Here is a 72,089-nt window from a genome sequence, read left to right as displayed (position 1 = left end):
TTATGACTTGTTAGGTGAATCTGAACAAAAGAGAGCAAAGCTGAACACAACACAGAACAACAGAGTGAAAAAAAAAAAAATCACTTACTGTGAATCCGACAGAAATAACTACAGACTGATAAACTATCTCCACAACAGGGACTGTGAGACAATGGGTATTTTTTTGGCACAAAGGGCTGCATCAGTGCCATGCATCTTTGGACCATTTTCTATTGGCATTCCACTTATATTGGCTCCCGAAATGGCCTTTGATGCCTGCCTGAGCTCGCATTTAGATCTCTGTGCCTGTCGGCGGGAGCTGCTGCTGCTGCTGCTGCTGCTGTTGCTGCTCTTAGCATCAAAATGCAGCACTTCCTCTCAGTGGAGCCGGGCAGCTGATAGCCCTTATCTCATCTCCAGCAGCATTAGCTGTTGGACTTGGGGCATACTGTACCTTCCTGGTCCCTCCAGCTCTCTAACAACGCTTTCTCTCTGGGTGAATGGTCTCTGAGGGCTCAATTTAGACTGTGGATGGTCACCCCTGCCTCAGATTAATGTTGGAGCGCTGGGCCAATTCACAGGGATTTGCTCTGGCATGTTCAGTAGGCTGTGTTAAAGGTCTTGGAGAAACAAACTCTGACACGCATGTAATGGCTATACAACTGGATTCACTTGCATGAACAGCATAGTGGTCACTTGTTTGACTGATACTTCCTCTCTCCCTCTCTGTCTCTGTCCCTCTGATAACACTTCAATATCGGAGTCCGAGATATCCTCAGATGTATCTGGCGGGTTCAAATCTCTCCTCCTTTAAATTGGTTGTGCAGACAGACCCTGTTGTTAATCTTGAATTCATGAAGGAAAGCCTGAACGAAACCCTAATCCCTTGCCTCGTTATAAAAACATCATGGCACAAATTATCTACAGTATTAGGGTATGGTGGAAGTTCTCTTTATCTCCAGGGGTCCAAAAAGTGCTCTGACTGACTGAGCCTGAGTAGAAAAACACACACCCCAGGAGAACTCACATTGACTACTTGTCAAAGTTTCTTAGTGCAGCCAGCTCTAGGCCGGCTGCTCTGATGAAAGCACCTCTAACTTATCACCCACATTCGGCTGTGAGGAACCAGCGCAGCATGGAGAAAAAACATTTCCATTCTACAGATGACTGAAAAAGATCAGGCAGAACCGGAAGAAGTCACATCAAAAATATAAAATCAAGCATTTCTGACTCATCCTGTGTGAAGGATTAATAGATATTCCCAGATTTTGTGGACTACATGTTAATTTCCTCCCTTAGATTCCCGCGTGTGGATGCAATGTTTTCTCTTTTGTGGGGATTTTCTCACTTTTTCCTTATAAAAAGTCACATTAGGGTTTCAGTAAATGAATGTATAGAGAGATAATTACCCGTTTAATGAAGTGGAAGGAAACTGTGACTGGGGATCAACTCCACTGACTCTACTTAGAAGAACTGGCCCCACAAACCCTTGTAGTCACGGCCCACATATTTACCAAATACTTTTATGTAAAATCAAAGCAAAGGAGAGGGTAAGAAATCGTAGCTAATCCAAATATGTTATGTCTACATCTGATCTGCTTTGCAAAACCAGTCATGCAAAACTAAAAGTGAAAAAAAAAAAAAAAACCTCTGTGAAACTGGTGCTTTCATTGTATAAAAGGAGTTATCACTGTTAAAGTCAGAGTAAAAGTGTAAAAGTCATGAAAGCACTTAAACATTACACGTTTAATTTTTTTTCTTTTACCATATAACTAAGTGTAACATGCACCAAAGCAGTGTTTGACAGATGAAACTAAAATTACTGATGCTCTCACATTCTAAAATCCTATTACTATGAAAGTCTCTTATAATTGAGTTAGAAATTTCACAGTCTATTACTAATCATGCACTGCGAACATGTTCAAAGTCAGTTTCCATGTCAGACACTGTCTAATCCCTCCTTTTAATGTATCCGATCCAACGGTCCCCTTCATTAGGGTGCCTATAGGTTCCTCTTCCTCTCTGTGCTATAATGAAAGGAGAGTGTATGAAATAGGGATGGAGAGAGTGTTTGCTCTGGAGAGAAACAGCAAAGTTTTTTTTTTTTTCTGTGTGTCCTTATTAGGGCTTTGCTTTCCAAAGCAAGGTCAGAGCGTCTACCAACTTTCAGCTTTATTAGCCTTGGGCTTGTCCTCCGGCACTGAGTGGCTCTCACGCAACACCATAGAATGCAACCTCTGATTGTGCCTTATGTCTCACTCTCCCTTTCTTTTCATGTTACACATTAGAGTTTTCTCCCTCTCCACCTCATCCTCCTCTCTGTTGCTTTCTGTATTGAAGTCTTCCCGCTGCTCGCCTCTTGTCTCCACCCAAGCAGCAGCATGGCTCCTCTCTCCTCCAATCCTCCTCATTAGATTCTCCCTGGATAACCTGAGAAAAATAGCTCCTCTGTCTTCTTCTCTTCTCCATCATAGCCTCTGCCACCCCAACCACAGGATTCATCTGCTGGCGACGAGCGACCTTTGACACCAGCGCCTCGCAGGCAGGATTACCATTGAGTCCGGCTCACGCTTTGTTCCTGGTAGCCGAGGGAGCAGAGAGGGTCTTTAATGAAATTCAAACTTTGGGCATGAGGAGCCATAGACATCTGAGGACCTTACTTCCCCCTCACCTCAGTTGCAATGTGTGGAGATCAAAAAAACTTGAGCCAAGCTGCATAGAGGAATGTTGTGCTACTCTGTGAATGCACAATGATGATGAGAAACAATGGGAGGTTTAGGTGAGAACCAAGGGTTTTTGAAGGACTCAAATATTCTTGCAAGTGCTGTCAATTACTGTTCCATTTTCTCTTGCTGGTGGCAGTAAGCTGAAAACAATAAACAGTTAGGCTGAAAAACGTGAAATAAAATAAGATACAAGGGGGGTAAAATAAGTCATTGCATGTAATATAAGTTAACATCTCTCTCATTTTCATTTAGTGCTTTGGGAAATGCACCAAACTGGTAAGACCACTGGGTTTATCACTCTGTCAGGCACATCTGTGAAGACATCCATCTTCTCACTTGAGGTGCAGAGCCATAATAACTGTGGATTCCATATGTTTCCTTGCCTTTCCAGATTGTGTTAAGGAAGCTTAAGTGTTTTCATTTCCACACAGTTCATCTCTCTGTGCAACACTGCAGGTGCAGGCTTAACTCCACGCAAGGCACGCGCAGAGAGCCGCATAGTGTGCAATCTATTGGAAAATCATATCCCAAACTAGTGACTGCTATTTCCCCAATCAGCTGTTCATATACTGTAGATATCTGTTTGCCAGTGGTTTGTTTCCTACGACTGATTAGTGAATATGCATTAAATAAAAGAGCCACCCGCCAGAGCAAAGCACATCTTGTTGAATTAAGACACTCATGTCACAAGGTTTAGAGAGGTATGTGCCCTTAGTTACCGATACACCGCAAGAGATTCCTCTTAATAGTAAAATATAATCATATAAAATCCACATTTCATCGTATCCTGTAAGTATCTGAAATTAGAGTATGCAATTCAATCCCTACAGCTGGCCCTGGCGCTAACTGTAAGACCTGTGTGAAATGTGTGATAATATTTTTCTATTGGAATTGTGGTTGGAAACTGTACAGAAAAAAAAAAAAATCTTGCCACGGTAACAGCTGTTGGGATTATGGTGCCTGCTGCACTGAGATCTGTCAAGGGGTCTCAGAGAGCTGGGCATCAGTAGACGTGAAATTCCCAAATCTAAGAAACTGGTGAGCCACAAGTATAAATCATCACATAACTGTCAAACATTTGGTAAATCTTACAAACACGCATCTGCCATGAAAATGTGGATTTTGTTTCATATAAATGATTAATATTAATAGTTGCGCTAACCATCACACTAAATCAGAATATTACTGTCTCTAGTGCAGACATACTGTACGAGGGATGATTTGCCTGGAAACAAATTTTAAATCGCCCCTTCCATCTTTCCTGTCAGAAAACAGTCTATTTAGAGGAAAACAAAAAAAGAAGCGTAATAAGCTCTTCTGTACAATATAGATATACAAAAAAGAGAAAGAAAGAAAAGAAATAAAAAGAAACACCAAATCCTGGAGGCCTCATCAATCATCAGGGAGGGGGCTCCGTAGCTTCAAGCCCTGCTCTGGTTTTGTCATTGACGAAAAATGGCTTTCCATAGAAAAATGAGCAGGATCACACGCACGCACACACCCCGGTCCTGTATTGATTTTTATGGCGGATGGCGGGGATGGTGGGTAGTGGAGGCAATGCTCTCAGAGCAGATGTCTAATGGTGTTTAGAGACTCTCCACTTTATCAAGCCAGGCCAGCACTGACAGTTAGATGCTGGAGGGCAATTAAAATTAAAGCCTGCCTGATTAGAATATCATATTCATCTGGATGGTAATTACTATGTCTGGCTCCGTATAAATAATTAATTATGCAAAACCCATGCAGCTGCCACTGGCTAGAGTTAACTGACTTTCTGTCAACGTCTCACAGTTCTAGAAAGGATAAAGAGATTTGGGAAATAAGCTCTTTAGCCGCTATCTGGAAGCCCGCTGGGGTGTGCATGCAGCGCCCATTGAAACAGTGGCAGCCTGCCCTCTGTGTGCAGGTGGCTTCACCCAGACATTGTGGGGTTTCCTTTTGAAGATGTATTTAGTTTAAAAAGAAAACACTCTCTTTAAGGACATCCTCTTTCTTGTCCCTTCTGACTCTTTAGCTCACACTCTGCTCTCGTCTCGCTTTGTGTGACATGCTCTGTCTCTCTATTATTTATCTTAGCACACATGCACTCTCTAGGACGTGATTTTCTAGTCTTTCTTTTTCACTGTTACCACGACATTAAGTGGAGACTCAGTAATTAGTCTGCATTTGTAATTAGTCTGCATTTCCTGCCATCTCGTTAAAATCCGTTGACGTTTGATTGCATCATCTCTGTCTGTGTGCACTGACATTTTTAAGCTTGTTAAATCAACTCATGTGATATCACTTTGTTAATATGACAGCTTATTACTGACCATGCTATATGCTGCTATTTAGCTTTATGTAAATATTAAAGAGAATGTGTTAGCATTTTGGTTATCAAGACAAATTTAGAAAATAACTCTATATTAAACTTAACTGCCAGTTTATGAAGTACACCTAGGCAAAAGAAACGTATTACACCATAGCACCCACCTTCGTGGAGGCTGTAATGTTTAGTTTCTGTTGAAACTGCTGTGCAGAGGTATTGATTCAGCTTATTTCCTCCTTTGTGGTCCTAATAAATTATACTGCATTATATACTGAGAGATGTTTCTAATATTTTTCCATGTACGTCAAAGAGGGTAGACTGGATATTAGAAACCCCTATAATAGTATAGTATAATACAATACGATTCAACAGCACCACAAACTGCAGTCTTTAAAATGAACATAAAGTTGATTCAACACCTCTCTAAACTAGTTTCAACAAAAAATGGATATAATCATAAACGTAGGATTCATTAAAGGGCTGTTGTTTTAGTTTCCATACTGAGACAATAAAAAAGGGAATAATGTGGATTACCATTTGATTTGGTACACACATCCATGGTCCACAGAAGAAGAAGATTTTCCTCTGGAGCCGTCATCAGGTCAAAATTTTAATTTGTCCAATACTTTGGCTGATGTCAGGTGCACTTTGTGTTTTGTGTTAGTTGGCAACTGTTAGCATGTTAACACACTGAATGAATAAGATGGCACCCACAGTACTTAACACCAGCATGTTAGCTTTGTGACTGTGAGCATGTTAGCATGCTGATGTTAGCATTTAGCTGAATGCAGTGCCTTAGTGCAGTGTCACAGAACCATTACCATGGCTGTTAGAGAATATTTAGGTCCTACATAACTAGTTGGAAGGTAAGATGTTTTCCAAATGAAATCTCTTCTGACAGATGTATATACTGTGAATATATGAACAAGATCTAAATAAAAAATGTATTTGTGCTGTTTTCCTAGAGAACCTCGGAAAACGGCCGATAGCCAGACGATTAGCAGAGAACCACCCCAGAAAATATGGTTCTACCATCCAACCATCTCTTAACTATAACAAGGTGAAATTGCGAGAGTATCTTGTGTCAGAGGAGATAATTAGAAACACCAGTGGTGGAAAGAAGAGTGGGATGGTCCACGGAAAAGAAGAGACGAGAGCCACAGGTACCGCACATAACGTCCGGAGCATTCTTTTCTTATTAAAATTTCTAATCACGCAAATATAAACAATTAGCAAATGTTTAATAAGTGAAGCTGAAATCATGTTCTTGGTGTACACTTCATTACTGTGACCTTCTCCAAAGACATCCATAGCTCACAAATTAGCTTCATGCTGTTAAGGACGTTAATATGGTAATCAAATGCAGAAGGTTATATAAGCAGTGAAGGTTATTCCATTTCATGTGGGAGAATGTGGGAAAGGAAATTGAAAACAGAGCAAAAAGACCTCAAGATCTCTTGGTGTATTTATCAACCTTTACATGTCTCCTCGGTTACTCTTTCACATGCCCTCACACTGCATTTAACCAAAGCTAATTGTAACATTATGCAAAAGGAGCAATGCTGACAAGGTAGAAAAGTTAGAAAGAGAGAGGCCTACCATGCTGCACAAATCATGTGATAAACACTGAGTACTTATGAACTCGATGCTCCAAACTTTCCCTGAAACCAGATTTTATTGGGTGGGAGTCTGTGGAGCATTACCCCTGAAAACCACAATTGCAGCTTGGGGACCAAGTTTGCCTCCCTGTCTGGAGAAAATCTCCACAAATAGAGCAGCTGTGGATCCACATGAACCATGTCTACAGCTTCCCTTTACAGCAAAGATAACTTGATTCATAATTCAAGAGAAGATGCGAGACTGGAATAAACAATCACACAACTTTGCGTTGCAGACCTGTTTTGACATAAGCATGCACTGAGGAACTGGTGCTGAGTGTTCTCTGTTGTTTTAAAAAATGGTCGTATCGATTTTAAAGTTCCAGTGACCACTGGGATGAGCAAGCTAATTATGTTCAGCAATGTTTTACTTGATGTATGCATGTTTTGCCTCTTAGCCTCAAGGACTCTGTGGTGAGAGATGACTTGCTACATGCATTCTTTGATAATCTTTTCACAGTGGGGGGTTTGGTGATTATGGAGATCTCAAGGCTGAAGCTGTGGGATATAAGCTCCAAATGAGCATCATCCTGCCACTGTAGAACTGGCTTGAAGACGATGCCCAAGTGGCTTGCGAAAAAAGTTCTGAATTTAAATTCTATAATGACATAAAGTTCTTGATCTGATGTTCTGGTTTAAAGTTTCTAAAAGTTGGATTCAGTTGTTGAAAGCGGGACAACAAAACTACAACTTAATCGGATAAGTGGTTCAAAAATGAATAGATGGCGGATCAGCATACAGAAAATCATATAACAAGAAGGAAATAAATCTGTTTGTAACATCTGAATATTAAAACAGAATGTTTATTATGCACACTTTACAATTTGAGCCAAGAGTATTTTGCCAGAAGTATTGTTGAGTCAACAGAGTTCTATTGAAAATCTGCAAATCACTGAACTAGCAACCAGAAAATCAGTCAATATTGTCTTTCCTGTGCTCTCAATTCTAATGTAAAACAGCTCCAGGATGGCAGCCCGCAGCTCCATCCTGGCCTCCACAAACACTTCTGGAGGGGCACCTGGCGTTGCTGGCACACTGGACCTCACCATGGGGAAGGAGGGTGAGGTTTTGGCTCAGACTTTAGGCTTCTGTTTGCAAGGTCACAGCTGCCTCATTGGTGGCCCCCACTGCCTCGTCTGGCACCGGTGCAGTGTGCGTCCTCCTCTGCCATCACGCAGGAGGCAAAGCATCCCAACTTCCTTGCGATGGCAGTTTCAGACGGCGTGTTAGCACATGTCATCAACGCAGCACACAGTCAAACCACTGAGGGGGCTATTCTGTGCCAGTAGGGGGAGAGGATTACAAGCAAAGGTGAAGAACTGGACTTGCAGCATAGAGATGTATCCTACACATCAGCTAGACAGACACATTTAAAGTATGGATCTGTTTATTCAATAACAGTGTTTGTAGAGTAATAGATTCTGGGACGAATACACCACCTTTAGATCTTCCTGACATCCACAAAAAACAGAAAAAGGCATCCACAAACACAGACACAGCAGCCGCTGATAATAAGGTGTGTCATCCAGCTTTGCCCAGAAAAAGATGAATGACAGTCATGTGTGCAGAGTATAAATGAAGTTCCCAATACTTTTCCTTTTTTAATATCACTGCTATCTTTGGGCTCGGCTCGGCACCTGCTGTGGACAGATATCGACTGGAGGAAAAGGAAAAAGGGGTAGGTGGGTGGGTGGCTGGGGAGGGGGTTAGGTGCTGGAGGACTGTGGCAACCGTCCACAGAGCACTTCCCCATTCCTTTGACTGGATGTTGAAAGGCATGATTCCAGCCGGTGGGGGGGTGGGGGGGGGGGGTGCGTTGGGAGGTTTTCTGAAGACTTAGGAAGAAAAGCTCAGGGAAAATAAATCAAGACTGTTTCATGTAAGATATGAGATTTGCATTGAGCCTTTTCAAATGAGCCCCTTTATGTTTGAAAATGACTGACAGTCATAATAGCCGGTCGACTCATGGAAAAAGGAGAATGGAAACGGGCAGGGGGCCAAATCTAGTTTCCTCATGAAAACACAGCCTCCAAAATAAAGCAAAGAGCACCAGACCAGCTTATTTCAGTTTAGCACAGCTCATAATATGGAAAAACTGGGAGCCCTTCCTGTCCATAATTGCTACATATCCAGAGAAAAAAGAAAAACAAGAAATATGTTTTGGTTGCCCTAAGTGAAATAGTTTGAACTGCAGGAGCCTCCCTACTAACAAGCCTGTAAATTAGCCACAAGGACAAGGAGATTGAGTGGAGAGAGAGTAACTGGTGCATGTTGGAGGGAAGAACTATACTAGTAGACTCTATAGGTGCATGAGTAAACTGCTGCTGAAAAGCTAAGACAAATGTACATTCCTCATATAAGACTACATTTTTAAATTGCATCCGTATTCTCTCCTGTAGTGTTACATTTGACTGCTAATGACTAAATGTAGAGAAAAGCCATAGATGTGTTTACTAGTGGGTGTGTGTACACATTTGTGTGTAGTGAACACATACTGTATCTTTCCAAGCACACAATCACACACAACAGAAACTTCGATATACAGTGTAGAGTCACCGGACTGTGACCACTTTCACTGAGGCAGAGCCCTGGTGAACGCGGTGTTTCATTCACATGGTGTTGATTCCAATTACACCAGCACCAAAATGTTTGAGATACACAGAAGGACCATGCATTTGCAAACAGTCCGTGTTTTAATTTGATGCCTCTGGTGTGGATGCGCTGTTGGCAACATCATCCTGTTGTGGTGTCAGATCAGGTTGAAGCAAAAGGAACATTCAATTTCCAGCTGCAGAATGGGCAACATACAACCGCCACAATACATTGTGTTTCATCACCATACTCTGTGAGGTTTTGAAGGAAAAATGAAACGGGAACAGGCCTGCTAATTGAAGCGGTCACGCTTACTGGTTTCCATTAGGGTAATTGGCATATCTATTTAGGACATACATATTTTGTGGAAACATGTGCAACTGAGCCGTAAATGACGTATGAAAGCAATATAACATGCCATAGTCAACAGTTACTAAGCCATCAATTCAAAAAAGCCTTTTTTTTTTTTTTTACATGTTGCCCATCTTAACTGATTATCTGCCACCTGAGCCGGGCCTCAGCTCCCACTGAACTGTCCTCTGCAATTTTTCTATGAATTTCAGTATTTTAGGAAACTTAATTACAGTTTACAGGTACAGTAGGAAAATACACATGGTGGGTTCCCAGTGCTGTCAGACTAAATAAGCTCTGTTTGAAGCTCTATTTAAATCACATGGTGCTATGTCATGTGTAAAAAGGACAATTATACATAAAAAAGGATGCGGGGAAAAAAATAATAATGTAATGGGACAAAATATAACCATAATGATGGAGTTATGCCTAATTATCTGAACACAACAATCAGATTATATGTAGCTATATTTTCTCAATAAATGGGTAATAATGTTCCAGACTAATAATACTGGGGATAATAGGGTGGGTTAGTATTCTATGAAAATATTTGAGTGTCACGTTTGCACAATTTGTATGGGGTAATGCTTTTGAGGCTGGACTGCAACAGTGAGCTTTAGAAACACAAATGTCTGTGACTGACTTACTGAGCGATGAATTTAAACCATTGCTCAGCCAGCCGAGTTTTGGAGTTTCCCCATTGGCTGTTCCTAAATGGCCCTCTTCCAAAATGACTTGTGAACAGTTTCTATTACATCACGTTTACAAAAAAGCAGTTAACGACAAATCTAGTGACTAGTTTGGGACAAACCTTAGCTACTTTCCGTAGAAGACAGTCGCCAGTAGTGTCTCACGAATGGCTTGAAAGTGACTGCTAGTTTAAATGTACTCTTAATGGGCTGCGTTCAGATCACTATTTCCTGCAAACAGGTAAAGGACTGAGAATGGCTGATACAAGGCAGAATGCAAATTGCAGAATGCAAATTATTACCGTAAAGTAAACATATTAGCTAATAACATTTAGCGGCTTTTCCAGGCTGTAGCTACTTTCCATTGAAAGTGGTTGTTTACACTTTTTGACTACATCCTCAAATTTGCACATTGACCATACACAGTCTAGCCATATCTTAGGTTACACAGTGTACATTTTAAGTCTTCATACACAGGTGTAACTAATTAAATGAATGGTTGTGCCAGTGTCCTGTTATTGTGCATGGTGACTTGAACACCTAAATGGAATAGCGCCATCATTATTACCGTTATTAGTTACACCTGTGCTTCCCCTGGTATGACAAATATAATGTCCCCTGTGAGAAAGGTCTTTACTGCCAAGGTTCCACTTCAAACGCTACTACCCAGGAAGGCATAGGGTAGTATAAATGTAAAACCATGAATCAGGACTGGAAAATTTCGAAAGCATGTGTTTCATCTTAAATTTTATGTTGAGGCTATGTAAGGCATTAGACTAAGTACGTATTGCCCATTTGCAGGAATGATGCAGTTCTTAATTGTTTTCTCTGCAGGACACAGTCGTGCCTTCTCAAACCTGACATTTTACCCAATGATCTTTCAAAAGTCCTAGAATGTGTTTCTGCTCTCTCCGAGATATCTGACATCTCTCGAGTTAATTTCTAAACACCTTTGCTGCCAGGTCTTGTTAGCTGGCACACACTGAAGCATCTTGGCTCATTCCTGCATTCCTTGAACACTTGGTGGAGATTTCCCACCAGCAGTCACCTGATGTTGGTGGTCTAATAGTCGGGATGACCCTGTGGAAATGGGCGTGATGCCACCCTGGATGGTTCCCATCTGCTGCGTACAGGGTGTAGAGCATTATCTAGTGGTGCCCTTGAACAGAAATGGCATCAAACAAAGTCTGTAACCAAGGATAGGGATAAACAGAGAGATTAAAGATCCACCAGCCAAGGACAACAGATTTGAAAAGGTGGAAGCAAGGTTTTAAACAAACATGATCCATTGAAGCTAGAATAAGTATTTCTGACCAACAGAAGTCAGAGACACCCAAAAACAAACTCACAGCAATCCTTATTTGCTTATTAAAGATGCCTTGTGGAGTTTCTGACCATTACTTGTGCTATGGAACAATCTTTTTTTTGTATTCTGCAAACATATGAAGATGCATATGCACGAACATGCGGGCAGCACGATTTACATCCCGCTGTCGGTTTCACACTGTTGCACTCATCGACATTTGGTGGCAGTAACGTGCCAAAAAATGCTGTAACGTGCCAAAAAAGGCAGTGAAGAAGAAGCAAGCAACAATGGATGTAAACAACGCACAATTTTAAATGGTAAAAAAATATGCTTTGCTAATGTTTTATATGGTATGATAATCATTTATCAGAAAAACTCCATAGGGTAAACGTACGCATTTTCGGTAGGCTATGATTCCTGATCCTGCGCTGCTGATGTGCAATCAGCTCATTGTGGTTGGTGGTTGCAGGCCAGACTGTTATATTAGGGGATAGTTGAAAGCTGTTGGACTGTATGGAACCGGCAAACCAAATGTCCTTTCACTCAATGTTAATTTAAAACTAGAACTCAGTAGAATTAATACCCCCGGAAAAAAACAATCCATGATTGTATAAATTCACACACCATTTGACACTATACGGCTGATTTTTTACATCAACATCCATACATTATTTCCTGAATAATTGACAAAAATGTTAAAAATTGCCTTATCTCGCAAAAAAGTGCAAAAAATATATAGTCCTGGAAGCGATTTTAACTGGATCGGCTTGGGTTCCTCCCTGGCCTATCACCCATTCCTCCACCAAGTTTTGGTGAAAATCAATTCAGTACTTTTTGTGTAATCCTGCTGACAAACAAACAAACAAACCAACAAACAAAGTGACACAGGTAAAAACATAAAATCCTTGATGTAAATATTGCTTAACAAATGCTTTAAAAGCAGCATTTTGAAATTATTTTCACAATCAAGGTGAGGAACAGGTGAAAAGATTAAGATCAATAAATGTCCTTGGTTTACACAGCATTGTGGGTAATCCAGCCGCTCTACCCACATACTAACAGAAGCCCTGTAAACCTTTATTCACTACTTTTCAAGATGACAGTTTGACAATTTCTTTTGAGAACTAAGCAGTTAGAAAGGTATGATGGTAGCGTGTGACTAAAACGGAATGCATCTTTGTGCTATGGGAGAAACCATTTAAATGAAATGTAGGTTAGAGGTGATCTGCATGAAATGACAGCTACATGAACCAGTCAATCAAAAATAGCATCACCCACGCACAAAATATTCCAACCCAGGCCTAGTGCTTTAATTGTTTACATAATTTGTCAGAGTTCAGGCTTTTCTTTAAGCAACTGTACCACGGCTGCCTAAGACTCTCATTGTGCTGGTTGGGTATACTATTCTTTTCTCTTCCTTCCTCACATGTGGAGGCAGCTATCTGGAGCGTCCACGCCAGTGGATTATCCCACTAACCACCAATCCTTTTGCAACAGTTGAGAGGATGAGAGCGCCTGTTGGATCACCTCCAGGGCCTGCTGGTGCCTCTTCTTCTACTCCCCTTCCAGAGCAGCTCCAGGCTGGGGCCCGAATCCCCCATCTCATCATCCACTCTGTGCCATCTCTCGGTCCAGGCCACACCCCAGCAGAGACTGGCACAGGCAGCATTCAGAAGCCTTCAGAAGGCTGAGGGGGAACAACTGCAGACCCAGATGGTTTCCTTTATATTGGTCTGTCCGTCTGTCTGTCATTGGCTAAGTCTAGCTTCTTTGCATCTGTTTTCCGCTCTGAACATTAGCCTGCACCTGTTGGGACAGTACAGGTGGGAGCAAAACCAGCTTTAAGATATAGCGGGGGGTGGGGGCGGGGGGTGGGGGGTGGGGGGGGCAAGCATGTATGCATGCATGCCACACGCAGTTATGTAAAGACACAAAGGCACCACCACCATCATTATCACATGTGCATATATGCAAATACAAACATATATGCATGTTTAACCATAAAAAACACCTGCTGCTAAGATATAGAAAAACACTCCCACGCACATCCTGTAGACAGACTGTGCACACTTACTGTATCTGGTCTCTCACACAGTCCCGCCCACACATACACAAGGCGATTCTCAACACTAACATCTGAGCTCTGTGAGGCCCGTCTCCGTTCACTCGATTAGAAGTGGGCCCCAGAATGTTCCACACACACATGCTAATGCCTGAAGACAACAAAGCCAATGATGGGGATATGGTGCTCTCTTGAAGACAGAATACACGTGCAATCAATCTACAGGGGTCTACTTTAAACAATAGCTAATCAGACAAAATAACTGAGAAGGACATGGTAAGAGAGTGAAATAGATGGATTGGTAGATGGAGAGTGAATGGTTGTGTGTAGGCCAAATGCAGAATCCAAATGCTTTCACACACACAACCCTGAACCTATCCAGACATTACCCTGAGGAGCTGTAAGTGAGAGCGCAAATGTCCGAATCAGTCGCACCGGCCATTAAACGGACTTTAACCTTCCAACTCCCTAGTGCAGTGTCTGTGTAATGTCCGATTGAGCCCATGTTTGAATAGAGCAGGTCATTGTATGGAGAATTATTATGCGACTGGCATGAAAGCTAAAGAATACAAACATCCAAGGGTGAAGAAGAAGGGTCATTTGTACAAAGACGCTAAGGAAAAATGTCTAACCGGAGAGATGAGATTCAGGAACTTCTGTCTATAAGGGCTGACGCTGAAATCGTCAGACAAATTCAAGGAACGGTGTAAACAAAACACTAGGGTTGCCACGTCATGTCCTGCCTCCTGTACACTCTACCCAAGCGCCACCCGTTGCCTAAACTAGAAGGAGTAGGTGAGAACGCGTCTGACGCAGACAGTCGCCTGTTGTTTGCCACATATGTGCTAGGACAGTCATAGTTCATACACTAGCATCCTGTCCCACATGCCCCTCAAGTCCACTTTTCGCTGTCGCTGTAGCATATTGAGGTTATTAAGGTGACATGGGAAACATCTCTGAAAGCGACTCTGTGGATAAGCTGTGTAAATGTCTCTATGAGTACATTTACACTTCAAAAACTCAGTGCTTAGTTTGTGCTATTGAGACAGCAGACTTAAATAAATTGTAGGAAATAAGATTTCACATAGAGGAGAAAAACAGGAAAAGAATGATATCTGAATAATAAACCATAATTTTAAGCAATTTTACAAGATAATGCAGGTGTATGTTTTGTAAACTAATTTAAAGCTGATTTATATGCACTTTTTTTAGCCGAGACCTTAATGCCTCTACCAGTCACAGTGGGAATGGACAGATTGGCTTCTAATGGTTATCCGATACTATGCAGCGGTATACCTATGTGTTGTTTAATAAGGTGAACTGACCTTTCATCATGGTTATAAATCAATGACATTCTCCCACACTGAAGCTCTGCATGCAAATGCATAATATTATCTTCCCACACTTGCACTTGCACACACACACACACACACACACACACACACACACACACACACCTACAGGAAACGTATTCACAGGAAGTCCAACCTAAAGATTAATACACACGTTTAAAGCCCTCACATTTATACATGTGCACCTCGTCTTTCATATTCACACAGTCTCAGAAACAAAGTGCCTTCAACCCCGCTATTCAGTGATGAAATAAAATAAATTCATCTCCTGCTGTTACTGTACAGTTTTGGCAAAAAAAAAAAAAAGGCCTCTGAAATTACCAAGGTAAGTGGAGAGGGGTGAAGCAGAAATAGATGAAGTAAGATTGTGTTTGATTGTAGGTAAATGGTAAATGTTTGTGTTCAGGGCCTTTGATGTTGCTATTGAAAAGACCTGCTGGCCTTTCATTCTGTGATTACTATCCTTCTGCCAAGGCAAAATGGCTGAGGTGCAGCTCTGTAATGAAGGCATTACCAACAGCAGAATAGAGTAACAACTGTAATGTCCAGATTCCACTCATTTACCTCCCAAATAATACTTCACCTCACCCCACAGCAGCGGCAATAACAGCCAAATCACGGCTAACGTCATCTCGTCTGTCAGAGAAAACAATATAAAAACAATGTATTTCTTATTACTCTGTTTCACTCGCTCCCGCTCTCTTTCTCTCTGCTTGATCACTATAAATACAACCCTAAAGCAGAACAGAGCGCTTCCATCGGCGACATAAAGTGGTGAGGCTTCTTCTCCTGCTGCTGCTCGCGTCTCCAAATCGCAATTTATTTTTGCATCGTCAACACAAAAGAAAAGGCGATAAACACTCACTGTGCGCCTAGACATACTTTCTCCTCATGGGCCCTGCCACAAGCCCAGATAGAAACATAGGTCCACACACCGCTGTGTGTCTCTTTGTGAGTGTGTGTGGGGGGGTGCAGGGGGGTGGGGGGGGTGGGGGGGTCGGGTGGGTATTTGGGATACATTCCCTGCCTCTCTAATAAGCCACCGGCTTGATGCCACTGCTCTCCTGCATGGGAGGAGATAAGAACTGGCAGAGCAGTGGTGTGGGCTCCCATTGAAACCCAGTGTGCTGCTAAGCCCCCTCGCAGCCCCCAGCAGAACCTCGAAAATGCGCACACACCACGGCACACGTGCACCTACACGCGCACCTACAGACACAGGCTACAAAGGCAGGCCCCAATGAGGTAACGTTGTGATTACAGATGCAAGAGCACAGACAGTGCGTTGGGAATTTGAGGTGGAAGGAGAGAGCAGGAGAGAAAGGAGAGGGAGAAAATAACAAGTATTAAGTCCACTGAGACCGCATTAAAAAAAGCACAATGCTCGGCTTGTTGTTCAAAAAGAGTGAGACTACTGAACTGAGGAATCTCTACTTCTTTTTTCCTCGTGCAGCCTTTAAAAAATTACCACACCAGCAAGACTCATCCCACCCTCATTTACTAGCTTGCTTTTTTCATAGAAATATATTTTTACATGCTTCAGCAACAATAACAATTACCTTATTGAAGAGGAGAAACGTTCTGAATATGCGGGGGGCTAAGGGGATGTCATTTGCATATCAAACCTTGTTTTTCAGGCCACAGGGGAGTTAACTTCTCTTCTTTAACCAGTTGAGATTAACCCCATGCAAATGGAGCAGATGCCAAACTCCAATAAATCAGCACTTAAGAGAGCCTACATCTGCGGAAGACATTGTTATGAAGGCCAATCCGCACCTTCCCCACCCGGTCTTCAGTAATTGCGAAACTGTTGCTTATCCATCTGTGGAGTCCTTTGCAAAGGAAAGAGAGGATATTCAGCCATTGTAATGGAGGGACGATCAAGTGCTATTTTGCTTTTGTAGAAAATTCTATCACCTCGTTAGCACATTTACCAGCGAGTGACCATCAGCTGTCAGCCATAAAAATCAGCTGCCTCGGGGCTCTCCTGTCATTCGACTGTCTTTTCTCTCAGCGTCTGCATTCATTTGTAATTATTTTGGTAACAGACTAACAATCAAGCGTCTTACAAAGCTGACAGGGGTGCTGTGGTTCCCTGTTTTTTTCTGGGGGGGTTTACAGCCAGTGTTGTGAAAATTCGAAATGTGCTACCTGACTGCAGATTTTAAGTTTCACTATCTGAAATAAGAAAAAGAAAGACATGTATTCACATTTATTCACACAGTCATTGTTGAAGTGAATATTCGCTGAATTCTCCCACAAATCCCTGAACTCCCTCTCTGTAAATGTGTGCCCAGGATTGTTTTAAGAGCGGTGGTAAAGTAATAAATAATGAAAGTTTTAGAGGTATTTGCGAGGTTGGGTGACTTAAGTGAGATGTGATGCGGCAGAATGACAAATATCGGTTGTGACTGAGTGTGGCAGCGGAGATTATGTTGATGAAGATGAATCTTCAGTTATTTCACAATTTGAGACACTGTGCAACAAGAACAAGTATGGGGATGTTTTCACTCGTCTTCCCGTTCAATCTAACAGCACAGTGGCTCCACTGATAGTGAAGAAATTGGCACAGAGGAGAAGTAAATATACTTGTTGCTGTGCCTCTACTGATTCTAGTCACAGTGGACCAGATCTGGGCAGGTTCCAAACTACAGTACTATTATGCCAGTATAATGTTCTTCCAAATGGGCAGGCTGTAGAGGAATCCAGTGCAATACTGATTGGAGCGAAGCTTTTAAATATGTGGCACTGCGGATTAATGCCTAAATGCTAATTGCATTGGAGAAGAAGCTGCATAGCTGAATGATGTAACTGACATAATTCATAACAACCTAAGTAAATATGATGTGTAGTGAACTGCAAAAGTATAATGTTCAGACTGATCTTATTATAACTTTGGCTTGCTTCTCTGCTTATAGGATTGAGTTAATAACTTCAGAAAATTGTATTTAAATTCTATCTGTCGTGCTATGTGGCACTTTTTTTGAGGTATAGTCCTAAATCTTTATGGGGGTTTAGTTCTTTTTTAAAAGCATATTAAGAAATTAGGATTTTCTTATGAGGATTTTCATATAAAAGACTGTATAAATCTATGGAGCAGCTAACAGTTACAATGTTCTTTTTTTTGCCTACTCCCTACAGTGGCAAGTATCGTCATTCAGTCCATCCAATTTTGCTGTTTAGTCATAGTTAACTATAGTCAACTGAGCTACCTCTGCCAGAAAGTGAAGAGAAATCTTTCCTCATACAGTGCAATAACAGCAAATCAAGAACACATTAAACAAAATACATGTTTCTTTACATATAATTGTCATAATTTCTAGCTTTGTCAGTAACAAATGAGGGGTGTAATTTTCATTTTGAGAGTGACAGCATCAAGTACAGACAAACAAATGTCTCATGCTGAGAGGAGAAGCCTATAGAGATGTAGTGAAAATCTAGTAGTGCGAGTATGTATTATACTGTACTTAAAGAGTGAAGTCAGATAAACAGAAACATGTCGGTTTGAACCAGCGTATTTACTATAAAGTTCTTATACTGTGTAACATGTGTTAGCCTGTACACCCCGCGCTTGTGTCTTTGGCAGTAGACAGTTTTTAAGGGCCATACTGACAGTCTAAAGCAGGGAAAATCCCCCTCAGGAATTCCCCTAATACCAGAACCTCTGAGACGGCTGGAAGAGGGGGGAGAGCAAAACTGAATGATAGTAAGGAGAGTAAAAACAGTGGGATTGAGGAAGAAAGAAGGCTGCCCAGAGGAAACCATGGAGGGAAATGTATATCAGCAAGAAGCAGGAAAAAACAAGACAGATTTTGAGGATTTAGAAAACTAAACCTGGCTGTCAATATTATCATGTCTCCAAACCAACCTGAGCATGAGTCTGTGGACAGAGACGTCTGTCAGCTGGAAAGTAAAAAGGGAGCAAACAATTTAGGTTTACACCGGTAAAGGAAAACTTGGATGTATCATTTCTTTAGATGGGGATAAATCCCTCTGCAGTAAGACAGGAGTAAATTCTTACACCGCTGTCTGTAAACATTTACATCACAGTGTCTTTATGACTCAGGCTCTGTGACCCAACTGACTCATTGAGTAAAAAAGCAATGGTGGTAGGCTCGAATGAAAAGACATAGCTGCTAAGGAAACAGGGTGCTCAAATGTCAAAAAGGCCTTAATGATTCAAGAATGTCATTGCACATGGATTTTTAATTGAATGTCATTACATCCAGAAACCATGTCGCAAAAATTGAACATTAAACCATATGGGACCATCAACTTAACCATATGAATTATGTCTATGGAATGATTAAGCCTTTTTAAGTTTTATTCTAGCTCTTGAAGGCCGCTTTCATAAGCACCGCCACTATTCAGACTGTACATTTTAATTACACTGAACATTAGCTAAACCCAGGTTCAATCACACTTTTGGCTTATCTTATGACAAGGTCGACGCGTAATGTCTCACTCTTACAGTGCTCTATGGCTCTGCTATTGTCAAATGGATTTGTTCAGCCTGCTCATTTTTTATGTTTTGGTATTGATGCAAAAAGATGATTTTTCATAACCACTTTTTAGTATATAGGATCTGCATTCACTTAGAAGTGTTGACAGTGAATTCTGTACAACCTCATCTGCCTATATGAAATTCAAATCCTGCCATTCTGTTTCCTGTATATTGCGTGTTTGTGTGCGGTCCCCTGCTTCTGTGCCCATGTTTGTCTGTGTTTTTGTGTATGTTGGGGTGTGAGGATGAGTTCCCACTGCTGGTGCCCTCTCTGTAGTGTGTGGCAGAGCTCAGCCGAGCCAGCCTCAATCCTGGCACGGGCCGCTGCCAGGAAGAATAGCAGGATTGAGCCACCTCCCTCTGCAGCTGTCAGGCGCTCTGAAAAGTGGTCCCGCAAACCTTTCAGAAGGGTCCCGAAACACTTGTGGGCTTTATGACGGCAGCCCCATGGCCACCATTACACAAACACAGATAAATACGGACACACTGTTGTCGAGATGCAAAGCAGACTACATAAAATTCATGTGGGCAGATTTGTCCCCCTGCATAATATGCTTAGGGCAGACTTATAATAATGTGCTTAAATACACCCGATCCTCCCATTCATCAAGTGTGTCCTCATGCCTGCTGGTAGCACATGGCCTACACCGTATCTCTATATGACACAAACAGGTTGTTACACCAATTGCATGTGCTCACATTAGGTTAATAAATTTTTTACTTTTCAATTTTGAATCTATTGTTTTTCCTATCTGTCTGGCAGAGCTACCCCCTGGAGTGATACATCATTCCAGTTTCATGTTTCCTTATGGTTTAATGTGCAATTTCACCAGTTGCTTTAGCCATGTTACTATCCAATGTTCTTATATCGTCCTTTGCTTTACACCGTCAATAATATGTATAATTGAGAGAAATAAATAAGATGCCAATGCAATAATTGAATGGGCCAAAGCCTGGGAGCTAATATGTAGCAAAGAAAGAAAAGAGGAGGGGAAAAAAAGTCCACATAGTTCCATGGAACAGGCATTAGGGAATATCCATGGACTTAACTACATATCAATGCAAGTAATTTAAGATGGATTTATAGTTCTTCATTGAGGGGAAACGATATCGCTACAGCGGCTATGTGTGTAGGCTCCGTGGCTACAGTGTAGTCAATGCAGTAACTTGTGTGCGCCTCTTCAAAAATGTAACAGCACACTGGGGCCATGGCCGCTATGGGGATCATTAGAGCTGTGACTGGCCACTTATTTTTTCACCTACAAGTTTCAGATGGAGAGAGCTGAGAGTGACAACGGCCCGTCCCGTGACTTTCCGATAGCGACTCACTTCAGCCTCCAATCTGCCCTGAAGATGTAGCGCTGCTCAGAGGGCGCATTATAAACTCTTGTCTTGTAAATGGCCGAAAGAGAAAAACTTCCAAATAGCCCCTTTAAGGAAGCTGACATGAGCCTCAGAAGTCACATCCTTTCCATTAACACGCATCTAGTAAAGACATTTCCACTTCAAACCTTCTGCTCACTGCAATCACCACTCTACAACAATGAATGAAAGATCGTAAACACGACGATTGCATGGCAGTCGCCTCCTTTTCAGTACTGCGACAAAGCAAAATGCAGTCTACATAGAAGTACTCTGCTCGTATCACAAAGTGAATGAAAGAATATAAAACACAATTACTGTGGACATCGATCGAGTGTTGTGGTGGTGCTTGAAGAGATGAAATCTGACACAACACTCCATTTAATCCCTTGTATATAATATACAAAAAACAGAATATAAGATGTTTATGTGTTGATAGCATACAGTACAATATGCATCACTACATGTTGTTTTTGTGTTTGACTTCATTCATCACTTGTGTGTATATTTACAGTAATGGTATGGAGTATTATTTGAAAACTCTTTTAATTCTTCAGGTCCCTTTCAAAGTATTCTACATAGGTGAGGGATGAAAACTTACTTCCATAACGTATTTCTTACTGTAAACAAGTATACGGAGGACAGTGGTTGCCAGAAAAAACATCTTATAAAATCATCCAGTCCTTCCTAGTTTAACAGAAACCTCTCTCCCGCTGTCCAGCCAGCACAGAGCAAATGTAAAGTCGATGACTCATCATTTTTGGCGAGACAAAAAGAGAGAGAGAGCAACCGGGGGGCAGGCAGCTCATAGACACCTTGGGGCCCCGTCTTGTGTCAAGGCACCCGTCACCTTGCCAGCTATTTCCTGTTGCAGTGTACACACACTTAATGCCCCAACTCCCGTCCCTCCAATCCTCCCTGCATCCCTTCCTTCATGGGGCCCCTTGGCCACCATGCATATCAATGCTTTATGAGCGATGGAGGGGAGGGAACGAGGGATTGGGAGGAGAGGTACAGAGGCAGAGAAAGCATAGAGGGAGGATTGGGCAGTGCAGTGAGGCCTAGGCAACAGTCGGAATCAATCTAGTCTGTAGGATTACTGCTCCACTGAGTTGTGATCAATAGATCCTGAACACTATCCCCTGCTAGGAGGGCTGACAGGGTAAATGAGGGTCCGAAAGCTGCGCCCCACCCACCTCCCTCATCTCATCCCAATTCTCTCTCTCCATTGCACTCTCACTCCCTCCTCTCAGTCACCGCCCTTCCTTTGGTAAGTCTCGAATAAGGAAAAGCAAAGAGGCAAAGATGCCGTTTTTGTTGGTATTGAAGAGGGTAAAGACTCATTCTTGGTCCAATGGTTTTTAACAATGCCAGAGGAGTGGTGCATATTCAGCTGAGAGGAACATCTACCCTCTGCCTTGGGGCTTTTGTACCTTTGGGTACACTGCTTTCTTGTTTTAGAAATGGTGGAGAAACTTTTTTCTGGGTAATGATGAAAAAAAAAAAAAAAAAAAGGACAGGCGTGCTCTGTCTTCCAGATCAGATCCTTTGAGTGTATTGCACAACCAAGAAGTGCTCACAATACTGAACATATCAGCATTTGAAGACAGATTAAAAATGTCAAAAGAAGGAGAACAGACAGGCAGACAGAGATAAAAATGCAGGTGATTGCTTTGAGTCAATTCTGCGTTGGAGAAAACTTTGTTACTTAAGATTCTGAGGATTTTTGCAAAGAGAGTGAAGAGCCTTGTGATATTCAAATGATACTGGCATCTGATCTGATGAACAAAGTGTTTGGCTGACTGACAGGAAGGTTTCAGGCCCTGACACCGATCTCCTCAGATGTCAGCAATGATGACTTTAAATTTTGTTAAGTGAGATAACCCCTCCTCCCTGCTCCCTTTTTTTTTTCTGCCAATGTACAACATACAGTACCTTTCCCCCGTGTGACCAGCAGATGGCAGTCCTGCTATCCTGATCCAATGGTGTGAGCCTGCGCGCCTGCAGGCGGAGTTTTGGACTGTTCAGGGTTTAACTATGTGTAAAAGTACCCCAGTTCTCAAATGCCTGGCGGGTGAGAGAGAGAGAGAGGGGTGGGGGGGTGGGGGCAGGCAGCCCAAATAACAGGTTCCCTGGCTCTGAGCCAACAAACTCACAAATGCTCACACATGCTGCAACATAACAATAAAGCACACCATTCTTCTGTTAATAGGCAATCTGTGTTGCCATGAACATTTAGTCTAATAACTGTTACTGCTGTGTAAATGATGTCATAGGCCTGTCATTGTCTGTAAATTATGTGGCTGTGTTTGACAAGCCTTTTTGTCAATGATCCACCTTTTTACAATGTGCCCAAGTCATCCGCCTTCTACAGTCATAAAACAAATAAAAATACTTTGCACATCAAACATACAAAGTCCACATATTTCAAAGTGTTTTACTGTCTTTTTTTTCCTGAGTAAGAGAGGAATGCTTAACACACATAACATAACACACCATATTAAGACAGCAAAAGCTCATGCACTAAAAGCCATTATGAGAAGAGACATTTCACAGAACTACACAGCAGCACACTGACCCGGCTCTAGATGAGAAGGACATGAGGTAAAAGGGGGGGGGGGGGGCATAACTTCATTACTGCAGTAATGAGTGAGGAGAGAAAGACTTGTGTGGAGGCAGTGACCCTGGCAGCATAGCTTACCTGCAAACTTGTAGCAATAATACCTCTGGTCAGGTAATTAGTTATACATTAATACGCAGAGATGATCTGATCTCCCCAATTAGGGAACGACAGTGCTATGACTCACAGGGACTCAGTTGTCAATTTTACACCGCTAGCTGAACCAACTGAGTCAACCTGAACTGAACTTACAGACGTATACTCTATGATATTTTGTTGCAAAGAAGAGAGAGAGAACAGAATAACACAAATAGAAAAGCAAAGCAGTTGGATGATAAAATACTCAAAGTTCCGTATGTTACCGTGGAGATAATTCTGGCATCAGCAATTTCTACGCTGCTGAGTCAAACCAAACCTAACCAAACCACACTCATCCTTTTCTCCAGAAACATTCTCCTTTCCTCTCTCTGTGAAAAAGCAACCACCCAGCACCGTGCACCTCACGGGTCAGCAGTGGAGTGTGAAAATCGCCATATAGCTCTCCCGGCTGTAAGCCATGCAGCACAGAGCAGGAGTAAGGAGAATGAGAATCATGAAAACTATCGCAATGAGTTTTTATTTATTCATTTCTCTTCTATACAAGCAACCATTGTTTCTCTACAGGTGTTGTCTTAACCCTAGTCCCCTATGCCCAGAACACGTTTTACACAATCAGCGGTTTACTACAGTGTAGGCGTAGTGGAGATGAGGTATGGAGAGTTACCTCATTTGTGTGTGAGAAACGCAGGCTTAAAGAGTTGCCAAACATGATCCACGTTTTCATTCACTGGGCTTTAGAATACACTAAGCAGAGATATACGGAGAGAAAACGTGTAACGGCGAAGGTTTACGTGTACGTTCATTTATGCGTTTCGTGTGTATCCATCTGAGGGGAGTGGTGCTTTTTCAGCGGTGGACTGGAGGCTGGATTTGTCTCGTCAATGACATGTACACTTAAGGGCTTATGGGCCAAAGCCTGAAACTGAAGCCAAAAATAGCTAATGAGTGCCCGTGTGCCATTAGCTCAGCCATGATTGTAATACATGCATTATTCACTCACAAAAAACACCACAACTTTAACAGCAAACTACTTCATACCCCAGGCTTATCCTTATCAACACCAGCGCATGACTCATGCTGTGCTGCAGGTTTAACACACAGGAGGAAAGTCTCTAAAGAAGGTGTGCAATTACGCAGCATGCTACCTTCAATAAAGACAGAGATGTAATGGCAATATGCTAATCAAATTGTTCATATGAGTCTGTTCCTTCACTGTGTTCCCTCATGTCTGACTGATTTGCAAACATAGTGATGCCATACAGTTGCTGCAGTACAGTAGATAGGTATGATCTAAGGCAGCTTGATTGGAACATAGTGTATCGTACCCATGGGACTCCGCAGGAAGCTTCTATAATGTGCAACAGCCAGGGCAGCCAGCAAGTGTTCCTGGCTACTTATTTACCGCTACAGTGTAGAAACGAATGGGCCGGCTTGGCACAAACACGGAGCACACTGGCATTGACTTACTCGCTGATGCTCACACACACGCACAGCCATTCACGAACACACAAAGGCTAACACATGCACAGGGTCCTCCCTGAGACCACACAGCCTCCATACTGAGATCCCTTTCATCTCCCCCTATTGACTACTGTTATATCCTGTGGCTTGATTGGACCACACCAGACAGCGTCTCACATCGTCTGTATTCCTTCCCTGCTCATTCGCATCCTCCCTCACTCGCCCACCCCTTCCCTCCTTCCCTCACTCTTACCATACCTCCTCCCCCTCCCCACCAACACCCTTATCGTGTTTGCCTTTCATTAGCTTTCATCTCTCCAGCTTATTGAACTCCACCACTGGCATCAGAGTGTGATGCTTTGATGGTGCGGCCGCTCCTCAACATAAATCCATATTTACCCCCTTTACATATTTCCATGCTAACAAATGATTTGCGGTGTCTGCCATTCTTACAGCATAATAGGACATATAGTCTATGCACATTGCACAGATCTGTCCATGGGGTCCCACCGTGTCTAAGGTATGCAGGAAAACACCTGAATTGCCTTCACATAATTTCAGTTTCCCTTTATGTACCTGCCCAGGAGAGGCTAAAAATGTGTTTATATATCTGTCTCTCAACTCTCTGTGATATACACCAGGCGAAAGAGAGGGAGCAAGAGAAACGTATAGGCCAGTGGGCAGGTGTTTTAAGGAAAGCTCATTGGGGAAACTGCACATATATTGATACACATAAATAGCTTTGCTCATTCTGTTTGCTTTGAAGTACTGCCTCCATCTCTTCTCCCTCATCAAGGTACACCACCTATCCTGCAAACGTACACTACACAAACAGACAGGCAGACAGACAGGCAGACGGACAGACAGACTGACAGACGGACAGACAAACAAACACACACAAACACACACACACCTCTCTGGGGTCCAAAGTATTTCATACTGTAGTTGTGTGGCACTGTTGGTCTAGTGGATTTAGTTTTCCTGTGGGGATGTGTGTTAGCAGGTGCTGCACTGTCCCTTCATAATGGAGGATAAAGCAGCAGTGTCTAATTCGACAATATTAAGTGCTCAATGCCGACTATTTGGGTGCTGGTGTTAATATAAGGCAGAGGTGTCCAAAATCATTCAGTTATTCACTATTGTACACTTTGGTGTGTCAGATGGTAAAATAATAATAATAATAATAATAATAATAATAAAAGAAAAGGATTTATGAGCACTCACATCATTAGACATCACAAGACAGATGTATTATTGGCAGATTTGGTCATGTCAGGGTTAAAAATACTGACCAGGGCAGGATAGAACTAAATTTGTTATATTAGCATTATATTATACTGAATGACACACTCTGGGTGACATGAGAAATCCTTGTTTACACTTTGATATTATGCTTAGGATGCGAACGGTAATCTCAACTTGACAACTGGTCCTTACAGTAACTCACACACTGTGTGAGTTAGTGATCATTGATTGTGCACAATTTTTTACATTGTATTTTGGGATAATTCTGACCCAGTATATAGGGTGTAACAATGGAAAATTGACTGACTAAACTTACTATAAAGTGAATAAGGCTGTTTCACACAGGCTCATTAACAATAGGTAGAAGCTACACTACCAGTGAAAATAGCACATTTGCCTATTATGTGGGAACTTTTGTAAAAGCACAGTACTTGATGTTTCAAATGCCATGACATGGCATTATTCTAATTGCACTTCAAAGTTGCTGCACTGCATAACTGTATTGTATATAATGAATGGAATTACATAACTACAATTATGTGTGTGTTACATAAATGTAAAACAAAACATGTTGAATCTGCTGCCAAACTTGTCTGACTTCCTCATTTCACAGTGCTACATCTAATTATTCCATTCAGGTACATTAACAATCTGCTGTATGGACAAGGTGTTCTTCTTAAGCCCGTACTTTGTTATGCTGAATGAGCACTACAGTGTACAATTATATAGGAAATATTGCCTCAGTGTTACATCACACCATGAAACATGGCAAGGCCTTGCACATTTACTTTAACAAGATTTTTACCATCAGCATCTTGTTAGAAACTTGGGAAAAAAGCAAACAAAAATAGACTTTTCTAAGCACCCTGTGGTGCTAATTGTTTTGTTTTGTGTGTCAAACCAGTCAACAACAGAAGACCCCCACAAAATCAGTGCTTTTTAGACATGATTAAAAATTTTCACCACAAAGTCAGAACAAAAGTCTAATGCTAAAATGAATAACTTGCAATGCAAATTAGGTAAAGTGATGGGGGCCTTTTATTTGAAGTTGAACCTTTTGTTGTCAGCTCCAACTGTACTCTCTGTTTTTAAACCCAGCAAGGGACCTTTTACACATTTCAATGGGGAATTTGGCTTTGAATAATTCAACAGACTAATCCACCATCGCTGGTGCTTTGGTCTGTGTGGGCCTGCTGTTCGGAGCTACAGCCAGTCCGTAGTCAATATACAGAGACTGAAAGAGACGAAGAAAGAAAGACACACAGATACAGACACAGACAGACAGAGGCAAGGGTTAAGAAAAAGAGGTGAGGACAGGGGGGCTACTTAATGTTAATTACAGTGTGCTTAATCCTGAAAGCTAACAATGATGTCATGGGGCACTGTGGCTAATGCTGTAAAACAACACCTGATATTAGAGAAAAATTACATGTTCCTTGCGTACACATAAAGTACTGATTCTCAAATAGAAAAAAAAATTTCTGAAAATAATTAGGACATCTTCTTCACTTTAAAGCTCAAGGACCATGTATATATATATAACTGATGTGTAAGCACAACACATAAACACACTGAGGTATTTACAGAACAGATTTATATCTACACACATGAGAAGGTATTAATACAAGAAGAGAGTGTAGCAACAATGTGCTTGTATTTCAGACCAGGAGGATGCATGGTTTTCATTTGTTTAATAAAGTGATGAATTCATATTAACTGAAAAATGATGAAATGTGCCTTCAATCTGCTTTGTGGGAGCGATTTTATTATCCTTTTTCTGTTATCAGCTGTATTGTTTTCCATTGTTTGATCGTCTTATTTCCATGTGTTTATATTCTTTTCATTTGATCCTTCACTGTGAAGCTCTGTTTCGATATGGGTGCTATAAACTAAATCATTTCTGATTTCTCTCAGAAGGTTGATGGTTTACAGGTGCATGTGTGATGAATTCATGTAGGTGCTAAAACATATCACTGCTCTGGATAGTAGCGTTGCCTAATGACCGTTGCTTGGACCTTGCCAATATGACACAGTGAGACTGCACTTCTTCTTTGCTGTCTATTTACTGCCAGGTCTAAAAACCAGGGGAACTGACATATTTATATTCAAACACTTGATTAAGGACATGTCAGTATCAATTTATGGCAATCTGCAGGAGAGGAGAACTGCAGCAGAGTTTTATGCATCTTGCTCCTGAGCTCAAGGCTCTATCCCAGAGAAACTGAGGGTTTGTGGGTGTGGGTGTGTGTGACAGACGTGGGTTGGGATGAGCTGTCTGTGCGGCTATGGTAGCCAGGGTCTATGGTGAAGAGTGTTTCACGGTGTGGGGAGCTATGACCCATGCCTGCAGGGGCCTGGGCTGAGGATGATGGAGCTCTGCAGGGTCTGATCTGGAACCCACAAGTGAGCGCATACACACGCACACATTTTTAAACACACAAAACATGGTGGAAAAAACTGTCCTTTACAACAGACCCAGACACCTTCCTACTTAATTATGCAAATGTGTCCATTTATGTACATGCAGAGTCAGTGTTTAGTCCATCATTGTGCATCACACATGAGCTCACTGCATCTAACATCTGCAACAACTGAACAGTGAAACACTCCCCTGTTTAAGCTACGAGAGCATGAGACACAGAGAGAGAGAGAGAGAGAGAGAGAGAGAGAGAGAGAGAGAGCGAGAGAGAGGGGGAGGAAGGATATAACAGCTCAAGTGTTTCTCGTTATAGTTAAAATTATGCAAAAGCACACTGAGTAGCATGAAAGATCAAAGATAAAGGCCATAGGGCATGCACATTAAGAGTTAGAACGAGAGCCCTTAGCTGTACACTGTTTAATTATTGAAACAAGAAACATCTTAGATATTTTAAAGTGCCTCTAATAATGTAGTTTGAAAAGAAACACCCCCGTGAAGACAAAAACTGGAGAGAAGACAAGAAAACACCTTTTAATTTGCTGAGTAGGGAAACAGTTTGTTCAGAAGATGAGTGTGTTGGTCGTTTACAGTGCGAAGCAGTTGTCATTTTTTTTTGCCCCAAAGTAAGCAAGAACTTTCTACAAATGAGGCCACATGAGCCAAATTTGTTACGTGAACAAAACAATTCTCACTGTGGCCTTGGGTACACGGTTCAGTAATTTGAAGGACTTCTAATTACTGGGTGTGATTAGCGTCCAGGTTACTGTACATCATTAGTTTAAGGGTGTATGATTGCGATGTCATTGCATGAAACATTTAATCAAACTCTCACTCTGTGATATGGTCATTGCAGTAGATTCTGTGCTGTGGGCAGGAATATATCAGCTGATTCTGTTTGCATGTGTACATTACGCTTATGATGTGCAATTTGCTGTTTAACTATAAATTGCTGTATACTATAAAGCCTTACAGTTTATGTTCATCACATTAATCAGTATTCCCTTTGTGGGTTTCTAATGGAGTATTGTTTTCCGCCCCTCTTTATTATTTTTTTAAAATATCAATTATTCTTCTGCTGTTGAAAAAAAATCTAAACTAAGTATTCCAAGCGTTCCTAATTGGAGTAGAAAACATTTCAAAGTGCACAGTGGGAGCCACAAAACTCTGTTAGAATTCTTGTAAATGCCTCAGGGAACATGTCCAGGGCACTACTCTAAATATATAAAAGCATCTGTAAGTTCCATGATAGCCTCACAGCACCAGCAGGGTCACTTCTTGGTCCCTGGCTTTGAAAGCTGATAAGAATTTCATGCATTTTGGCCATTAAGGGAGAGCCAGTTTGAGGGGCCAAACATTTCAGTGACCGAACGCAGAGGGAGGAAAAGGGGGCTAAGGGCCACATTAATCCATGTCAGCGCAGGCCAAATTATTTATCACCTTGTGCAAACAAACGGTGTCCTGGACAGCCTGTCGGAGGGGGAGGAGGGTGGTGTGTGAGGTCCGTGAGGGCTGCCAGCGACGCTGCAGCCTGACCTCCATCACTCTTCCTCTTATCTCTCCTCCTCGGCCCTCTCCTCATTACTCCTCAGACACAGGCACCAGGCTCTAGTGACTATACACAGAGCTGCACATGGAGGTAGGGGAATAAAAGAGCTGTTGAAGAGGTCCCATGTCTTCATTTCAGAGTTCTGTAACATTTTTTTTCTTCCCCCACTAGATTTTCCCTTTTCTTTTCCATTTAAAGCTCTCATCTGTGCTCAACTGATCAAGCCCAGTGCAGATGATCTCAGTGGAATGTAGAAATTCATGTGTGACTATGCACTTGTTTCTTTGTGTGTCTATGCTTTGTGTTTGTGTGTTTCTAAGTAGCATGTGGAAGGAGACCGGGGAGGAGGAGGGGGGGGGGGGGGACGACGACTGTGGTTGCATCTGGACTCTGGGAAGCAGGCTGATCAGCCTCTCTCATCCACAACATAGCCCAGGCAGCCTAGCAGTTTCAATCAATAACCAGTCCCTGTGGCTGCCCCAAGCAAGCTGTTTGAAAAGTCAGAGTAGCATGAAATGGCCATTATTAAATTACTGGGATGGACACATTTAGAAGGCCATTGCATTAAGAGAGCAAGCTCTCCCAATTAGTGGATCAGCACATTAATAGCCCTGGATGAGAACACCATCTGATCAGAGATTAGACGCACACACAATCTATTGACCTATTTTACTGGGGCAGTGATAGCTACATATAGCATTTGTAAAGCATAACACTAGCTTATGTCCTCCTTCTTCAAGTATATGTTCTGTCTTTATGCATGATTTATATTTGGACCCACCAAAGCCCCATTATCTTATAATTGTTCTCCGAACATTTTGCTGATTCAAACCTCATCCATTTGCAAGTAATAAAGCTGTTTAAACAAAACACAAAGAGGGATTGTTGTGAGATCAACAATTTCCCTCTGTCTACTATTACTCAAAGTGTGTTCTTCAGATGGAAAATACGAGCTGCTTTATTTTCTTGGGTGCAGGGCAAGGCCCATGGCATCTGTTTAAAAGAAAATTGAAAAGGCACACTGCTGTTAAAAAAAAAAGAAAAGAAAAGCGAGCTAATTTTAGTGTGACTCATTGAGTAATAGAGTCACTCCAAGCCCAGTGACCCGCTTTAGTATATCCCATCTCAAATGATAAAAGAAAGAATACAACATGGAGATATTCAACTCCATTACTATGTGCACTTATTCCTAGATCAGGATGACTGGCTTTAGATGGAGGAGGATCTTTTTTTTTTCATGATCTACTTATACCAACACACCTCCAAGTGCGAGGATTCAGTGTTCCCCCCTCACAACATGTGCATTTTATACAAGCCTACCTCGGTTTGGCACATCATTGGGTCTTCAGAGCCCTGGGCATATTTTAGTGCTTTTGTGAGTGATGTTTTTAATATGAATTATTCACCCCAGAGAGACATGGCTTTGGATGCTAGCCCTTGTTTTTAAAGAGCACCTTGTTTGCTCCTAATTTTACAGCCGGTCGGGCAGAAGTACAGCGGCTAACCTGCAGGTCAGGCTGACAGCTGGGAATTGCCATTTCCCCCCTGTACTTTCACTGCAGTTGCAGCGCCTGTGAGCACACACATACGGGCTGAGTATATGTAGGCAGAGGTTATGGTGTACCTGAACTGCAGGGATGCCAGGATCATTATTTCACTCTCATTTCAGGGTTATATCCACCTCCGGCCCCCTCTTTCACAACACCACCACCACTATCGCATATCACTATCAACCACACAACCCCTTCCCACCTTTACACTGTGTAGTTTTGCTTTCTTGCTCACCCTAAGGCAGGAATGTTTCCAACAGGCCATGGTAACTGCATGTGTGTATTGATTACACAGTCCTATATTCACCCACATAGACACAGGCGCAGCATCCAGTTTCACTTGTTAACCCTTGACCTTTTGGAATGTGGACAACTCGGTATATCAGACTTGTAGTGTACTTTGATAGCTGGTAATGGGTTCTTATGCAGTTCTGTTGCCAAATAGGAAGTTACATTTGCTTTATGGTTGTTTTACATCATGTTGAGTATTTAGCAATTTTGCTGGTGAATGTGAACATAATACATTTTGACAGTTAATTCATCCCACAAAGCTTTTTATGCTGCATTATTTATTTGTTAATAGGGTTTTTCCAGTGTATCAGATTCCAGGAGACCTGTACAATTTAAAAACATCTCCGTAAAGCATCACAGGCCCCAAGTGGCCACTTGTGTTTTGAATGAAAGAATCTTTGCTTCTGAATGTTACCCTCAAAACTCTGAATGCTCGAATTTCCAGTCAGCAAAATTGGCCAAGCCAGGCAGAAATGTATCTGCAAAGTGATGAAATATTGAGTCTGTTTTGATTATGAACTCACCCTTACCTCTCTTACCTCCTCTGACTTGGCTGAGATATTGATGAGGTGAGGTTCTTGTTATTCACATTTTGCTTGTCTGCCGTGCTTCTGGTTTTCGGCAAAGAAATTGGACGTTGTTTAAAAAAAAACATTCCAGTCTCTTGTCAGCTGGCCTAAGTTCACCCCGCAATTTTCTCTATCTCAGCTTGTTTGCAGTTGGGAGAAAGGGATAGTTGCTGCACCTTTCTAACATGTTTGGTTGGTATAGAATATAGAGGAAAAACCCCAACTGTCTTCAAGAACCATGTTAAAGTAGTTTAGTATCATGGCCTGACAGAACTATAGAGCATGTACCCCCCCGCCCCCCCACATGCACTTCTTAGTGGCCCTGGTAGTCTTATCCTACTGATTCAATCCCCAGAAATCTGATTGGCAAACATCACCTTTAGGCCACAGAGGCTCCGCCGGTATCTCTGATACCGGCATGTTTCTCCCCTCTATTTCTTCCTCAACATCCTTTTCTACTCATCAACAGCACACTTGCAAGAACAAACAACAGATTAGATACCAGCAAAAAAGCTGCCTGCTGTTGGCCCACATGGATGTGGCCCAGATCTGGTGGTGAAGGGAGGGAGCTGTAGAAGCCTGCTGCCGGGCCGAGGGCCAAGGTTTGATCCCCAGTCGACTGGCGTCCTTCCAGCCCAGAGGAACGAGTGTTCTACTGCAGAGGAAAGCGTGGGGCTCGCACCCCCCACCATCACCACATCCCCCCGAGGATGATAGATGCTCTGTCCGCTCCCTACAGCAGGGAGAAAGCATTAGACATCTGTATAATTGACTGAGGATGAGAGAAAAGGGAGGAAAAAAGGACGGAAAAGAGAGAGAGAGAGAGAGAAGCAGAGAGACAGATTGTGTGGGTGTGTGTTTGCACTTGAGTGAGACATTGGGCATGGATTGTGTGTGTTTTAGTTGCTTTGTCCGTGTGTAAAAATGAAATGGGAGACATTACAGAGACAGAAAGACACGAGAGAGGGAAAGTGAGAGAAAGAGGAGCAGAGTGGCAGAAACTGAGAAAGAAGGGAGGGGTGGGAGGGCAGAGGGAGAGGTAGGGAGCTGGCACAGATGAGGCTGGCTCTCACTCAACAGGACATCCTTTCACACACATTACACATGTCCTCTCCAATCCTCTCACAGAAACAGCACTGGAGCTACTCTGTCGAAAAACAGGCCCCTACACTTCAGACTGATGAAACTACCGGTATTTCGTGGCGTGGTGTGGAGCAGCCTGGCAAAAGACTACTAATGTGATCCAAAGTCTCTCAGCAACAGAATTATTCCAAGGGTTTAAACATTAGGGCTTACCCTCACAATAGGGCAAGGGCTGGCATATGATCGAAGGGGGTAATCTCATTGGGAAGAAAAGACCAGAATTTCAGAGCAGCAACAAGAAAGAATTTTCCATCCTTTTGTCTGGAATACGAGCCCATCCAAAGAGATGAGTAAAAGAGGCCAATATGCCACTGACAAACAAAACCAAATCTGTTCAAGCAAAGTGCGTTAGCTTTGTACGATCACAGTGCTAAACACCGACAGGAGCGACTTGATAAATCCCCATCACGTCTGAAAGTTACACCAACTGGCTCCATTTAAAGAACATGCTCCTAAGTGCTGGCCAGGGTCCACATTTCAAAGCCACCCAACAAAAGCGAGACTGAACTTTCCAGGGAAAATAACACAATTATAAGAGTACACAGACTTGTTCATTATTAATGGAGTTGCTTTTCAACTGCCTCGCTGAAAAGACCTCTCAATAATTTATCACCATGGAGACGCATGTCAAGTCAGTGTGCTTGGACACTTCATGAATATCAAATAAATATGCAAAACAAAAGCGGTATACATCATTAAGCACACTTTAAAACGGCTTTACTGGGGTTTGTAACAAATCGGGGATCCTTGATTGTTCTCGGCACCATGACATCAATCACAATCCTCCGATTTGATCTCGATTCTGATGAAAACTCTTGATGAAACACTTTGGAAGCCACGATACTATGGTGACTGTGCCACTTGGCTCATAATGATCAGTTTGAGGGGGGCGGGTGGAGCAGGAGTAACGTGGCTGTTAGATTACGCTTTAATGACGACCCTCGATCAGTTATTAACGAGACAACATTTCTCATTAGTTAATTGAATAACTTACAAAATGGAGTCCCACGCTCCTCATGACTTTGGATTTATACAAAGCATTAGAAGATGATGAACTCGAGATGAGAGGGCTGAATGATACTCTGTCTTTATCATTGCCAACAGCCTGCTGAAACATATAGGAAGCTATGGGAATTGCACTGTGAGGCTCCTGGAGTGACAGTCGCAGTCATTAACATGGGAGCAACAGTTATGTGTGAATACATGTACTGTACTGTATGATGAATTATTCATGATTTAAAAGCACTACAGTTTAACAGGTCTCAAAAAGCTGAGCTTGAAATTATGGTTATGGTTTGCATGTAACAGCATTGTGATTATGGCTGCACACCCTCAATGAACCCATACTGATAATAATCTATAAGGTTTATTACAAAAAATTATAATAATTTCACACAGTTCTATTGGGTGGTTCCAGCATATTTCAGATTTCATTGTTTTGGTTTTAAGGCTTGCAACTTTACTGTTTTGGTTCACTATCACTGTTCTCATCAGAGTGTTTTCCACACACAGCAGGAAACTGTTTTCAGCACACAAAAAAAAAGTTGGATATACAAAATATGTCACCTGACCAGCATCAGACAGCAGACAGACAAAGTCAGCAACTAGCTGGTGAAGACAGTGGAGCATTTAACAGCTAAAAAGCCACATATTTCCCTAAGGAGCTGGTGGACACCAAAACAGAGCTAAAAAGAGAGAGTGACTATTGGACATGTATTCACCAGGTGTCCACAAACATGATTCTAAACAAATGCTAATGTTGCTCCGTGTCTACTGGATGTGTAAACAGGCAAGTGTTTACTAACACGTTTGCAATATCAACCTTATAAGAATTGTATGTCAATATTGTGTTGTACAGCTTGTTGTGCTGCCCCCAGGTAGCCAAAAATGCTGTTACTGTACATAAACACATCCTGCTTTCTGATCGAGGCGCCGCCACCCTTTCAAGTCATTTAATGCCGCACTTTGTAATGAGTTGGGGAAAGCAAAAAGCGCTCCGTGCCAGTGATAAGACAGCATTATAAATTCCACAACAAAAGTTGAATGCTGTTAATAAGCAGGTTTTATGCAGGTTCAGTAGTCTGACAGCATGTTGCGGAGCAGCTAACTGTCATGTTGCTTCTTCACTAAACGCCATGCAAATGACTGGCTCTCCCAGAAGACTGCGACTCCTCATTTGGTTTGCTGCTTGATTTGGTTCTTATAGTTGAGCATAACATGCCACACATAGTAACCGTCTCTTCCTCCTTCTCACTCACACAAACAAGTACTTGTGACATCACCCACTCTGCCAACAATGGCAATAAGTTGTAGGTAGAGATGCAGCCCTGACCTTCATTAATGCAACACTTTTTTACCGGCGTTCCATTTTGAAAAACAAATCTGTTTTCATTTCCTCTCCATTTGGGTAAAAACACTTCATCCGTGGTCTGAATCCCATGATCGAGAAGATAGCATTTGAACATAACATGCAAAGCTACACCCTGTGTTGCGCTATGCATATCCATGTGTATCTATTTATTCTCTGTAGATGGAATTCATGTTTATAGATGCACAACACATCCTGTTAGCTTAGTCGGGTCAGAGTTGAGGGTTACTGTATGTGTGTGTGTGTTTGCCTGTGTGTTTGTGTGTGTGTGTGTGTGTGTGTGTGCGTGTGTGTGTGTGTGTGTGTGCATGTTTATCAGGGAATTGGAGATGTTGGACTATTTGGGGGGTCTCAAAGCAAGCAGGTGAGAGTCATGCTGGGTGTTCTCTCGGTTCAGTGCTAATGGAGTTCAATCCGGATCTCTCCTCGCCCCGCAGTTTCCAGTCCCTAATCATTATGGGCTTGCTCATTTTGGCTTTGTACTCTGGGTGCGTGTTTGACAGAGAGACAGAAGGTATTGTATATAAAGTATAAATATATAGGTCTTTTTTTTTTTCCATATGTGCTTTATTAAGCATGCTGGCCAGTCAATCAAGGCTAAAGAACAGTGATTCAGAAATGATGATGAAAAATATTTGTTGATGACATTTTTTTTTCTTGCATCTTTTCTTTGCTTTTGAAAGGAATAAGTACCGCTGTTTAATTCTGGTATTAATATTGGTGGTCAACCAACTAAATCTTCCTGTAGGTGTTTGCTAAAGAAATATTTTACATTTTCCGACACTGTAACTTCCTCTCTCAAACTAAACCGAGAAAATGGACAGTATTTTAGTGAGTGAGTCCGGCTTCTGCTTGAGTAATTTTTCTGCATGGAGAGCACAGGTAGTTGAAATAATGCTTGGTGAGCAGGAATGACAGAGCGGGAGCTATTCTGTTCAAACAGCCAGTCTAGAAATGATAAGTGGATTTACCGAGGAGAGTCAGTCTGTTGTATCACTGCAGAGCAGAGAAGCATGAACATCTGGCTCAAACAGTGTCTTTTCCACTGACCTAACCATGCGACAGACGAGAATGAGTCCTGCAAATGGGGGAACTGTAGACAACAAAGATGGCGACAGCTGTAGCCTCAAAACTTTGTTTTACTATACTTTCATAGGGTATAAAGACTGTGAAACACTCAATGGCCCTATCTGAGCATCTTCACCAAAAGCTGAGAGTGCTGACGTAGAAAATGTTTGCCTCTTTATTATGAATGAGGGTGTGAAAAGGACCTCGTCAGTGATCCAGCATCAGCACTCTCCCTGTGACACTTGATAAATGTCATTGTCTTTTCAGGTAAGTGTGCTACGTAAGTTTCTAAGGCTCTATTGAGAGTCATGAGTTGGCCCTTTCTTTTCACAAAGTGTGAGGTTAAGCATCAGTGCCTCTCAATAGCCTGTTCGGCACAAACAGGGCGGATCAGGAAACTTTGTCGCCAAACTAAGTGTCCAAACTCGGATTTACATCATCTGTGATGCCTGGTATTCCATCACATGTTCAAACCATAGGTAATGGTTAGACAATAGACTGTACATATAGTGTGACAAATGCCCCATATAGGCCGGTGTGACCACTGTGTAGTGGCTGAAAATAAACACCTCATTTTGTTCATGCAGCAACACTCTTTCAGTTCCTTCCCTTTGCTCTCACTGTCCCCTCTGTTCCCACCTCTCTCCTTTTGTTGCTCTCCTCTGTTACTGTTCACCCACAAACAGAGCAGCCACTTCATACATCATCTGCCCCTGTGGAACCTAGAGGTGCTCAGCTCCTCGTGCTGAGGCTAAGAGATCGTGCTTTCTCCAGAACGCGTGGAAATGGATCGCTGTGTTAATATTTTGTCTTCAGAACTCATCCTATGATCTAGAGCCTTTTCTGGGTTCCCTCAACATGCAGAGAAACACGGCGCACCGGGCAGCATAAAAGAGGAATTTACAGTGCTATGATCTTATCATTTCTCACTTTAACTCTCACTCACTCTGTCAGTAGGGCCACGGTGAAGTGGGGTGTATCGATCTATTTACCTACTCTCTCTCCTTTTCCCTCTTTTTCTTTCTGCCTCCCTCTTGTTCCATTTTACTCTCTCTCCCTCTCTCTCTCTCACACACACACACACACACACATACACACACACCCTATTTCCCATAACAGATGTACCATTTCATCAGATGAAGACCAAGGCCAAGCTTTGAGCCTTCATTGCTACATGGGATCCATTTAATTTGCAGCAACATGAAGGGAAATGAGGCCAGATCTGCCAGGCTCAACTCACTCCACCATCCCGGTCATAATGAGCAGCAGCTAATCAACCTCATCCATTTACTCAAAGATGAGAAAAGCATCACATATACGGCAAAATGTCTCCACGGTGCCATCCACTATTATGTACCCAGCAGTATTCACTTGTCTATGCTCAATTTTACAGATAGCTTCCTATGGTAAATATGCAAGTGGCTGCCTCCTATGTGTTTACTTGTGTGACTAAAGAGCATGTTAAAGCATGGTGCCCCATGATGAAATTAACTTAACTTAGATGGATAATGCAGTGCAAACCTCATTTTAACGTGCAGAGAATAAGCTACATCTTCTTTATCCTGGCCGATAATCTATCACCTTACAATTACTGTGTATGTGTCCTGGTTCTAATAATATTTCAACATGTAAATGCATTTCCAGGAACTGAAGCAGAACAAATGCATGAAAGCACAAATTGTTTTTTCCTAGTTAATGGGTATGTATTTCCTATTAGACAAAGAAAGCCTCTGTGCTTTATAATGTGATGAACAATAGCCATACTCTGATTGTATTCATCACCAGCTGTGGTATACAGACTAAAAAGCACCTTGTTGGTACACATCTGTAGCCTAGTTCTTTAAAAAAGGGGGAAGAAAAGTGTGTACCAAACTTTTTTGTTTTCTTTCTTTTTACCATACACAGCCCGTTTGCTATTCATGACATGAAATAGAGTTGGCCTCTCTGAGGGATTGGGGGTCTGTTTTTGCTGATTCCACTCTGGTGGTGAGGGAGTGCAAGGTGGGCTGGAAGGGTGGGCTGCTGCTGCTGCGGGAGCTAGAGAGAGCCAGAGGTCCGGGGCGTGTCGAGCCACCAGTCACTGTTGGATGTTAATGTGCTGAATAACAATCTAAACCGATCTGTCATTAACATCTGTAACCAGCACGCCGTGCTGAATGACTAACGACTTCCAACACATAAACTGGGTGAGAAAGGCAAACAACCCATGGAAACTTACAGTGATCATGAATAACAAAGCGTGTGCTTTTAAGTTCCCTGGGAATTCAGATGGCGGGCATAGATACAGTATGAGCACGCCGTGGCAAGTTCCAGTGTCTTGGTTTCCTCCAGAGAATCAAAGACTTTGGAATTAAAAAATGCCTCACATTCGCTGGAAACACTCTATGAAAGGTTTATGAGATACAATCCCTAAAGGCCCTTAAACAATGACAAACTCATCCTAACGACTGGATATTCTTTTGTTTGCAGTTAGGAGAAGAAGTAACTGCACCACAGTCAACCAACAACAGTGCTCTATTTCCTCTATTCTATTCTCTTTTCCTCTCTTTCCCCTCGTTTTTCTCCCATCACTCCACCGGCTACAGGACAAAAAAAAAAAAAAGGAAAACATTATTCGAATCCACACCAACTGAACAGAGATTACACATACTGCAGCTTGAAGTGACTGATAAAAAAAGTGATAAATTGATCCACAGACATGGCTGAATGAGTGAAGTGACACCACGTTCCTCCAGAGCTTGGTGTGTACGTGTATGTGTGTGTGTGTGTGTGTGTGTGTGTGTGTGTGTGTGTGTGTGTGTGTGCTTGTGTTTAATTCCATCTCCAGCATGGCAGCACAATCCTACCACTTTTTGTTTTTTTTTTGTCTTGCACTGGGCAGCAGCTGCACCTCCTGAGACACAGTCCCTCTGGAAGTCCATCAACACAACATGGTCAGCAGAGCAAAATGTGTGCGTGCCAGAGAGAGAGAGGGAGAGAGAGAGAGAGAGAGAGAGAGAGAGAGAGAGAGAGAGAGAGAGAGAGAGAGAGAGAGTGTGCATGCTTGTGTGTGCTGAACAAGCACACTGATGCACACAGCTCTCCTCCACACCTCTCCGTTCACTATTGCACTGCAGTTTCATCATCCATGGCACAGGTTTGATAGGCAGTTCCTCTTATTAGAAAACCTGGAGGGGGCGAGCCAGTGTTAAAATGAAACCCTCTTTATCAAATTGTGATGAAGTGCCTGAAGTGAACACAAGGTTAACTAAATTGCATATCCCGTCTGCTGCACTCTTTACACTCCACGATCACCTCAGCACACAGAATTTTAAGACTCAGAGGTTTTGTAAGTACAAACGAGATGAGAGAGGTGTTTCTCTACCTTAAATCACTGTGAAATGTGCCTCACTTGTTAGAATTGGAGCTTGGTTCTAGCCGGGGGGCTGAGATGAGGCGCCTGAGGTATTTCTGGGTCTCCAGCATCACACCAAAGCTGCTGTGTGCTCTCTCCACCACACCTTGACAGTGACTTTGTGTGACAGCAGATATAATGTGATTTCTCCTGTCCCCGGGGTTTGAGGCTGATGATGGAGACTTCTGGGCTCTGCTTTGCTCGCCGGCGACAGCCATGACAGAAAGAAAAAATGCTTGAGCATGATGATCAGTGGCATTTTTCACACGGCTTGGAGATCCCTCAGTCTGTGCCCTGTTGCCCATGCTTCACTGACAGAGAAATTAGGTCCCTATGTTCAGCCTGAAATTTCCTGGTCTGGGTCTGCCCCTCAGTTTGGGTACAATCATGTCAGCTCACTGACACACTGTCAAGTGATTTCAGCATCTTTTTTATTTTCTAAGCCAAAACATATACTGTATAGCATTCAGTACATTTTGGTTTGTTTTACAATAGTGTCGTGAGTTCACAGCAACTGAACGCTGGGGATACGTAGAACGTCACTTTTGCTGTAAGTGTGTCACTTCAGGTGAAGCTGTGGTGTCTCATACCTGCAGGCTGTACAGGCCTCTGCTGTCCATGCAGCTTATGGGCAAAAACAAAGCTAACCACGTCTGTCATGTGTGTTTTGTCTGGGTGTTCAAAACATGAAGCGTTTCTGTCTGAGGTTTAGGTGTAAAAGCCAAGGAGGCATAGTTGCAGATAGTGCTCAAACAACTTGTTCTTCAATAGATAGTTTTGTTTTTTTTGACTGATTCATTGTAAGTCACTGAGTCACTTAACAACTGAAAATGCTTAACATTAGCATTTCCTTCTTTTCTCAAATTTATACAGTGATTAATTGAATAAATCGGGATTTGGATTTGTTGTTTAGACAATACAAGCAGAGTGAAGATGCCACCTTGGGTTCTGGGGAACTGAGATGGGTATTTTTCACAATTTTCTAAAATTTTACTAATAAACCAATTAATCCATTAACCTGAAAAATAATTTACAGATTTATCAACAATGAAAACAATCTTTAAGTGTGCTAATTAGGGTCCAAATACACAAATAACCAAGATTTTGAGAGTGATACAGGTTTTTTCCAAAAGTTTTGAATAGATGGAAATCTCAGGAAGTACCTATGCTTTTTAACTTTCATTCAGAGAGTTAGATGAGAAGACTGATACCACTCTCATGTGTACATTTAAACTGCCAGAGGTCAGTTAGCTTAGCCAATGGGCCAATCAACAGTCCTGCATAAAACTCTGGGAGGTAGATTCTGTTATCTTTGCACAGAGGCAGGCTAACAGTTTCCCCCTCTCTCCAATCCTTGTGCTAAGCTAAGCTAACTTGCTGATGGTGGTAGCTTCATATCAATGATGCAGACATGAGAATTGTAGCAATCTTCTCATCTAACTCTCAGCAACAAAGTGAATAAACATATCTCCCAAAATGTCAAAAGCTTTGGTAGTTTTCATCAGTATACTGGAAGGTTTTATTTTCCAAAAAAGTCTTTCATTCACAATAATTCAGAAATGGAACCAGAGAACTTTGCCTCATCCGTCACCTCTTCCGCTCTTTTCTCTTTGCCTACACTCGCACCACACACACACTTAACAGCAACAAAAATAAATAACCTGGATGTCTTTCACCGTAATAACCCCCTAGGTAGTGCAAAAACGTGGCTACAGTCATTGTCACAGGCTCCAGTCAACATTAAGACGATCACACTCCCTGGTTTATGAAACACTGAATCCCAACTTCCTTCCTCCCTTCCTTCCGGCGTTTTATTCCATCTAAATAATGCAGCCACAAGGAGCCATTGGGGGGATCCATTATAGAGAGACTGATATAGAATGCTGGGATGCATGATCAGACACTCTTATCACTTTCACAGAGCATGTTATAGTGCAGCAGGGAGAACTTTGTATTGTCATGACTCTCCTAAGTGCTTAACCCTTTGGTTGATGTGATAGCAATACGCAATCTGAACAGTTCGGGATATATTATAGAATTCCCCCATCTACATTAGATCCAGATGATGTATGATGAGTCTTGGGTATGTGCTCATGGAGTATGGTTAAAGGACATTTCAGGGCCTGGGTGAAATTAACTTTGCGCTGCGACAGCTAGTGTGAAGTGAGCGACTACAGCCGTCATGGTTAGTGAGAGAGGATGAGAAAAAAAATCTATCCACCAGCCATGCAGCGGACACAAAAACACTCCCATATCCATCCAGAGGAGCTTCTGAGGCAGTGAGGCCACTGGTGAAAAATGTCATAATAAGATTGGAGGCATTGAAGAAGTCAACCTTGCCAGATGATTTATTTGATGTCTATTCATTTTATTCTCAGCAGCTTCTCTGAGAGGATACTGTTAATTACGTATAGTCTATTGAAGAGCAAATGAGCTTGACAGTGTTCCATCATGTTGTCACAGGAGAGAGAGAAAGAGTGTGTTTGCGTGGGCACGCACGTTCACAGGTGGAGTCTGTTATGCTCTTTCTCCTTTCCACTAATCTGCCTGTCAGTAATGAAGTCTGAGGCTTAAGTGTGGGAGAGAGCAGGCGTCATCCATTAGTCTCATCCATTTCCATTAATGTTCACGGATTACTTATTATTCCCTGATTAATAAACACTCGGCAAGCATGCCCTCATAGCAGCCTCAATAAGCACAGCTTCATTAATGATTAGTATTAAGGCTATTAATATCCCAGTTACTGGCATTCACAGCCAACTCGACCTATATTATTATTGTGAGTGTTTTGTGAAAGCATCTTATGTTTGCGAGAGATGAATAAATATAGGTGCATTAGTCACTGACATTAGCCCCTACTTTCAAGGTAATAATTTCATAAACAATTCAAATTACCTTGGTATTTGGACATCCTTGAGCAAAAACAAGTAATCCAATTAGTAAACTGAGTGAAGCGCTATTGATTTTAGAGAAACATTACCCAATCAATTTTGGAGGGGTAATGAAATTCCTTTACTTTGTGATCCAAAACAGTACAAAAGGGTGGGTGGGTGTGTGTGTGTGTGTGTGTGTGTGTGTGTGGGCACAAGAGTGTGCACATGTATGTGTGTGTTTGTGCTACTCAAAAACTAAGAGCATAATTTCGTGTTAGGCATGCCCCTTAGACCGCACCCTAATGGGGTACAGAGGTCTTCAATGACACACATACATAAGCACACACACATACAAAAATAAAAATATAAAATCCATGATGTCATTTATTTTGAATTCATCTATTTTTCTGAATAGTTCAACATATTTTCTCTCTATTGCTAAGCACAAATGAAGCCAACATAATAACACATGCTCCACTGTGTCCATTCAACCCTCTGCAGCCTCAGTGGCAGTCAGTTAAACAGTGGCAAACACAAATTGTCACACTTGTCCTCAACACCGCACCTCTTAAATATTCATGTTAGACAGGACTTGAACCCCTGCCACTGTAACTCTTAGTTGGATTATATATTGGACACAATTAGATTCTAGTGGAGTGGTATAAATAGCCTAGGGATGTTTGCAAGAATTACACCATGCCGGAAACTATTGTAATGCATTGTGTTGCAGTGTTCACATTTTGCCTGTGCAAATCTCCCTGGTCTCATGACACTAATCCCTAGGATAGTAAATTCTATGTTGTCTCATTTTACACCATGCCTGAGGTTGTTTTCTTTTCAATAATCTCATGGGCAAGTATAACTTGATTAGACTCCAAAAAATTTCAAGGGTGAAACTATTGATTGTATGCAAATGAAATTAATCTGAGGCACAATTGTGTTGGCCATCTTTCTTGGTATTTATTTCTCTTGGTCCTTTAAATCAGCAGCTTTCACACATACACACTTAGACACAAACTCCAATCCAATTATATAGATAAATAGGCTAATCATGCCACAAAATTTTAATATGAGGTCTACGGGCAGGTCGATAAGCATAATCATTCACAGTGCCAAATTTACAGCACAATTTTAGATAAGAGAGATGGGGAGAAAGAGAGAGAGAGGGCAAATTGAACAGATAAATAGTTCCGTATTAGACATTAACATATGGATCATAAGGGAACCAGATAAGGGGGGAGACATTTCATTAATGGAAAGAAACATTTGATTAAAAGACTTTTCTGTTTACGTCACTTCCCATAATTCATGGGAATGTGATGAGCGCTGCTGTCCAAACATTATAGCAGCCTTTTGTGGAGGGCGACAAAAATGGACAACAATGTGACTTAGATTACTGAAAAAGCTCCTTTCTGCATTCAAGAATACGAAATGTGGAGGTTAAATACATTAACAGTAGATTACATTAAGGTGATGTTAATTAATCCTACTCTCAGACTGAGTGATGTTCATTTACTGTGTTTTAGCCACAGCGAATCCTTTTAATACAAAATCTCTATTATAGCTTCCATTGATAACATTGGATATTGGAACCACTAATGTCAGTGTTTTTCTTTGCAATGTCCTTCTATCATAGATAAGCAAGTAATGTATGTCCTATGTACCCGGGAAGTATCTTTTCTTATGTTTTTATAGCTTATAACTGGCAGTCTCATCATCACAACAACCTACTCCCAGATAACTCAAACATCCTGCTCGACTCAAGAAAATCATTCTCATGAATGTTGTGTTTGCCCTATTTCCTTCCTACTGGGATGTGTTTTTTCTTTGATATTTTACAATCAATGATACGTTCCCTTTGAGGGATCTAACAGAGAAATCTTGTGACCGAGCACATATGTTTAGCTGATGGCAATACAGGCAGTATAGAGTGTGTGTGTGTGTGTGTGTGTATGTGTATGTGTGTGTGTGTGTGTGTTTGAGTGTGTGTTAGTGGGACAAGTGAACAGAAATGTTACTGTTCTGTTCGTCTGTTCAACCTCAGTAGAGCAAAGAGGCCTGGTGTAAAGTTTAGGCCTTCACTTTACTCAGAAAGAGAGTGTAAACATTTCAGTTAAAACATCTCTTGTGCGTGCATGCACACACACACACACGCAAAGTGACAAAGACACATGGTAATGTAAAGTGTACTCACTGTTCTCGGCCTGAATAGGGAAATCCTCCCCAACTCCACATGAATGTCTGCTCAGACTAAACACAGCACAGCATGACTGTCTTCACAGACATCAACCACTAAGAAACAAATGCTTTCCACAGTGAAGCCTCAGCTAACCCTTATGCATGTACATTATTCCCACTGTGTCTGTATCATTTCCAGATTGGATTAAACAAGTATTGATAAAACTCTCCCATCTGAAATACGTCAACTCAGTGCACCAAGCTCAGATTTTATGTGCAACATTACAGCAACTGATTTTTAATTACACAATAATGATGATTATTATTATGTGCAGTGTAAAAAGTCCAGTTTATAGTCATTGTATAATGGCTGTGTTAGAGTGGAATGAAAGGTGTCAATTTGAAATATACCACTCTTCAACAAGCTGTATATCCAACGCAACCAGGTGCCCGCAATCACACAGACCTCAGTGATGCCTCAACCATTAAAGAGCTTATTTCATTATACTTCGCCAGTGACAGTTTTAGTGCCAATGTCACCTCTATTGATGGTGCTTTCCCTCGTGAAACTGACTAATGATCAATAAGAAAACAATGTCTCCAGAATAGCAAAATACCGTAATAAAACAGGGCGAGTACAAAGCATGTCTTAAATGGTAAACACCTCAAAAGTAACACGGGCTTTAAGCAACAATCCACTAACACAACCATCAAAGGGTTCAATTAAATATATCCGAGAGCACTTAGACAGCGATTTAATCTGTGCGTAATGATGCTGATCGATTAGGGATGTGTATTTGAAGGACAAACATGTGTTTTTACTCAGCTTTACTTAATGAGTGTCTTTGTCCAATCACAGACTGTGATTAAGGGTGACAGAAGCGCTGTCTGAAGCATCCTGAACCATAAGCCCCGTCAGTCAGAGCATCTTTGGTCACAGAACATCTGAGGGGAAAACTTGTCTTGCCCCTGACGGAAGTTCCATAAGGTCAATAAAAACTAGTTAGACTATAGTCTTCCAAAGACAACACTCTAGCTTGCATCGCATGGGTTACTGCCTTTTTACAACGAGGCATTCTATCCTCATTCTGCATTTCACATGATGAAAAAATATGACTTCATCTCATATATTATTCAATTTAGTGAATGAGTAGAGACTTGTTAGATCATTATGCAAGTCTTCCCGCTGTAGCACCTCTTGCACTCATGGTCAGCTAATCACTGAGAAGATCTGATTGCCACCAAGTCTCTTTCCACTTGATCTGATGGCGGTGTCTCAATCATGATTACAGCAGCATTGTTAAGTTTCTTTAAAAAAAAGAGTGGCGGCTAAATGCCATTTATGTTAATATGGTGAAATTTACTTTTTAGTATTCAGCAGTAATTTTCTTGTGTACCTTGATGCTTGAGATGCAAACCATTAATTCTGACACTATTAGACAGGAGGCGTTATTCCACCTTGATTTGCACTTGCATGTATATTAGGTTGGCCAATGGTGCACCACACTGCAGCAAAAATAGGGCCAACTTAGAGGACAAACCTTTTTAGGTCTTCTACCCCCCATTCTTTTGTTGTTGGTTTCTTAACACTCACATTGCTTTTCTAAATATTAAAAACACTGTTTTTGGAGAAACTATTCTATGGTAGAACGTCATGTGACACCAATATTTGGAGCCAATGTTTCCCATTAAGCTATACGTGTCAATGTGAAATATCTCAAAGTGATGTCACCCACCTCACTTCACCTCACAAAACACATCATCAGACAGCAAGTGAATCCAGAGATGTAAACCACAGATCGTGTATTTTCCCTTCAAAGATACCATCACGTAACTGCATGCGAAAATCAGTAACATCCAGCATATGTTTCCAAATGTGCTTCAAAGAAACATAATCAATACAAGTAGTGTTAGGGTGACAACAAAACAGCTGAATCTATGCAGATTTGAAGAACATTTCCACTGCTGGAGGGCTGAATACAGTACATGACCTGGAATGAATGTGCTCTCAATCAGCCAATCAATTGGTAATGCTGGGGGTGATGGGGAGTAAACTAATCCCTTGGGTGGCTCGAGGGAAATCTGGATTATATTGCATTCCCACTCAGCAATGACTCTTTCTGCTGGAGGCAAGAGCAGACTAATCAAACAACATTACTGTAGACGATCAATAGACGGACAAATTGATGTATTGTTCCACATCCCAACCTATCTATTTCAAAATTTCATTAAAAGCCCATTTATACCTTTAAATAAATTCAAATAAATTTTTTTGCTCGTATCCAAACTTTTAAATTGAGAGATCAGATATGTAAAATATCGTATGTTTACCCTGTTGTCCATGTGGCTGTTTGTGCTGTGCCTTCCTTATTGTTGCACACAGGTGTTAACACCTATGACGCTAGCTAAATATGCTCTACACAGTACAGAAACACTCCAGCTGTGCCGAATAGTGTATCAGAAAACCTTGCTGTATCTTATCTGAGCAAAGCAAGAGGCAATATGCAATACTGATACGGAATCAGTCCCACAAAGATTCAAAGTTGGTTGCTGATTCACAGCTGAATCTCTAGTCTTTGATACACACAGTACATATCCATAACTATAGTATCTTCTGAAAAAAATGTGAAAACACGAGTGTGATACTCTCTCAAAACAGACAGTTTATTGAAGATAATAATGTACATTGACATAGTATCTGTAAATGAAATGCAGGAAGTCGATATCTGCACACTGTGGATTAAAATACATATGTGTATATGTGTGTGTTTGTGGGGGGTATAATGCATATAACCTGGCTACGTAGTCTAGTATCCACTATCAGTTGAGAGGAGCTGCATACATTTCTTTCACAAATAATCTAATCTTTTTAATTTGAGAGATAAGGCAGAATTGACTGTAATTATGTGCAGCTGGGTCTGTGAGGAATTCAGAAAAAAATGAGGCTAAGCCCATCTGCTGACTGGGAAACTGGGGGAGGCAGCAACATTGGAGGGAGCGAGAGAGAGAAAGAATGAAAGGAAGAGACTCTAAAATCATTAAATCAGCCACTATCTCCTCTCTTCTGTCACTCAGAGAGAAAAAAGAGGCACTAATGAAATATTAATGCCTTCCTTATTTTGAGATTTACATTAATCTTTCCTCTCTCTTTCTGTCTGTCTCCCTCTCTTTCTCTCTCCTCCACATCTCTGTATGTGAAATTTGAAAGCTGTGCTCTGAATGACTTGAATATATATTTCTAATGAGACGCCCGCGTTACAGAATGTCTCATTTTTCTGCCTGTTTTGCAATCCAAAGTTGCATATATTGCACAGCGAATATGGTAGTGAGCTTGCGAGAGGACGGAATGAGACAAGGGGGGAGGGGGGGGGGGGCAGTGAGAGAATTGGGGGAGGTTGCTTGATCTGAAAGTGAAAAGACAGAGAGAATGAGAATGAAAGCGAGAACAAGAGAGTGAATGAGAGAGCAAGAGGTAGTGACTCTGACTATAGTAGCAGTAGCAGAGAGGGACTGAATGTGGCAGTTTCCTCTGGCCTCGTCCCATTTGGCAGAGGTTCAAATGGGAAAGCAAAGACAAAAAACGCCGGGGTGTGGATGTTCCCAGGAGGTGGGGAGGAATTAGGAGTGTGTCAGGTAAACCAGCCGCAGTTTTCTCAATGTCCGCCTCCACTGAGACCTGAGGCAAAAGCAAACCTGACACCACAGACGCTACCACCTCTCCCTCACACGTGCACACAGGGCTTTAAGTATGAGGGTGTTAGAATTACCTCAGTTGTGCTTACACACACGCACACACACACGCACATGCGCACACACACACGAGGCAAAATATGAAACCTGATGTCAGCCCCAGCAAAACTGCTACGTATGCTTTTGACTTTGGAATCGGCTCCGAAATTGGAAAGTGTAAGGCCCCTTGATACCGATCAAAACTGTTTTACCTTGACGACTTTGCTATGAACCTTCCACTTACATACAGTACACTAGAAATAGTGGAAACACTGAAACAGCTGCAATTTTACCACTGCAGTGTGAAATAACCTAAGTGCAGATAAGTATGGGTGGTATGGAACATTGATTCTGGAAGTGAGCGTTTCTCAGCAGCATGCTGCCTACTGCTATCCCATCAGTGCTTCATCATTCCCAGAGTGAGACTTTCCTGGCAGAACTGAGCATTCCCATGCTGTCCTATACAATGCAGTAATTTCCCTGTAGTGTTCCCATTGCAGCTACATACATTTACCACACAGATGTGTGAGTTTCCCCCTCCGGCACCCAGAGCAGCGGTGTGGCACACTCAGTGTACTGGTATGACAGTCATACACCATGCACGCCACAGAAAATGGCAAACTGCAAGCTGATGCTGATGCTGTTGCTGCTACGCTGTCTGATGCTGTCTTTGCCTGCAGGGTGTATGTAGGGATGAGTGTGTATGTGTGTCTGACTTGTGCAATAGAGGTGATGGTTGGAGGGGGAGGGTGTATAGGTGTCTACTGTGTGTATGTCTTAAGAAAAAGAGGTGACACTATGCAGTGCCAATCACCGTGATAGGCACTCTTCATCTTCCATGGAGACCGAAGACAACAAAGAGCTGAGTTAATAGGCAGACACGGCTCAGAGGACACTAAAGACCGCCTTCTAACCCTGACATCTAGAAGTAGACACTCACACATTTTTAGGACAAGATAATTGGCTAATTTTACTCATATTACTCCTCACTGAAGTGCAAACACATAACCAGGCAAGTGATGCCAGATGTGCTTATAAAACAAATAAATAGAAAATCAATACTTTATGCACAGGGTACAGACAAATAACAAAAAAAACAAAAGAAAAACACTTTTTAAGGTTAGGGGACCTTCATCATTATGGTTAAAAGAAAGCAATGTTAACTGTTAGTAACCTGTGTCAGAGTCCATTATTTGTTGACCATCAGAACTACCCTGACCTGCTCTACAACAACATCACACTTCTTTCTCCTTTGCTCCTGACGAGAGTCATATTACCTTTGGCCGACAGAGGTCTGTGTCACTTCAATTAAAAGGATGTGCAAACAACAACAGCAAATCATACAGAGACAAACACATTCAGAACACACACAATATGTACGGGCCAACATACAGCGTATCGCTAAAAACATAATGAGTGAGTTCACAATACATAGTGTGTGGAGTTGGACTGTGAAAAACTGTCAAGTCCCTGTATTCATAAAGACTTCTGAGGTCATTTTATTTGTCCCAAAAAGGCATTTCTCATCAGCTAATAAACATAAAAAGACTGCAAACTATAATGGAGAATTCAGACTATGAAAGCAGAATAGTAAAAAAAAAAAAAAAAAAAAAGAAAAAAAGAAAAAAAAGAGGAAGTATCCAATTACATTGTATCATAGTACAAAATACATAAAATAAAATAAAACAAAACAAATTTGACTAGCTGCCCCCCCCCCAGAAAGCCTTTTTGTTCCTTAAAGTCAAATTCTCTGACCAACTCCTAGCACTGTCTTCACCCCTAACGACATCATGTTCATCATCATGATTATCATCATTGTTAACATCAACATAGCCAGTGAACTATAGGGCAACAGACATAAAGGGATTCAAATACTGTAATGTTATTCTGAATATTTATGGTATTGTGTATGTAAATGAACACAACTTTGACCTGTTTTTAAATCGACAGATCCAAAGGGATACAACAGAAAAAAACATCCTGAAAAGTATCTACACTGCACCTCATTATCCGGCTGACTTTTCAAGAACAGTGGTGGTGCAAGTTTCTGCAGCTCTCAAGTCTCAACTACAAGACTAGAAGGCACCTTGACAGTGTGTATTTTTATTTCTGTTCTTCAGGAATAAGAGGGAACCGGGGCAAAATTGATCCAGGGGCTATTCTTGAAAATATGTATGAGTGATGCTGCTAGTCTCTCCGTCTCTCACTCTCTCTCTCATTACCCAGTCTGAGCTACCGACTTCCATAATCCTGGAAGGTTTAGCGCCGCTGTGTTGTGATTGGTTAGACATTACATCAGGGTGATGTAATACTCCTAGGACTGGCTAGTGTGTCGGGCATGGGGAGGGAGGTAGGGAGGAGGGGGAGGGGGTGGGTGGGCTGAGTACTGAGCCAGGAGAGAGGGCTTGCATTGGGGGGGGGGGGTTATATTGAGCAGAAGAACTCTCTCTCTCTCTCTCTCTCTCTCTCTCTCTCGCCTCCAGCCAGTGAGTGTGCATGTGCAGCCGCCACAGAAAGCCTCTAATCCCAAAGCACACAGCGGTGCTTTGGAGAAGGAGGGAAATAATCAAGACTGTTTCCATAGGCCCCCATCTAAAGGCTGGAGATAAGCTTTGCTGTGCATGCTGCCGTGTGTACTGGTAGCAGCTGTGTGTATTGGGGATACATACACAAAGCAGAAATGGGATTTTTGGGGGGCTGAAATTCAATCATTAATTGCAAATAGACAGAGGAGAGGAAGATGATTGTTTGGCAGGGACAGAAAATGCCAAGGCATTTGGTGTTTGTGCATAATGACTCGTAGCCAATTTCTCACTTCAGTGCAAGGTGCTTTTTCATGGATCCAAAGGTGTTATACCATATCTCTGACGTGAGATGAGGTTTGTGAACAGCAATGCCCAGGGCACAAGCAATGTGTTTTCACCTGATTGCTTTCATGCCATGGTAGACAATGCCTATGCTCACATCACTTTGTTTTAGCCAATGCTAAAACAAAGTGATGTTGGCAAAATGAATGATAGGTTCAAAAGTTAGATATCCAAATTGAAACATAAAGTGATGGATAGCACAAAACATTTAGTCTCATAAAACCACTTCATAGATAAAGGATGGTATTGCAAGCCCAAAGAAAAACATACAGTATACAGCTTATACCACATCCAGAATGACTCCTACATAAGAAACTGAGAAAATGCTTAAACCTTAGCCATGTAAGATTATTTTACAAAAACCTGGTAATTTGTAAGATAGACACTCACAGTTACACCATCAATCTACCTATCGCGACAGCTACAACAGTTCAAAGGCATCAGAAACCCATTTGATACAGTTATGATCTGTATGACCAAATATTAGGACAGCAGATTAAAATGGCCTTCCAAACTGGAGGTCAAACTCTTGCAGCATCCAGATAAACGTCATACTCTGTCATTTGGCCCTAAGGCTCTATGGATGTCTTCCATCAACCCCTGATCCGTGAGTTTATTTGGAGGGGAAAACGCTTTCTGTTGCCCAAATTGGAAGTTAATATATTCAAAGTGCTGAGGCAACCCCAGGTAAATATGGCAAAAATACATTCTTCATTTGGGATACTGTAAATAAAATGAGGGTATTTATGAGCCAGAAAATGCACTCGCTTTTAATACACTGTCTCTGTGTAATAGGATTGGAATGGAAAATAAGCCTTAGGAGACCTGCTGAATTTTTGAGCCTGCTATGGAATGAGACGTTGAATAATGGAATGAGACATTAAATAAAATGCGCAAGCTAAAATTATGAAAGGTTAAAAGATGGCTTGAAAGCCTGACAGGAGTTATTTGCTGAGAATGGTGTCAAAAATATCTCCCAAACCAGTCTAAGGTCAGACATTGCCCTGAGTTAAAATCACTTCCTCATCTCGCGTTAAACTATAAAGCCAAAGAAAATATGAGCAACATTCTTTTTTTATTTTTTATTGAAGTGAACACATGTACTGTGAGCTCTTCTGAGGTAGATAGTGTTTATTCACTAACATGAATCTAACAGTCTAACTTCCTGTTGACATGCAAACTCTATCTGCTGTCAGACACAAAACTGACAGAAACCTCTGGAGGTATTATGAAAGCAAAGTCGGACAGCCTTTGAAGGAAACTGTGAGAAAAAAAAACAGAAAACTACCTGAATGACAACTTGTCAGAATGAAAGGCTGCCATTTCTTACTTTGCTTCAGGCTAGGAATGGAAACTAGGTAATGACTACAATGATAGCACACCACAGACATACACATGTGGGCACTCACACTCACTCACACTCTCTATCTCACACACACACACACACAGTTACAATGGCCGTGTCTGGTTAGTTCAGAGGCTGTCTCCTGAGGTTCCTGGTCTAATTCTAACAGCAAGAGTCCTGGTTAAAGTCACCAAAGCAATGCAGTTTAAACACCTGCTTTGTGTAACTTTAATTAGTGTCCTATGGGAAGTCTGTTTTAAGTAGGATGTGTGTGTGTGTGTGTGTGTGTGTGTGTGTGTGTGTGTGTGTGTGTGTGTACGCATGTTTGAAGGCGGCTAGAAGGGTGTAACATACAGACAAACTCAGAGTTGTATTTATATGCCTCCCTCTCTACGTATTATTCTTCTTCAATAACTGATTTCCATTTTTGTGTAACCTGTCAGCATGGATCTTTGTGAACCCTGCTCTCCACCAGCCAGCCTGTCTGCACTCCTCTCTGATAGTCCATCCCTGGCTGTACTTGCTACATGCTGTAACGCATCTCCCTCTGCACTCAGGTCTCTGTGTTTATGCCCTGCCTGCATCGTCTGCACTGTTATATGGCTGTCTGGAGCGCACTGCACTCCTCTCGCTGTGACAGAGGTCAGCGAGTGCTCTGAGCCACGGCTGACGTCATGCTGCTGCAACCCCGCAGACACACCAACAGGCAGGCAGACGGACAGGCAGACAGACAAACCAACGAGCAGACTGGGGGTATTTATAGCCTCGCCGCCTATGCATCCTCACAGCGAGCTGCATGGCCAGATACGCCCTGAAGGCAAACCCATGGTGAATATGTTGTGTTTATTATGTGGAATCCACAAGTCCTCATTCTACAAGTACAAGCATTTAAATGTCTTTCTTTCTAAAATGAACTCACAGCATCAGGCCCTGAAGTCCTGTGATCGCTTCAGCTAAATCATTCTCTCTTTCCCACCTTCTGAAAAGGTGTGCACATTGGAATGTTCATCTCCCATGGTTAATGAACACATTGTGTTACACATCAGCTAATAACACAGTGAGGATGTGCGCTTAGCACAATGCTTTACACCATTACTTATCTAATAAACTGTAGGAGGCAACTGCCATTAGCACAGGCACTGATGCTGATATTCACCTCCCACTGGCGGGCTCCTGCAAGCTAATCTGCCGTATACTGTATGCAAATATGAAACTGTTACTGTCAGGATGCAGTCTAATTCCACATTATTCTCCGGGTAGTGGGCCAATCAGGTTGACTTTGAAATGGATTGTGGGTGATTAGCCGGGAATGCTGGGAGAATGCCGAGGTCTCTCTGGTGAACCCCGCAGCTGGTGCTGGAGTCAGCGGAGCAACGATCCAGGTAATTAATTCTTTGACAAGCATCAGTGATTTGGAAAATCAGTAAGAATGGCAGACGCTGATCAAAAGGGAAACACGTGGAGAGATGTTTAAACAGTGGGCGTTCGAGGCGTCAGTCACGCAGGGGCCCAGACGCAGGGCCCAAAGCCCAAACACCAAACACCACAATGCACTGAGCTGACTATCAAACAACAGCAGGCTGGAGGATACCCGGTGTGCTCCGGGTTGGCACTCACAGAGAAGCAGAAAGTTATGCACCGAGCAATGCACACACACACATCCAATTAATAAAAGTTAATTCATTCAGCAACAACCGATTCACACACACACACGTGCAAATGTATCCATATATACACCGGCATGCATTCAGACACATATGTATAGTATAAACATGCTATTATGGTGCACTCAACATGTGCAGTAAACAATTCATGTATATGGACTCAATACTAAAATACAGATAAACCACACATGTATATTCCAGTCACAAATCCATGCATGCAGTACAAACACTACGAATGTGCACCCCAGGAACATAACTCAATATACACACATGGACATGTGGTAAAGATCAATTCATTTTCCGTATTTATTATACATATTGCACTAAGCCTATATCTGTTGAATGAAATGCAAACAATGGCATGATATTCAGGGGCATGAGATCACATAGATGCAAGCACACACGCGCGTGCGCACACACACACACACACACACACACACACACACACACACACACACACACACACACACACACACACACACACACACACACACACACACACACACACACACACACACACACACACAGCACTCCTCATAAATACACAAGAGGTTGGTTTGACGTTACTTCCATAGCCTTGATTAAATCATGCGTATATCCTTTATTTGATTGTATGGATAGAGAGAAAAAACACACAAGCGGAAAAACCGTAATGAAACATCATTGGCACGGCTATTACAGATACACAGTCAAGAATACAAATTCTCCATGCAGGTATTTGTTTTCATCCATCAGTATTCATTATGCGAGTGAATGTATCATTGGAGTGTAGCTATTAATCTCATTGTTATATTCCTATTCAGCAGCAAGCCAGGTGAGGGGAAAAAAAAACAGGTGACCAAATGTCATGGTGACAACATGCAGCATTGTCAAAGGTAGCTTTATCGATCAAAATAGACAGAGAGAGAGAGGGGAGATATTTCAGCAGGACCCCAACCGTCTGACATTTTAGAAAAGCTGTCCTTTCTATTTTGTCACCATCTATTGTTGCACACAAAGAGCACAGATGCCTTGACTGAGGCAATTTGAGCTACGGCCTTCGTACCAAGCACAGACAGTGAGCAAGTTCAGATGTAGCTCTGTAAAGTAGGGAGTCTTGTTCATTATATTTATCAGTGGTAATTTTCGCATTTCACATGCTGTGTTTCTGAGAAGGTTTGCTAAGCATTGTGCTGGTATCTTGCTTTGACATTTTAAAGGCCTCGCTGTCATACCTTGTCAGTAGTTAATCTGAAACACGCTGTGGATGGAGGCTCTGGTTTGGTAAGGGTCCAATTAGCTTGCCAGCCATGTACAGCAAATCTTCAGACAACTTAGATGACTCAGAAACGTCCCCAGTGGGACTTCCCTTCTTTTCCCGTTCAGATCCAAATGAAAGTGAATGGTCTGAGGACAGGAGGAGCACAATGAAGCGCACAGGCAAGTGGATGTGGATGACTAAATGAGTTGTCGTATCAAAGCTGAACTGCCACCAAACATGTCAGATTGGAGCAACAACACAATGAGGGCAGGCCATCGCTGCCTGTTGACCAGGGAGAAAGCTGGCGGCTGAGCGGTAATGCAGGTCAGGTGTGGAAGTTTGCTGGCAGAGCTTAACATTTCTCTCTCTCTCCCTTTCTCTCGCCCTTTCCGTCTGACTCACTCGGGTAATTAGCACAGACTTGCATTTTCCCTGTGTATGGCTTAAAGCTTCTTGTGTTAAAGCAGTCCAGATCAAAACGGCACGTCATACCACATTATCTTCAACACTGCTCCACAGCAACAGCCCAGATCGCCAGTCAGCTCTGCTCTTCCTCTGCTTCCCTGGATGTTTATCTGTTGCTAGGACTGGAAAATCTCCATGCTCATTGTTTTGCACCAAGGGGAAGCGAAGAGCGGATTAAGTAGATCTCCTGATCTATGGAATGACCTTACATTTTAAGGCTCCAACAGGAAGAGCTTTAGCTCCAACTCTCCATATACGTCCCTCTTTCCATTCAACATACTGCAATCCAGCCCATATCCATCAGAGCTCCTGAAGACCAACTGCCTGTTCCCAACTGGTGGGTCTCAGTTCAGTAATGGACTGTGGCTCCATTTTGAGTGGACTGCATTCGGATTGTAGGCCTGAGTGAAAGGAATATTTTATTTAATTAATAAAAAAAGAAGAAGAAAGAAGAACCTGTGGCAAGTTTCTCAATAGCTTCACAGATCAAGTTGCCAGGGCTCACATATAGTAGCTGCTTCAGCTGCCTCCGTTTGTCATACGATACCCCCTTACAAGTCAAACTGGTCCCTAAGGGTCACCTTGATGCTAGCAGAGATGAACAAACTAGCTCCTCAACAAGGCAGAGATAGTAATATTCATATTTTTCCTCCTGTCACCTCATTGACACAATATGCCATCAAGTCACACCACTTGTTCTTAGTCACAACCGACTCAAAACAGTCATCACATACACAATAATAGAATCAATTCACTCTCACCAGTGGTAGTAAGACCTCCCATGTCCATCAATGATGATCGCTGACAAATGCATTTTTAATCATCTTTAATAGAGTGCTCCTTTTAAGAGCGGATCTGTAGATCATGTCTCATAATCATCAGATTCAGACTGAGTCATAACTTTTTCAGAAGCATCAAATGAGCTTGGGTATTAAGACCTTCAGTAAGGTTCATCCTCAAAACCATTTTATTAATTTAACAGATTTGTAGTTCAGTGCGAAATAAAGCTTGGCTGGTGTTGCACAGTTTTTGCTTTACCTAAGTAGCACCTGACCCATTCAGCAGGACAGGCCTGACAGTCTAAAGGATGAGTTGTATGGGTGCTGCTCTGGCACCTTTAATTGTTAGTTAGTTGTTTGGCATGCTGATCTGTGCATATCAAATTAATTAACTAGCTCTAATTCTCTAATATTAATTAATGGCACAAGTAATAGTGGTGCCTCCATTTACTAGGATTACATAACATTATAAGGTTTTAAATCTCACTACGAATTTATGTATTCAATTACTGTTCCCTTTTTAATTGTTTTAATTAACTCAAAATAAACACTACGCCACACACAACAGACTCCAAATGCTAATTTTGTCATGTTACCTTCAGGCTGGGCGCTGCATGAGTCAACATGGTGCTCTAGCTGGTGTCAGTGGTTCAGACTGAAGTTGTAGCAGGCAGGAGACATCTACTGCTCACAGGGTCCAGGGACAGTCACCTGCTCCTCACTGTCACATGAAAACAAACGTATCCTCAGTCACTTTATTCAACTAAACGATCATATACGAGCTCGTACCGAGGTAGTTTTAGCTTTAGCTCAGCTAACAACACTCACACACACTAACAACATACAGTAACATAGGCTGCTATAACATTGAGAGCTGTGCTAAAGTTGCTAGCACGCTAATCGCGATTAGCATGACAACTTTTACGAACTGCAGGAAGTGCACCTGTATTTACGTATGGAGACTGAAGGCCGTCCTCAAGCAGGTGGTATAACTGTGTGCTAACCAACGTTAAGGCCATATTCACTGGCAAGCAACACCAAGGTGCTCATACGTCTGTGCCTGATTGATATTAAGCATGATGGCTTCATCCTTTGGTGTAACCTCTATGACCCGCCCCTCTACCTTTACAGTGTCACATGATTGGGCTCAAAGTTCATGACAACCGATACAATGAAATAAATGGTAAGACAGACAGGGTTCTGTTTTCTGCTGTTAGATTATAAGATAACCACGTTGCTTTTCATGTGTATAATGAGTAACTTTAGTAAAATTTGCAGTTTAATGAATTTCATTATTGTAACAGTTTACAAGCTGTGTCTCAATTCAGGGGAGGCGACATTGGAAGAATGTTTGACAACGACGGATCCAACAGGTAGATCCAAGCTATCCAAAGACTCACCGATTGCACTCACTAGTCCACTTTTACGGCCTAGTTGTGTTCATACCTGTGCTCCTGCAAACTATTACTAACTTTCTATGAGAAAAGGTCAGAAGAGCTAAGCACACTAAATCAAATTACACACTGACAGCGACAGTGAAGGCATGCAATAAGCCGGCATCAGAGATAGTCACTGAGTGGGATCAATGTAAAGGGAGATTTGGCGTGGCGGGACAGGCACAGACGCAGCTGTGTTACACGTCACACCTCTGATTCCAGAACGCCACTGGGGCTGCATTATGCTGGCTTCGACTGTTTCGGTGCAAATAAGCAAAGCCGACATAATGATTGGTCTTCTTCACAGCAACATCACGGGATCTCTTTTTAAAAGAGGCAAATGACTGAGGAGAAGCGCAGACCCTGCGGCCGCACCAGTTGGAAACCACTTCATCACAATCAATCAATAGATTGTCGTCATCATGGAAGAAGGGATCAGTGAGAGAGAGACAGAGAGAGAGAGAGAGAAATGGAGGGAAGGGGAGATCGGGGAAAGTTTGTTAGTTAACGTCTTGGGGGTAGGTACAGTAAATGGTGCGGCAGAAACTTTGAGTGAAAACCTTGCACAGCAATAAAGTGATATACACATGAATAATGCAGAAGCATTTAGTTCAGTGCTTAGGCAGTGGGGGAATCAGATGTCCCTGGTGCCCTGAAGGATTCCAGTCTACTGAGCCAGCGTCTCTGGTCTAGAATAGACCAACACAGACCCAAAGGAGAATCACAGTGCTCCACACTGTCCTGCCAAGACACATACACAATACACACACACACACACACACACAATCATCATAGAGTGTGCACACAAGCATGCATTAGCGTTGTGTGTGCACATATTCAGCCACCCTGCCTCACATAACGGCACAGATACTCAAATATACAACCACCATCAGCACCACACTCACTTAGACACACACACTCAACCACACAGTCTTCACTGTTCGGTGTGTGTTTTGTGTCAGTTAAGGAGAACAGTCTTGATGAAATGACTAATAGAATTCACTATGTTGTGCAGTCGGCTACGTCTGTACATCTGTGTGTGCCTAAGACAGCAGCTGATTGTATCCCATTAAAAATGTTTGCCAGTGATGACATCACACAGAGATGAAGGACTGTGTGTGCAGAGAGAAGCTCTGAATAATTGCAGAAACATCAGCTTAGTGTTGGCTTTACTTTTAGGTAATACTTGTGGGATTTGGGTTTTAAAAATAAATCTGGAGAGTGAGTGACTGAGGGACTGTGGAGGCGAGTGGGCAAGAGTTTGAGTGTTAATTTCACAGAACTGCTGAGAAGATTTCATTTTGTTGTCTCAGCTGCCCAAAGAATCAACTAATGACTAATTAATCACTACACACATCCAAATCAAATCATCTGCTTCTCCTTGCCATGCATATTCTCTTTGGCTGTCATTCAACTTCTCTTCTTGTACACTTGGAAGAAGCACATTCTCTGAAATAAGATTATACCATCGTTTTTTTTTTTGGTTTTGTTTGTTTTTTGTTTTTAAAGGAGCAACACACAACAAATCACTTAGCAACTTTTCCTTCATTTATGTGTTAGCAAATATTTTATCTTCTTGCTTCTCAGTCAGCCTCTGGGCATATGGCATTTATGCAGTAGTGGGTGTGCATGCATGTGTGTTTAATGTATTGACACCACCACTATTTACCAGCTTTGCCTCGACATTAAACCATTTGATTTCCATTCAGCCAATGCAAATGAGGCCAGGAGAGCGTCGCCTCTGTAACATATGCAACTCCTCATTTGCTGCCAGGGCCAGTGAGCTGGGGACAGGGGCGGGGCCGCTCTTCACATTGGAATGGTAATTCACCAATCAGCGAGGTGACATGCTCGGCAAAAGAAGGGAGAGCCGCACAGCGCTGACAGGGACATCAGTTTCACGAAACATTTCCTCCTCTGCACCTGAAAGCACGGCATAATCACGCGCAAGGGCGATGCACCATGAAATGGAATGGGCGCCCAGATCTGGGGGAGCGGACACAGTGCCGTGTCCACAGAAATGAGGGTCATTCTTTACCCAGAGATGCCAGTGTCAGTAGAAAAAGGCCCTGCAGGTCCAGGTCAGGCACAGCTAGAGTCGTGATACCAATTCACGTCAAACTTTCATCTTTGACTTGAATGATGCAGAAATATGTAGTTTATAGTGTCAATTAATCTGCTAAAGAAATGACTCATGTCCGTATCAGTTCTCTCAAGCGTTGGTAAGATTTTTGATAATGGGAGTGCTGTTAATTTCACCTGAATGTTAATTTAATCATATACATTGAAAGCTTTGTCAAATTAAATGGCACGCCATACGCCCCATTTTTGCACGACCCCACGGGAATCACCACATCACCACGAAACCGCCTCCTGTTTATGTTTTTGTGGGCACTAGCGTGTGTTCCCTCACAGGTTATGTGTATTGTGAGCCACATTTTTTTTTTAGCTTGCAGAGGAACAAATGTGTGCCAAGTGAGATAAGAAATGACTGCTGTTAATAGACTTTGCTCCCAGAGAAAGTTCAACCCGGCCAAAAAAAAAAAAGAAAGAAAAAAGAAAAAAAAAGAAAGAAATAAAAAACATGATCTGAATCCTCAAACTAGTGCCTTTCTCTATCTGCCAGATGTATCAATGTTCCTCCAAGCAATCAAGAAGTAATTCCCTTTATCGGCCAACATGAATATTAAAGTTTTGTGCTAGAGGGATTGAGGGTATAAACACTGCCGTCACCAGCACCTGTCGGGGACTGCGGTGGATAGTTGATGAGGCGGGTGAGGGGGCTCACAGTGCAATAGCATGGCTGTAAAGATACCAATGGTGACATTGTCCTGAGCTGAAGAGCAAGAACGCTGATTAGCGAGAGCGATTAGCATCTTTGTCTTCGGGGTCCTTGTCATCCAACACATGTAAATTTAAACCAGTGTGACAGCAGCAGACCATCACATCAGTGTTGTTTACAGCCAATGCAAATGAAGAGTAAACAAACAAATATCTGAATACTGAGGGAGAAGGGGAGGGGTTCCCCAGACTGAAGACCTTTTACGCATATGCAAATGGTAGTTCTCATGACATGCATCTAGCAGGAAATTAAGACAGAGAGAGGCAGAATTACAGAGCGGTATGGAAATGTGCAGATGTGTGGATATGCGACGCTGCTTCATTATGACCGGAAAAATGGCCCATGTTAATATTCAAACATCTTGATAAACAAAAGACACAAATGAAGACGGTCCCCTGAGGACCAGGACAGAACACTGATGATCTTAACACTCGCCAAACAACATCCAACTCCGAGACAAAATTTGTCCCTGGGCGTTACACAATTACACCGTGCGTGCACACACACACACACACACACACACACACACACACACACACACTCTACACTGAATAAACAAAGAGTGGAACATGCTGGAACATTTAATGTGCAACTGGGGTCAAGTCTGGTAATGCACTTAGAAACAAGATGACTGGCGGTGGTAGTGAAATCTATCGACACCTGCAGATCATTTATCAAACTGCTCTGCAGTTGTCTGAGTTTTCAAAAAGGTTTGGATTAATTCTGTCACAAATAATTCTCCAGATTCTAACAAATGTTTTTCTTTAAAAAAAAGAAAAAAAGAAAAAAAAAGTGAATATGGGTTTGTGTTCAGAAGTTGATCTTCAGGACTGAAAAACAATCATCTCTGCCTGTAACAAATTAACCAAACAAGCAAACGCACCGAACAGGCTTTTGTTTTTGTTTTGTTTTTTTTCTTCTTTTTTTTTTTTCAAGTTTGCGTCATCCGCTTGTGTGCTCTCGACTTGTCATTGTCTGTGTTTACGGTGGCATTAGGGTCATTGCTGCACCCACAGTAAATGGAAGAGCGGAGAGAGAAAGAGAGAGACAGTGAGAGATGATCATTGTCCTTGTGTGGAGCTCACTATACTGTTGACTTTGTCATGGTGCCATGTTGGATTGCGTCCACTCCATCATATCCATGCCCAGATGCTACAAGAGAGATAAGTGGATTGTACAGAACAGGCTTGTCAGGGATCCCATATATTCACCCTGAATCTGTGGATAGTAGGACACAAATAGGCTTTTAAAGTGAAGTGATTTAGATTGGGTTTGCGATTTTTTTTTTAGTTTTTTTTTAAGTCTTTTATTATGGATTGTTTTACACTGACATCAACTTGGCTCAGCCACAAGGTATGTTTCTTGGAAACAAAGCAAAACTGCTGGCAGTATCAAATGTTTTCAATGGCTTTCAGGGGCCAGAAATTGTAACATTAGCTACCTATTTGAATGCTGAGCTCATGAAGACTGTAGTAAATGGGAACTGGAATGATTCCTTAAACATCATTAAGAAGACATGTCTAAAGCTGCCTTCCCTAGAAGTTGGAGCTTCATATAATCAGAAACCAATACAATTTGATGGAGATCTGAAAATTACCATCAAGTTTTGCATATTGATTCTGGTGTGTCCTCGTTTCTATTGTAGTAATGATGCACTTGACTTTATAATGAGTGTTTTAAAGGGAAGGAAAATTGTTAATTTACACCTATTTTTGATTGGATGGCCTAGTCGCTGTTTGCTGTGCTTTATCAGGGTTTATTGCCAACTGATTATTTTGTGGAATGACTCCCTCACAATAACACCACTGATGCATTAAGTCAAGATAAAAGCAATCTAAATATGAACATGCATGATGGCTACGCTAAGTGCACCAAACTAATGGTTTCATTATTTCATAATAAAGGGTTAATGTATATTCAAAATGCCTATTTACTCAAATTGTTTTTGCATATATACGACTCTTAACAGAAGCACTTTCCAGCTTCTTGTGACCTTAAGGTTTTTGTTTGTCCAATCAGTATAGTTCAGATAAGGCATATAATCAAATACATCTCTACTGGTGTTAACAACCTGAGCTCACCATTCAGCAGAGGGTTAAAAAAGAGATTAGTCAGCTTTCCATCTCCTGCCCCAAAGGACACAATCACACACTCACACACCCTCCTCTACACCGCATGACCCTGTATATTTTTGAACCTCGGCCAGCTCTCTTCTTTAAGAGTCCAAATCCTGGTGGCTGCCAGTCAACTTCAAAGCGGTTGGGCTGTGGCTGTCTTTCTTAGCCTCCAAATCTGGCTGGTCTTGTTACAGCTGCGCTGTGGGGACAGAGTGGGCAGTGTTTGCATTTGTATGTATGTGTGTGTGTGTCTTAGTGGACAGAGTGGGCAGTGTGCTGGGTCTGCTGATTAACCCCTGGGCCAGGGCCGTTCTCCCCAGCCAGACAGATCGGCTTTCGCCAGTCTCGGCCCTTGTAACAGGAGCCCGCTCCAACAAGCCACTTCAAAGAGACAGGGCCAGCAGGAATGTCAGGTTCAGAACCAGGGGGAGTGAGAGAATAAGAGCAAGAGAAAGAGGGTGAAGCAGAAGGAGGAAGAGGTTTGTGTGTGTGTGTGTGTGTGTGTGTGTTGCTAAGTTTCAACATGTGGGAGGGGAGGTGGAAAGAGAGGGGGGGTGCCTCTCTCACTTTCTGCTCAGCAGCAGGACTTCGGCCCTATCTGGACCTCACTCGTTCAAGCGCTTCCTTTTTTCATTTGCAGCGGAGTGAAGTTGTTTTAATTTAATTTGGCTGCGAAGCAAAAGGCCTTTGGGATTGTTTGGCCTGTGTCTGGATCGGCCGCGCCTCTTTAGAGACGGGCAGCATGTGTGCGGAGTCTTTTCTTTTTCTTTTTTTTCCCCCTCTGCTGCTGCAAGGCGATGCCGCATCCGCTCACTGACCTCTGTGAGCCAAAGAAAATCTATCACAGTCAACACATATTTTTTGGTAAGCTTTGCCAAAAAATCAAACGACACTGCAGCTCTGAAAAATGGTGCAATTTTACAGCAGGCGATGAATTTGTTTCATTATACCACAACAGCAAGAGGAAGTGGAAGGCTGACATTTTTTGGATCAAAGATGTGTTAGTCGTTGGCTGTGATACAAGAGATAATGATGACATCTCACTGACAGTACTGATACAAAAAAAAAAAAGAAAAAACTTTGATGACTCTTCTACCCAATTATGCTCGGTGCAGTGTAGTGTGCATCTGTGGAGGTGCATGCGTTCGTGTGAGTGTATGTTAGTTTTTGTGTGTGCACTGTTGTTCGTTGAAGCTGGTGCCCATATATCTTTAAAAAGACTAAATCAGTTACATGGTATGTCGACACTGTAACTGTGCAGCGGAGTAAAAACACAAACTGTTCTATTTATAAGAAGGAAAATACAACAAAGTAACGTGTTCTCTTTTACGTTAAAAACCTCCACTGCTATAAAAACCTCACAGACTAGTGTGTTGAGAGTAGTATGAGTATGAGGATAAAACATATCCAACACGCTTTAAAGATGAGCTACAAATCCATCCTTGAAGTTTTATATGTGCACATGAGACGATGATTAATTTTGCAATGGGGCACACCCACACGTGAACGTGTGGTCGTCAGTTTCCTTGAAGTCACACAGAAGGCTCCCCCTGTGGAGGCGAGGGCTCGCTGTGGCAGAGGAGCCGGGGGCTGAGCCGCTCCGTCGATCACCGCCCAGCACTGTGCTGCCTTTTGTGGCTCGGAGACAATGGGCCGCTGCTGGGGAGAGAGACAGGCAACCTGAACCTGACACAGGAAGCTCTTAAAGCGACAAAAAAACAAACTGCTGAGCTCTGGCATCCCCCCCCCTTACTGAAAGACTATCTCCGCCGTCATTAAAGGTGAACTCAATCGTCTAATCTCCTCCAAAGTCACTGAGCAACCACCGCTGTCACCCCCCCCCCTTTTCCCCTCCTCCTTTTCTCCTTCCTTCCTCGTTCTCACCATCCCTCTATTCTCACTTGCCTCGCGAGGTGGAGGCCATCAATGAAATGCCATCAGATCTCTGGGGGGTTTGAGGTCATAGGACAAAAATGTTCTGTTGAGTGTGCTTTGTGGCGCTCTGAAAGGCAAGGCTGTGTGTTTTGTTTTGCTCTGATCGATGGAAGGTAGCTCACAGGAAGCGTTAGGCAACAAGCTTGTGCTCAAGCAAATCACACTGGTTAAGCTTCATCCATATTCCTCAACAGACGTCGGTGAAGGCCTTTTAATATTTGTTTCTTGGTGTGAAACAGACTGCTTATATAGATTTCACGCATGTATATTGTTTAACCTTGCAGAGGATTGGCATGCCACTCAACATTTGTGAAATAACAATTGCAGAATGTGTATTTTCATGTTTGAAATCCTCAGCAGGTAATCAATACCATGCCAAGAAGAGAGCGATAAATAGCATGTCTTGTGATGTGAATTGAAAAACAACTCAGCAGACTAACAGCAAACAAACAGAAAGCAATCCAACCATCACCACTGAGAATATAATGAAAACCCCGAGAATGGACATGCACATTTGCACATACAAACACATTACATTCTGTGCTACCACAATACATATCATTTTGATGTCATCCACATTTGGCTAAGGCCATTTGCACCTGACACGTAATATGCTGCCAGCTATACAAATAGCACTATTTGGAATTCAATTATCTGTTGCCTCTTTAGATTTTTTTTTTTTTCTAGGCACTATGAAAAGGCCTCTCTCTTCTCTCAACCAGCACTGTCACTGAGCAAAGATGGAAAAATGGTATTCACCCCTCCTATTATCGCATCAAAATCTGCCTGGCCGCTGTGCATACCGGCTCATTACCTTGGTGAAAAAGCCACCTTAACCTCCATTACAAGCTGGCCCTGTAATTAATGACTTTTTAAGCTATTGAACCAAAAGCAATTAGGTTATAAAGGAGGGCTTGTTCAGTAACATGAATACCTTTCCTTTATTAGTCGCATCCTTGAAGAGGAGATGCTAACCGAATGTGACAGTCTCTGGAATTAAGATGCTAATGTTTCCAGTTATTTGAACTTGTCAATCAATTTTTTTTTTCTTCCATTGTTGTTGGGGGGAGGGGGGGGTTACACAAAAACAAATCTAGAGTTCAATGATATTTGAAGGTTGAAGCATTTCTGCACTGTTGAGGCGCTGCTGTGATTTGGTGTGTGTGTGTGTGTGTTTACATGTGTATACGCGCTTCGGTTGTGTGCGTGCGTATGCGTGTTTTGTGCGCTCGCCCATGCACGTTAAGCGGAAGAGAGCAAACCAGATACAGCTTATTCCATCAGCACGGCATGAGGAGCGCAGATAAGACTTCATACAACACATTTGCTCTGTATTTGTTTAAGACTTTATCGCGTGTTCCAGTGGAGGTAGACACAGTCGAGACATGTGGTCTACATTCTAATGCCTGGAAGGGTCAGCTCGCCGGTCAACCAGCACATTACTCTATGTCCACACAGGACAGGTTAGAACGCACAAGACTAATGCTGCAGCTCATCCAAAAGGTCATCTGTGGATATTAATGTGTAACTTTAACTGAACCTGCATGAGGAACCGCAAACCTCCTTTTTCTCATGACCAGCAGGACACAGTGCACTGCAGAAAGGGATAAATACGCCCGCGGGATGCAATGCAAAGTGTATATGGGTCATTTGGTGCTAACCCTGACTTTTCCGAAAAGCAAACGAAGGCAAAATAACTCATTGATATTTTTTTGTTGTAGGTTTGCTCCAGACAGTAATCGAAGGCCTGAGTATAATTAGTCAGGCTTTTGGCAAAACGTCTTTTCTGCAGATTGATCCGGCCAAATGTTCCACTGCTTCTCATTATTCTGAAACGACTGCCTGACAAATAAATATTGCAACGGGCTGAAGTTCCCTCGATTGATTTTTAACCTGTTGAAGCCACTGGAACAAAGATGTCAAGAATATAATTGCTGTAATTAGATGACAGATCATATCCTTTTTATTTAAGGGTCACAGGTGACCTTATCTTGGTTTTTCTCTGGGATACTTGCCTGCAGCTCTTTCACCTTTGCCTGCTGGAAATGACAACATGACACTGAAGGACAACAAGAGACAAATCAGTATCATGAGAATGTGACCCGGCATGTTACTTTATGAAAAATAAAACCTGTTGTGACGATGCTGCGCTGAGATGGATCTTTGTTTATAACAAAAATGATAACAAATTGCAAAGATGATGATCCTTACACTAACGTTAACTCTTGGTCGAACAGATGGGTTCATGCAGCTCACACAGAGTCGACCTTAAGCATTCATTCCCTCAAGTAGGTCATTTATTCAACCATGATTGTAGCAGCTGAAATCTTACTGAATTTTAGAGGTTGTTTGTGTGCATGTGTTTGAGATACAGGGAGTGAGTGTATGTGTGTGTGTGTGTGTGTGTGTTTGCGCTCGCTCACTCACTCTGCTATAGCACACTTCAGACCCTAATCACCCTCACCAAGTTCGACCAACAGCAGCAGGAAAGTGATTGATCAGCGCAGTCATTAAAAGGATACTTCAGCAGTCGTTCGGCCCTGCTCTTTGAGGTTCACCCAACGTGGGATTCATACATCAGTAATTATTATACCAGAGTCAAATGATTTGGAGAATTTGAGAATTTATTTTCTATAGACCACATTGATTAGCGTGATTGCGACAAAAAGAGCCAATGACGGCACATTAAAGTATTTTGTGTTGACTTTTGCGGACATGAAAATACCAAATCCTCTGAATTAGCGGCATGAATGGCAACCATTCGCCTTTAAAACTCACATTCTCAATAACAGCCCAGTGCTTAAAATGCATTCCATGACTCTTACAAAGCTCATTTCTTTTTCGCAGCAAATTTGTTTTAGAATTCATTATTTGCCATGAAATGTGAAAAGTCTTCTTCATTAGATAGTGTGAAATCCCTCCCTGTCTGCCTCTGCCTCTCTGAAGTCCAGCTAACCATGTTAATCCCACAGCTGCGAACTCTTTGGCATCTCCCCCAATAGACTCGCAGGCCTGCTGTCTAAATAATTGCCTCATTAGTGTGTGGTGCACAGGTATGGCATGAATGCAAACTTTAGACAAGTGTGTATGCAAATCGAATTGCTTGTCCGACACTCTTTATTCATGTGATCAAAAATCAGCTGAATTATACCGGGGACCTCAGCCCTGAAATGGAAATTTAGGGATAACTAATGCATTTTCAACGAGGTGAACAGCGTGCAGGTTGTGGTTCAGAACAGATGATGTGCAAAGAGTTGACAGCTTTCAACTTTGGTGTCATTACATTTTAGATATCCTTTTTTGGGGGGAGGAAATTAATGAAAAAATTGAAAAAAAAAAACTAAAAAAAAAAAGTGCAATCTGTCAAAGGCCTAATCACAGCATGTTGGTAAATTGGCCTTCAAAGAACGGGAAAATATTTTAGTACCAAACTGGCTTATGGGTTTTCCTGTTGGGGAGGAAATATAGGCAGAATTATTCATCATCAGCTAAATGGTATCAGTTTTAACAGGCTACGTTCCCGCAGCTAGCAGTAAATGGGTTGTTATTGGAGACAGTGAAAACAACTCTTAATGAGGCCACATCCTTTCATTTACATGCAATCAAATTGGCTTGATAAATGCATCTGATTGATTTGATACATTTTATATGCATCTGTAATCAGCGGAATCTGCAATCTGAGCCAATTTATGCATATTTTTCTCCAGTTATGGAACCAATATTTCTCTTTTTTTTTTAAATGCGGCGCTTTAAAATGAACTTTAATCTTACACGAGACATAATGCATCAGAGGGCTGACGTAACTCCGTTTCATTAAAGCTGTACCGCAGTTCATCTTCATGAATTTCATAAAATGTTACTGAGCTTGAAAAGTAAAAACAAAAAAATATTACTCTTAACACGTCATTTATGAATCTTGAATTTTAATTATCGGGCTGAATGATTAAACAGCTGAGTTGCTAAATGTATTGCAGCGTATTATGGCTATACAGCGGAGAGCTAGAGAGAATGATCGGAAAGGCCAAAACAAGACACCCCTGCACCAGCCAGAGCGGTTCAGCCAGACGGCTTCAACAGCCTGCTGAATAGGTGCTTACAGTAGCTTCATTTTTCTCTCTGCGATGATGCGACCCACTGTTACACCTTTGGCCCCAGACCTATGGCTCAGAGCGCATCACTGCCGTGGCAGACTGCTGCCTGCATTGACCGTCTGACACAGACTTGTGAGGTTACCTTGAAATGGCACGGACCTGATGGACGAGATGACTTTTCCATGTACTGTCATAATAGCGAGACGGAGTGCTGGAGGCCAGGTGCTCGACAAAAACAAATCACACCCCGGGTTGGTGTAATTAATCTATTTTGACCATTATGCTAACAAAAACAGCATCTGTTTATTCTAAATCGCGTTTATTAATGGCAGCCAAGGGAAGCAGTAGCACTGTGATGTGTCTCAGATGTCATGACAGGTTGTAACATTAGCTATTTCACTACTGTTCATCAACTTCAACATCAAGGGTATCGGTCTGCCTCTGTCTTCTTCCTTAAGTTGTTAGTATTCATACTGTCTTCTTTAGCCAGGTACAAGAGAGAATATTAAGCAGTTTAAAATAGTCATTATGCAGATTTAGAGTGAATTAGGAGAGGCCTCGTGCAACCTTGAAATCTGACAAAGCACATATACCAATGCTGTCTCATATACAGAGTATGGTTTTGTAATACTAATTGATTTTGCCAAATATTTGTTTTGGAGGAAACTTAAAGCTTTTTTAACATTTTTTTATTAGCGTGTTTACCTGAAGCCGGAGCCAATAAATATCCTTAAGTCGTTTGACCTGTGAGTGAACACTGATTTTGGGGCTTTTGGCCACTGTAAAAGGAGCTTTAGAGACTAGTTGGTGAATATAGTGGAGCATTTAGCAGCTAAAGAGCCAGGTATTTCCCTCAGGAGCGGCTGGAGACCATGTAAGAGGAGACTGTATACTGGACTTAGATTTGTCATGTGGCCGCGACTAAATTCTAATGAACGAAAGCTCAGGTTGCTTCATGGCAGATGGATGTGGAAGGAGGCAACAGTTTGTTAACATGTTCACCATGTAAACCTCAGAACGCAGCGCTGTCTCAGTGTTTACAGCTTATTTCCACTGCTCCCAAAAGGCCAAACAATCAATTAAAACTGTTTTAATTAATGCCTGGATTATGCTCTCCTCATCCTGTGTTAAAACATGTGTTAAAAGGTCAGGGAAAGATCACGGTTTTGCTTAAAATAGTAGCAAAGTTAATATGTCCTGTGTCATGCTTCAAGTCAACATTGATTTGTTTTGATATTTAACTATGACCATGATTATTCCCTTAACCCCCAACAATTCCTCTCAGTTTTCTGAACATAACATTAACTAAATAAATAATTTGTTAATCACGCTTTAATTGCCAGGAGTAGACACTGTAGGGAGGAATGCAGATTGGTTGTGCTGTATATATATCAACATGATTAGGAATACACACATGCACATACACACACACTGCAAGCCTCAGACACCAAGTGGCACGAAAAATGATTCTTCTATAAAGGTGAGGTTGTCCTGAGACAAAAGGCCTGGCAACTTCCTCCTCACTCTTGACATAACTGCAGGCCCCTGCACATTGTAATCACATTAAGCTGTGTTTGATGTATTATGTCAAGTTTAGTGGCGACCTCCCAGGAGGGGGGTTCACTGGAGAAATTTAACATAGCTGTAGTCCATATGTAATTAAAAAGTATGTTATCTCTGGCCAGAATGTTATGGCTAAGCACTGGCCCGGGTCCAGCTAACGTTGATATAATCCCACCCAGCTCTGTTTCTCTGTGGATAGGGTCACTGGGTCACTAACTGCCTCCTCATGTGCTATTCAGCTGCAGCGAGACAAGGGAAGCCTCTTCAGAGAGTTTGAGTCATGGGCTCCGAATACGGCTGAATACC

At 42.1% G+C, this 72,089-nt stretch overlaps 1 long non-coding RNA gene across 2 annotated transcripts; it reads right to left on the bottom strand.

Annotated features, from left to right (window-relative positions):
- Positions 1–32,991: 32,991 nt before the first annotated feature.
- On the bottom strand, positions 32,992–58,909 carry LOC130180271 (uncharacterized). 2 transcript variants are annotated; one of them, XR_008829383.1, is made up of 3 exons: positions 58,743–58,909; positions 58,396–58,520; positions 32,992–33,419 (listed from the first exon to the last, which is right to left on the bottom strand). It is a non-coding gene; the product is annotated as an uncharacterized LOC130180271 (long non-coding RNA). The 2 variants fall into 2 exon arrangements; XR_008829382.1 differs by lacking the exon at positions 32,992–33,419 and adding an exon at positions 55,898–57,421.
- Between the last annotated feature and the right edge of the window lie 13,180 nt (positions 58,910–72,089).

The sequence above is a fragment of the Seriola aureovittata genome, chromosome 13 (assembly GCF_021018895.1).
Source record: "Seriola aureovittata isolate HTS-2021-v1 ecotype China chromosome 13, ASM2101889v1, whole genome shotgun sequence".
Taxonomy (NCBI): Eukaryota; Metazoa; Chordata; class Actinopteri; order Carangiformes; family Carangidae; genus Seriola; species Seriola aureovittata.
Note: the sequence above shows the minus strand (reverse complement) of the source record. Positions and strands in the feature narration are given on the sequence as shown.